This window comes from Sinohyriopsis cumingii, chromosome 17 (assembly GCF_028554795.1).
Source record: "Sinohyriopsis cumingii isolate HCF-2022 chromosome 17, ASM2855479v2, whole genome shotgun sequence".
In the NCBI taxonomy this organism is placed as follows: Eukaryota; Metazoa; Mollusca; class Bivalvia; order Unionida; family Unionidae; genus Sinohyriopsis; species Sinohyriopsis cumingii.
The window spans coordinates 63,541,614-63,613,702 of NC_142977.1; the positions used below are offsets into that span (position 1 = coordinate 63,541,614).

The 72,089-nt window shown below is 34.5% G+C and overlaps 1 protein-coding gene, 1 long non-coding RNA gene and 1 pseudogene across 3 annotated transcripts in view; 1 reads left to right on the forward strand and 2 right to left on the reverse strand.

Annotated features, from left to right (window-relative positions):
• LOC149779098 (sulfotransferase 1A2-like) overlaps nt 1-3,475 on the forward strand; it is an 18,518-nt gene extending 15,043 nt beyond the window's left edge. The window contains exons 4-5 of the mRNA XM_089938561.1: nt 1,705-1,885; nt 2,734-3,475. Coding sequence (XP_089794687.1) covers nt 1,705-1,885; nt 2,734-2,846 — 294 coding nt within the window. The 3' untranslated portion in view covers nt 2,847-3,475. The remainder of the gene's footprint in view (nt 1-1,704; nt 1,886-2,733) is intronic.
• A 31,663-nt stretch (nt 3,476-35,138) lies between these two features.
• LOC149779099 (uncharacterized) lies at nt 35,139-42,353 on the reverse strand. Its single transcript, XR_016415575.1, has 3 exons — nt 42,208-42,353; nt 39,739-39,910; nt 35,139-35,849 (listed from the first exon to the last, which is right to left on the reverse strand). It is a non-coding gene; the product is annotated as an uncharacterized LOC149779099 (long non-coding RNA).
• Nucleotides 42,354-60,775: 18,422 nt separating this feature from the next.
• Nucleotides 60,776-72,089, reverse strand: part of LOC149779100 (uncharacterized) — a 20,026-nt pseudogene continuing 8,712 nt past the window's right edge. The window contains exons 3-7 of the transcript XR_016415331.1: nt 65,704-65,794; nt 65,129-65,218; nt 64,325-64,456; nt 63,588-63,740; nt 60,776-63,023 (exon numbers count right to left, since the gene is read on the reverse strand). The product of XR_016415331.1 is annotated as an uncharacterized LOC149779100 (transcript). The remainder of the gene's footprint in view (nt 63,024-63,587; nt 63,741-64,324; nt 64,457-65,128; nt 65,219-65,703; nt 65,795-72,089) is intronic.

Below are 72,089 nucleotides of genomic sequence, written 5' to 3' on the forward strand. Positions count from 1 at the left end.
ATAAGCTCCTGTTCCAGACTACCATCCTGCAAGTTTTTCTTTTTCGACTCGAAAATGAATAGCCTGGCACGTCGGAATACGGGATTTGATTAGCCCTGCAAGTTGTTTAGCTATGGCATAATTTTTCCAATTGTTCTTACAATGATGTTGCTAGCATCGAAATGATTCTGCTGTTGTACGCTTGAGCTTGCGTTTAATGCTACAAGAATTCGAAATTCCCGCATACCCGGCAGCCCAAAGCCGGATAACATCGCGTTAGGTCCGCAATACTGAAAGGTTGGGTGTCCTGTAGACCACAAGTTTTACTTTGTGGCTGTCCTGATTTCTTTTTGTTTCGCTGGAAGATAAAGTAATCTTTATTCAATTCCCCTATGATATTTTAGATCACGCAGGAAACTTTTACTTGACAACATACATACCCAGATATGTTACTGGGTGAGAGCAATGAATCACCTCTTATTTAGTTCCGATTGGTGACGTTTGGCTTGAACTCACTGTGTGTTTTGGATCATGAAAAGCTTTCATGTGATCCTGATGACAAGTATATGTAGAGATGCTTTACGAATTGATAATGTTTAGGAAATAATAACTCCTCATCAAACTTACCAAGCAAAATAAAACTGATGAGAGGAGAAAAGTAAATAAAAGAGAGTATGACACAAATACACGTACAATTAATGTTTTAAAGATGGGGTGGGTGGAGGGAATATCATTGGACAACAGCAAGCAATATGCACATATACCGTAAGTCTTAAAGGGCCTTTTACACCACAGGGAATGTATTAGTTTGGATTCTGAAAAGTCTACCAAATTAGCATCAAAATATTATGTGCCGAGGAAAGGTATAAAAGTGCTTTGTATGATATACCCGGTAACCCATAAGCCTTAAGATTCATTCGGGAGTTCAACTATTAACAAACCTGAAAAGCAGTGACAAATTAAATAATGCAGCTAGTGACGCGTAGGAAGCTAAGATACATTCAAAAACTGAGAACTACAGCTTCTGTTACAACATTTAAATGAGGTTATAGCAGAACAAAAAGATGGAAAACGATTTGAGTTTGGTTTTGTTTTCTTTATCACAGTATGATTACATTTCCAAAATATATCAATCTATTAATGTTACAGTTACCATCCATTTCAAAATGTCGAAAAACATTTAAGAAAAATCATGGACCACAAAGGGTTGTGGCGGTCTATCTTCTTTTTAACTGTTACTGGTCCTGTTTGTAAGTTTTCCAGTTTATTTAGAACACTGGGTAAAGGATTTTAAGAATACTTCTCTGGTTAATTACATAAAATACAGAGGAGCAGTTGACTTGTCGGAAGGACCCCAAAATACCGTCTTTCCAAGGATTCGTTGCGGTGATTATGATGGGTATGACAGTTCTGCTCCTATATCCAGCAGCCGATATTATTTTATCTTGAGTTCTGTGTGTGTTCTGCTTTGTTTTAGGGGCTCACAGTAGCTTATGTGGCGTCAGCATTGTAATCCAAGGATCGCATCCTGTGTCGCTTGCATCGGTATATCTTTGGGGAAGGCACCCAGCTTCCACTTCTGCAGCAACAACAACCCACAAACAAATCTTTTCTACGTGACGTTTCGTTAACACACCTCTCTCCCTCTGTCTTTCTGTCTGTCTTTCTCTCTCTCTGCATTGCAAAATACAATGGTTTCTAAATAATGTTAATCTTCTCGATTAGGACAGTGTTACGGAAGTAAGGAAACTGACGAAATTCATGGGAGTTTCTCTCAGTGATGACTTAATAGAGGCCATAGCCGACAAATGTAGTTTTCATAATATGGTAAAAGACAAAATGGGCCTTGAGGACGAAAAATGGAGGAAAATTTGGAGGGACGAGAAACCGCGAATGTATCGTAAAGGTAACTATAGGTAGATAAGTTCTGAGGCAATGGCAATAATAATAGAAGACTGACAATATGGTCGTGTGAGATCTTTTTATATTTAGTCTTCATTAACGTTTCGTCCATATACATGATACTTATATACGAAAATCCGTGTATATTTACAATTTAAAACTTCGATATACAAAACCGTTTTGAATAAAAATTATAAGGGATATTAATCAATATTGATAAATTTAAAAAAGTTAGTATTTCTCGAAAATAAGTTCATTTATTCTGCATATTTTAAATATGGTGGATGTATACCTCAACTTAGTTGTGGTGAATACGCGTGTTTGTAGGTCTGTGAATGTCTGCTTCTTCATATAATTTACATTGATCACAGTATTCACCAATTTCAATCAGTGTTACATTAAGTAATAAAGTGTTACATTAAGTGACAGGTCCTAATAGCCTATTTTTTTCTATAAGCCATGCTTAATCTCTGCGATTGTGTGACCAGAGAGGTGAAGTTGCACAACAAGTAACATTCAGGTTGTTCGGACCTATTATGTTAGATAGGCAATATCGTTTACTAATTTATACATTCCTTTCAAAAATGTTCATCATTGTTCAATTAGTAGACTTTATATATATATATATATATATATATATATATATACAAGGTAAATATGACCATCACAAGTTTCTTTTGCAGAAAATTTTCAAATAGTTACTTCTTCATGTAATATAATTGAGAAAATGAACATTGTAATAAGTATTCATTTTATGCAAAATTGAAAACTCACGAGTTATTTTTTGGAGCTTTTCTACGATAAATTAAAATTGAAGGTTCTAAGAGAAACAGTTTTGTTTTTTCTTTGCAGGTGAGGTTGGAGATTGGAAGAATTGGTTCACAGTTGCACAAAATGAGGAGTTTGACAGAATATATGCAGAGAGAATGTCAAATTCAAAACTAAAATTCAGGTTTTCACTATAGTGACTTTGATTCTAATGACAGCTAATATGGGCTGATCGGCATATAGCTTCTCAGTTATGCAGAACTTATATACACAATTTATTCTTTTGTTTGACTATGAGACTGTATCTGTACGTACAATCATGATGGTGACGTAAACGCAGAAGTAATTATATACATGTCATTTCAGATACCAACCTCGCCCCTTTCCCCCAGTCCCAGTTTAAAAAAATACAATGTAAATCAATGTTTCTTAATCCGATATTTAACATTTCTTTGCCTTGTGTTCGGTGGGCAACAATACATTTTCTAACTGAACTTTCATCCGTTACCAATGATGAAAACAATTGCATACTCATTTAATTCTCCTGAAAAAAGAGTTGATTTCTGAGGAAAACTGATTCATTTGCTGAAATAATGATGAATTGTTCATCTATTTTCTATCAAAACTAAAAACGATATTGAAAAGTTCACAATTTTAAAGTTGCAGCGATATTTTTCATCGTTTCACATATGCCTCCCAATTTTGAAACAAACCCACATTATCTTAGGTATCGTTGGCCAACTAATGCAAAATTTCAATTTGAGTGAAAAAAGTGAGATATTTAATAAAATTTGGAACCGATAACGTTATAACCAACGGCTTTGGTGACAACAGCTGACGTCTGATTCATCCTCGACATGAGCAGTCATTTGAATTATGTTTATGTTGCAATTTGATTAAAACAATAACTTGCAAAACACGAGTATCAATTTATTTGCTCAAGGTTAAAACTTTCGAAATGTTCGTTTAATATTTGCTAATAATATTACAACAAGAGCAGTCACGTATACAACTAAGTTGCAGAAATCAACGGGTGGTTACAGTGACTTTTGGAGAGCAGTTAGAGCACCGCCAGTATCAACTTGATAGGTAGTATTAAGTATAAACGATATGATATTTCAGGAATTACTCTTTCCTGTTAAATATATTTCACATGATGGAAAAAACCCTGTTTGATTCACGAGCTGGAAATGTTTGTTCCGTTTTATTGTATTCGATTCTACTTCGTTTGATATTATGACGGCTATATTTTTCATTAATTGAGCTTCCTGTACGTCTCCATGCACAATTCTCACCAAGTGCAGCCGGATTTGATTTTCGTGCGCATGCTCAGCCATTAGGATATGTATTTTTATGGGTTTTGATTGCATGTCCTAGGACAATTGTCGTAAATAGTAAACTATTATGTTTGTGACATTGAAATAATACCCTACAAATTTGTAGATACATGGTCGATTTGATTTAAAATATTAAAATGACATAGCGGTTTCTATTTTCGCCTCTCAGGAATGTTAATGATACAATTTAAGTAATTTACAGTCTTTTCAAAGGTATAAGGATTATAAATTTAGCCTGACGTGGATTGTAAAGAATGGGAGAGACAGCCAGGTTGAAAACGCCGTTCGTGTGAATACCTGTCATACCTTAATTTCACATTTGATTGAGAAAAGAGAAGATTAGGTCTTGCTACTTCATAAGACTTTAATAACTTATATTTGAAATCACAACCATTGTCAGGAAGATTAATTTTGGATCCTGATTTGAATGAAGTTTCTCTTTCAATAACTTGAATAGCACTCGGACACTACGTCCAAAAGCCAGTTAAAAGGACTAAAACCCAATGGTTCGTGGATTGATCCCCTAACAACAAACAACAGTAAATGAACACCCTCACCCCAATCATTTTCTGTGTCAATGCAATGTGATAAAATCCTATTCTTCAAACATTTGATGAAATATTTCCAAATCTCCTTGATATTCAGGGTGAGAGAAGGTTTATAGTAAACCGTCGAATGCCTAATTCATGCGTAACTTGTTGGAAAAGTCTAGACATAAAATTTGACCCTTGATCAGACCTTATAAACTTGGGAAGTCCGGCAAGTGTAGAAAAACATTACCAAAGCTTTCACAATGATTTGACTTTGAATATTTCTCAAAGGAGCTACCTCTAGAATTCTTGTGGACACATATTATGTCCATTACGTATCTCTCGACTTTGTCTTTGGTAAGAGACCGACAGAGTCTACCATCATTTTGCTAAATGGTTCGTCAAAGGCAGGAACAGGTTGCAGTTGAGCCTTAGGTATTTTCTGATTGGATTTTCCTACCATTTCACAAGTGTAACAAGATATACAATCTTTAGAAGCATCACATTTGATTTTCGGCCAATAAAGAGGATACAAGATCTTATGATAAGCCTTGCGACTCCTAAATGACCCGACACTGACGTTTCATAGGCTAGACTAAGACTATTCTGTGAATTTGACCTCAGAACGACGAAGTGATAGTTCAGTGTCCACTCGGTACCTACGTTTACCTCATATGGTTTACATTTGCTCATAAGAACCCCATGTCTCACAAATGACATACTGTTAGCAGCTCTTTTGTATCACTTAATACATGAAAAGACAAAGATTTGGCAAAACAACCAATAAGGGTTAAAGAAATTTCCAATATGAATGGTTCATAAGTTGCCGAAATAAAATAAGACTGGGGTTTGTTAAACTCAACCAATGCATTGCTTTCAATTTAAGACCTCAAAGCATTTGGAATAGCTCTGTCTTATTTTGGTGTGTAGTTATCACCCTATAACAATCAGAAATGACTTGCCCTTTCTAATTTCAACAAGTACACGTGGGAAGAAGTAAGGATATATCATCAGTCTTTACCAGTATTTTGATTTCTAAACGTTTTGTAACACCTTATGAGATTAAGATGGTAATTTACCATTAAACACCCAAAAGGAAAAGACTTACTGACAAATGAAACTTTGCGAGTCAAGGAATACTCATCAGCTCTCCGAGCGACATTTTCCAAAGTTTCCCCTTGAAAGCTAAGTTTTTACATTACTTTAGATGCAATTCTTGAAATCCTCATTAATATGAGATCTCGGCCTCTTGACTGAGTACCACCGGTCAAATACTTGCATTTTCTCCCCTGCAAATTGGTTTGGTCCCGTTTCTTTTCTACAGTACTTAAACTTTTGTCGACATGTCTTTGGTTCCAACACACAGCCATTCAAGATATATTCCTGACCCACATCATAATCAGCTCTATGTTGTATCGACACGAACCTTGCTAATAATTACACGTTGTAATAAACAAAAATGCTATCTTGGCTATATCAAGCCTTCAGCAATTTTCTGAAAGAGAAGAAAGTATTTATCTAATCCTTTTTCGTGAAAAGTGGGTTCAATCCTAATTAATATGGCGAAATCAATACCTGAACATGTTTGGAAAGGAGGACGGAAAAGTACCTACCTTGCCAATTCTAAATTCCTTTAATGCATATTCCATTTTCGCTTCTTAATCTGTCTCTTATTCTCCGTTTGCATCACTCTCCTTTACCTCTATTTGAGTTTGCATTTCATTTTCTTTTCTCTTACAGCCTCTTCCTTTCGCCTCTCACAACTTGCATCTCTGTCTCTGTCTTTCTGTCTTTCTGGCTGTATTTCTCCCCCATCTCACACTCTCTCTCTGGCTGTATTTCCCTCTCTCTCTCTTTTAATTTGCATTTTCATAATTTCCTTCTGAAGATGCCGCTTTCCTAATTCCAATTCAGTCTGGTTTGTTAGCTGTAATTCCTCTAATTTCCTATTTTGGAATTGTGATAAAAAACAACACAAACGCCGAAAAATTATGTGCAGCTAGTTTCGCATTTAAGTTATGCTTCTTCAGGCACGAAATGTTTTGAAAGTAACTGATGACGTCTTTTATTTTAAAACAACAATTACGTCATTACGTAACGTCATAAATGATATGCATCATCATAACAATTATATATGACAGGATCTAAAAGATACAAGAGTCTCTAATGAAACTTGAATTAGTAAAATAATAAAATAAAATAGAGACAAACAGTCATACATATAATTATATTGTTATAAAGTGTGTACAATATATCAATTTAAATTATACAATTTTATATAGTGCATTGCAATAAGTCCATTAGGATAGAGAGTATCTAACTTATGAATCCAATAAGTTTCTTTTATGAGTCTATTCATATCACCATGCACAATATCTATTGGCATGAAAGAAAAATCAAGTAGAGAGTGATTATTGGTGTTAAAGTGTGTTGAAATATTAGAGGAAAACTGAGGATGTCTATAATTTTTTATATGAAAGCGATGATTATTAATTCTCTTAGAAACCTGTTGTAGTATTTGTCCAACATATTGTATGCTACATTTTTTACAGGTAATTAAATAAATCACATCAGTTGATATGCAGTTAGTGTTATCACGTAGAGAAAATACCTCTTTTGTATTGGCACTACTGAAAGAAGTACTTTCTCTTACGTTTGCACATTGATAGCACCGGTGTCTGTTATATTTAGATGACGAAAAGTGTATTTTTTATTTTCTGTCTGTTTAGTTCTAATTAAAACATCTTGCAAATTCTTGGGTCTTCTATAAACGAGAATTGGTTTTATTTTGAAAAGTGATTTGACGCTGGTTTTATTGGATAAATTTAGGAGACTGTAATATTTATTAATTATACGACCTATATTAGGTAATGAAGGATTATATTGCATTGTGAAAGGAATTACATCTCTCTCTATTTTACATTCTGCTGTGTTTAAAACCTCATGTTGAGTAAGATTACGGGCTTTGTTCAGCGCAGAATCAATTATATATGTAGGATAATTTCTATTTTGGAAATAAGTTCGTAATTTATTCAAAGAATTTTGTAATTGAAAATCATCTGAAATAATGGGTCGGTATCTTTTAGCCTGGCTATATCGTATACCGTTTTTACATGACATGGGATGACATGAAGAATATTCTACATATTGGTGGATATTAGTTTCCTTGATATGAATATTTGTAGAGATAGTGATATCAATATTTTTTTATTACATTTACATCTAAAAATGAAACATGCTACTTGATGCAGTATAAGTAAATTTAATCGTCGGATGAAAATGATTTAGGCGATCCATAAATTTTTCATTTCTTTATTTGAATGGTTCCAGATCATAAATATATCATCTAAAAATCTGAACCAAACAGATGGATTAAACTTTTTGTTTTGAAGAAAGTCTTTTTCTAATTTACCCATGAAAAGGGAAGCGTATGAAGGAGCCATAGGACTACCCATTGCTGTACCCATTATTTGTATGTAATTCATATTATTAAATTGAAAATAATTGTTTTCCATGATAAGTTTTAATTTTTTTACAAATATCTTCACTAGATAATGTGCTATTATTAGGATTGTTATCAATAAAATATTTACACACTTCAATACCATCTGCATGCGGAATGTTGGTATATAGTGATGTTACATCTAATGATACAAGGATTAAGTTATCAGATAGCTGTGGAATAGACTTCAACTTTTTAATGAAATCAGTGGTATCTTTAATGTATGAAGGAAGTGATTTCATTAAAGGTTGTAAAACACTATTAATAAATTTGGATAGGTTTTTAGTATATGAATTATAACCTGATATAATTGGTCGTCCTGGATAATTTAAAGGTAAATTATGGTCATGATTTTTATGAGTTTTGGGTAATATGTAGAATTGAGGTGTACGTATGTTAAGAGGGAAAGTATCAAATTCCTCAATTACGGAATTATTATTTTTTAGCAGTCTCATTAATGCATGTTGAAATATTTGATTTAATTTCTATAGACTGGTTATTGTTAATATGTTTGTAGTATTTTTCATCATTTAATTGACGTTCAACTTCTTTAACATAATCATCTTGATTCATAATAATAATAGTGTTTGATTTATCAGCCTTTTTAATAACTATACTGTCTTCATTCATTAGATTATATAAAGACTTAATTTCGTCCTTAGAAATATTACTATGACATTGCTTTTTATGATTATCAGTTAATATCTCTTTTGTGATCGCGTCAATATAAAAATCTAAATATGAATCACGTCCACTAGGTGGTGTAAAAGATGATTTAGTTGTGTTAAAATAACCCATTTTTTAGAATGAAAAGAAATCGATTTACTCTCTGAATTGTATGCTTTATCATAAAAGAATTCTTTTAATTTTAAGCGTCTAGAAAAATTAAAAATTTCTTCAGCTAATTTAATTTTATTGTGACATTTTGGTTTGGGACAAAATTTTATCCCTTTGCCTAACAGTATATAGTCATTATCAGTTTCTATTCTACGTGAGAGGTTTAAAACTGTTTCTTTACCTCTCTTAATTTGTTTTCTTCGCTTTGTTTCTTTTTCCACTCTCTTCTACTTTTGAATTTGTGGAACCTCCTATTCGTTTGTCTTGTGATGTCGTCTCTATTAGCCCTTGTAAAATCTTTACCAGGTTTGTCAGGGTCTTTCTCATGGTCACTGTTTCTGATTCCCCCCGTTTTACGGCTTCTGCGTATGTCTTCTTTGTTGTGCCCTGGGTAGTCAAGTTTTTTCGCTGTTGTTCATCCTGTTGATTCTTATTTGAATTTACAAAATTCCTATTTATGTTGACTCTTTGGTTTACTGAAGTTTTGGGATGTGCTATATGTGTATTACTCTTCCTTGCTGTAGTTTCTGTGGGTTTTGAATACTTCCTTTCTTGCTGTTCATTACTCTGTTGTTGTGATGATTTGCTGCTTTTATGCTGCTGTTGATTCTGTTGTTGTGATGATTTGCAGCTTTTCTGCTGCTGTTTTTCGGTTGTTGATGGATTATATGCTGTTCTGCAGTTTTTTTAACTTGTTTATTTTTCTCTTCTTTACTCTTTCGTAAATTGTTCAGTTTTTCATTTTGCTTCATAAGTATATCATTTTTCGTTGATTCTGTTTTTTGATATACTTCTTGGTCGAAACTTAAAAGGCTTTGCCCATCTTGTTTCTTCTTCAGTTCATCCCTAACATTTTCCATCTGTTTTCCGACGTTTTGTGATATTTTTTGTTGTTCTTCTGCTAATCTCTCACATATGTTTAGCTAGACTTTATGTAACAGACTGTCGATAGAATCTTGGAAATCTTCATTTTCGCTTCCTATATCTTCAGTTTCAGTCGTAAACCTGATGGAACGATACCCTCCTCAGCACATTTGTTCAATAAACTGCTGTGAAGGCTGCTTTTCATTTGTTTTTCAGATAGTTTCAGTATTTGACATTTCAAAGACGTCATTACTCTCGGAGGAAGAAACTAGATGGGCAAAGAAATTCTTTAATTGCAATTAAGTAATCAAAGTCATAATTACGACACATCTAAGTATTGAAATCGTAATGTAGTTGCAGAGAATTTACGAGATACTAAGTTTTAATTGCGAATTACTGAGTTGTCAGTAAGGGGCAGTAGGTTACAACTCTGTTGGTAACTAGATTCATATTTCGAACTAACCGATTTCCAAGCAATGATGTATGACGTTAAATAGGTACATACGATGTATCATATCATATTTGCGTCTTCTACTGTACATTCGTCTACTGTCCGACATAAAACTTTAAGAAAAAAGTAGTTTTTTGGATTTGAACTCGGATTGCTGGATTCAGAGTTCAGAGTGCTAACCATCACACAATGAAACCTATCGATGACACCGAGTCGTCTTCTAAAAACCCATTAGCATGTAGTTGTATATCAATATTCATGGCATTCTGTAATGTTTCGCTAAAACATGAGCATGTGGTTGACGCCAACATGTGGATTTCTTCAACCAGGTTATTTAGTGACTTAAAACGGAAGGAATAATCGCACTCAATTTTACCGTTCATACGTATATAAATACTGCAATATGACTATCCGTAATCCGTCCGTGCATATGTATGTATGTATGTATACATACGTATGTCTGTCTGTCTGTCTGTCTGTCTCTCTGTCTGTATGTCTGTCTGTCTGTATGTATAATTAGCCATTTGTATTGCCCCATATAACGTTTCAAAAGACAAATTAATACGTCAAATACATAAAATTCATTCCATACAAATTTTACAATTATGTCGACGATATACGATGGTATCCGTAGTAAAATAATATCTAGGTTACCATTTATGTGCTTTGTCAACAAGACGACTCAAATTACCTAATTACAATGCAAACGGTTGAAAAGAAGTAAATCCTTATGCCCGAGATCCATTAATTTCATTATCTAGGTTTCATCAGGTCATTTGACTTTTCTTTAAAACAGGGTATTTATTTATTTATTTATTTATTTTTGGATTGAGGTTAATTCTTTGGCCTCATTATGTTTGATGTAATACATTTGCTTTTCTCACTTGGACTCATTCGAATGATTCAGGCGTAAATAGACAAATGGGAATTGATAGACTGGCCAATCAATATCAGATGTTTCGACAAATATCTTCCGCGCTCTTTGTAGTACAAGAAGCAACTTTATCACGCCATTTTACCAGCCTTAGGGAGATCCAAATAGTTTAACATTGTCCTATGTGCACTGATATTATACCACGAAAGACACAGTAGTCATGTATGGTTGCGATACATCTCTGATCGGATTTTTAACTCACAATTGTAAATAAAGGATCTTCAAGTAAAAGGAGAAATGAATTGCATACCGACTAATCGGATATCTAGAATTATTGACAGGGGGTTTCCAACCTGCACGTTTGGTCATCATTGTGTAATATTGTCTGTGATACAGTCTATACGCCATAGTAATTACTAACCTAATATGCTTCCCTCCTTAATCAAATGGAATTGATGTCAGACATACTGCGGCCGAAGTTTATCTCTAACCGACCCAAGCATGGCATATCTGATCTACATCAATGATGCTGAGAATTGTTTAAGTATAGATTCTGAAGATATTTTCGCTTATATTCACCTACACAAATTGTATAGCGATTAATGAAAATGCAGAATAATTACGACCAAGAAAAATATTATGTAACGGAAGTTACAAGTAAATAGGTAAAACCATATATATATATATATATATATATATATATATATATATATATATATATATATATATATATATATATATATATATATATATGTGTGTGTGTGTGTGTGTGTGTGTGTGCGTGTATGTGTTTTCTATTGCCTTTGCAAAAGACTCATTAAGAGTTGAAAGCACTCAGGCTGGTTAGATACTAGTTTTGCATTGTACGTAGTCAGTTTATTACATTTATCTTAATCAATCCCTGACAAACATGATTCCTTGCTGGATCCAGTGGATCCAGTGCACTTGAAATGACTGTTATTCGCCATATGATTTGTATTGATTGTATATATATATATATATATATATATATATATATATATATATATATATATATATATATATATATATATATATAATTTAAATAGAGATAGACAATTTTATCAATATTTGTATTATGTATAATGCACACTTATTAAAGATATAGAAAATAAATAAATTTAAATATTTTATATAAGAAAATACAAAAACAAAATTATATATCTTGATATATTTTTGACAAATGTTAAATAGTGTATCAGAGCTCAATATATATAATAACAAATTATGTGTGCATAACGCTTACTATCAAGTATTTTATACATAATTAATCATACCATATTTGGAATTTATGTAGAAATGTACTTTCATTTTTAAAGAATTAGTAAACTTATTTTTTATGATATTAGATTATACTTTTATTAATTAAGTTTTTCTGCAAAGTAGAATAATATAAAAATATTCTTATCTAATTGTAAACAGAGGACATAATTTAGAAGAATAAAGAAAATATTTTTTTATTATTATGAATGTCATATAGTGTTTCTGAATTTAGACCTTTTGGATATACCGTATTAAGACGGTGAATCCAGTAGGTTTCCATTAGCAGACGTTCCATTTCAGAATCAGCTTTAACTATAGGTTGGAAGGAGAAATCTTGCAATGTATGGGAATTTTTGTTAAAATTGCGGCAACATGAGATAAAAATGATTGATAGATGTAATTTTTTATATCTTGTCTATGTTGGTTCATACGTTTAGATTATGGGCAGGTATCGACCACGTGACATTTAGATTATGATTTTGATGCTCTGATGCTCTATCAAAAGAGCTACTGCGCCTCCCCTTGTCTTTGTTATTTTTTTTCTAAAATTGAGTAGCCGTTTGATTGCATTTATTAAATTTTATATTTGCTCATCGGGATCATGTGTAGTAAGGAACATAACTTGATACTAGCAAATACATTGATTCCGTCTGAAACTAGCAACACGTTGTTCTAGTCTGGCAATTTCTCCAATATATTAATGCTACCATCACATAGCTGACGCTAAGAATATACTTAACGGACACTACTAACAAAGGGCGCTAATCGGACACTGGCAAGATATTAATCTGATGCCAACAACACATTAATCAGACACATACAACGCATTGTTCCTGTCTGACATTAGTGACACTTTGTTCCAAGCTGACATTAGTGATACATTACTTTGAAACTAACAACACATTCATCTAGTCTGACGCTAGAATCACACTAAAATCACATTGATTTAGTCTGACATTAGTGACGGATTGCTCCAGTTAAAATATTGCAGGTTGTTTTGCTTTAAGTCATTTACGGCACATCTATAGACCTTTTCAGGAAGTCAAATGTGGGTTTTTCCACTCCAATATTTAACGCATGCGCAATCAATGTAAGACAACTTTTAAGGACTCCAGTACTAATTCAGTTCCCATAGTAAACCTATGCAAACTGAAACATTTTTGAGTGCTCATGATCAGGGCCGGCGCTACCATATAGGCAAACTAGACAGCCGCCTAGGGCTCTGATTTCAGGGGGCACATTTGTGATTTTATTTTATTGTTTATAAATTTGAAAATTGATATTTTTTATGGGGGGGTGGGGGTACGCCAGAATCTAATCTTGCCTAGGGCGCCAGATAGTCTGGCCGGGTCTGGCGCCGGCCCTGCTCATGATCAAACCTATATTTATGAGTACAGATGAAACCTGGATGTCAGCTTCTGTGTAGAGTAAAGGACATAAGCCACGGCATTTTCCGAATCTGCATGTGTTTGAAACATGTGCTTTCAATTCCGGATCAAAGAGTCAGGTGCTAATTTTAATAATGAATGTTTCAAACTCAAGACTGTTAAAGGACTGAAATTCTATCAATAAAACAATGTCTCTGTTTTGTTTCACTTACAACAAGGATAAGCTCTCAAAAGGTTCTTTATCCTACAACATAACTTACATTATTAACCAATCATGGTCGGCCTAACCTATATATACTTTATTTTAGGTTCACCCATTTCCAGGCTAGTTCCCATTTTTCCATACCTTTAGTACCGTGTGTCCTTAAGGGATAGTTATGAACAGAGTGTATGTTCGTGAAGAAAGTTTCAAAACAAATTTTTACAGATTTGCAATCTGTACACCTTTCACGGAAATAGTGTGTTTAAAAATCATGAGTAAATAGTTCAGTAACCTGTCTAAAACAGAAAAGTATATATGAGTACAGAAATCACCAGAGATGACCAGGGCAGCGGACATGATTTGCGGGCCCTAGGAATAATTATCCAATAGGCCCCAATGAATCACAAATTGAAACAACGGTAGTCCCCAGGCCGTTGTGGTCTTGAGGAATTTGTCCTAGTCTGTCCGCGGTCCTGGATATCGCTTAGAAAGTTGTATGATCCATTTCTGAAAGGAAAGGGGTGGGTGGACAGTTTTCGTATGTGACCAGAATTAAAATTTGTACAAATCTATGTGTATTTAAATGATTCTTCAAGACTATATACTCGTGAAAACATGAGGACTTACAAATCTCTTTGTTGCAGATAATTAATCTCATAGAGGATGGATGCATACAGGTGAACACATGCTGACAATGCCAACGTAATCAGATCCCAAGCCCAAGCAGAGAAGCCACACGAGTTAAATATAGCTGATAGTACTGTAGCAACTGGTCATTGCAAATGTATCGCAGGATGAGTTAATGCATCATTGTTATCCATATTTGTTTCATGGATTTAGCAAACTAAAGAGAGAGAGAGAGAGAGAGAGAGGGAGAGAGAGAATACATTTCTTAGCCAATCTCAGGTATCATAAGCAGTTTTGGGATTCACTTTCATTCCCATTTAATTTATTAACTAAATCGCAAACCTTTGAGGAATCTGCTTAATATGTGATGTGCCGCCTTTGGTGTTCATTGTTTGCTGCTAATTAGACAAGTTAACTTGTTTATTTTCGAGTTATTTATTAACATGCATCCATGGGGGGGGGGGGCGGAGTTTAGATGAGAGTCATGATGAAGTAACATAAAGCAATATATACTCATTTTTTGTTAAAAAAATACTTGATGAAAACGTAAATTTCAACTCTTATACTTGTGTGCTGGCATATTATTTTATTATTATGCACTACTATCAGCGGCGATCTATAATGACAAATGTTCTATTCATGTAAGAAGTATGTCACTCGAGTTGCCCTACGTCAAATGCGCATGACCGTACCGGATGCGGCTATGGGATAGGTTTGGCCAGCTAAAAATAGTATCTGAAAATGATCTATACATGAAGTTTACTTTGTACTAAAACAAGCAGAAAAACTGCATTGCCTAGCGACAGATCACTGCAGTCAACATCCACGGATACTATGCCAGGATTCCAACCAGTACTCTTCTGGTCACGAAACTGATATAATAAAAACTGAATAGATACCCACATTTTGCATGTGGACAGTATCATAGAAAGGATAGGTAATGTAATACAAGCTGTTTGAATGTTTTGGCCAGTATCATAGAAAGGATAGGTAAAGTAATACAAGCTGTTTGAATGTTTTGGCCAGTATCATAGAAAGGATAGGTAATGTAATACAAGCTGTTTGAATGTTTTGGCCAGTATCATAGAAAGGATAGGTAATGTAATACAAGCTGTTTGAATGTTTTGGCCAGTATCATAGAAAGGATAGGTAATGTAATACAAGCTGTTTGAATGTTTTGGCCAGTATCATAGAAAGGATAGGCAATGTAATACAAGCTGTTTGAATGTTTTGGCCAGTATCATAGAAAGGATAGGTAAAGTAATACAAGCTGTTTGAATGTTTTGGCCAGTATCATAGAAAGGATAGGTAATGTAATACAAGCTGTTTGAATGTTTTGGCCAGTATCATAGAAAGGATAGGTAAAGTAATACAAGCTGTTTGAATGTTTTGGCCAGTATCATAGAAAGGATAGGCAATGTAATACAAGCTGTTTGAATGTTTTGGCCAGTATCATAGAAAGGATAGGTAAAGTAATACAAGCTGTTTGAATGTTTTGGCCAGTATCATAGAAAGGATAGGTAATGTAATACAAGCTGTTTGAATGTTTTGGCCAGTATCATAGAAAGGATAGGCAATGTAATACAAGCTGTTTGAATGTTTTGGCCAGTATCATAGAAAGGATAGGTAAAGTAATACAAGCTGTTTGAATGTTTTGGCCAGTATCATAGAAAGGATAGGTAAAGTAATACAAGCTGTTTGAATGTCACGTAGTTGCGCTGAATCATAATCAGCTGGCTGATGTCGAAACAAGATATTTATAGCATTGGTGGCCTAGATATATTATCTTTCACCTTAGGGTCTAGTTACATTTAATTTATTCTGAAGCATGACGGTGGAGGTAATTATTATCTGCAGTCCAACGAGGTCCTTAAACACATACATTAGATACTTATCACTATTTCTTTTCATCCCTCTCGGACAAGAACCAGTTTTCTTTGCGGGTATAGACAAGTTAAGTGGCGAGTAAAGGACATTATAGTCTCCACGAGTTTCTATTTATATCAGACAATATAAGAGTGTCAAACTCTCTCATACATAATTGACTCTTGGCGTTAGCATTCTTCTATGTATGTATGTATGTATGTATGTATGTATCTATGTATGTATCTATGTATGTATGTATAAAGGGATATTGTTAAAAGTAATATTGTTACCATTATGAAACCAATTATCAACATTCAGTCTGTTCTGTTCTCACTCAGAAGAAATGTACCTATGTATAGATCATTCCCCTATCAGTCTAAACTCAGTTTCTATTCCACCCGGTTTGATTTCAGAAAAAATAGTGTAAGGCACATAAGACTGCGACAGAAACGTTTGCTCATAAACTTATAGCCTTCAATGTGTCTTTATATTCAATACCAGTTCAAGATAAAACTACTTACACCATAGCTGTATAGCAATTCATAAAATGTATAGCTCTTATAACAGTTCATACGACCTATAGCTATATAGCAACTCATAATATTTATAGCTCTTATAACAGTTCATGAGGTCTATAGCTGTATAGCAGTTCATAAGATTTGTAGTTCTTATAACAGTTCATACAGCAATTCATAAGATTTATAGCTCTTATAACAGATCATGAGACCTATAGCTGTATAGCAATTCATAAGATTTATAGCTCTTATACCAGTTCATACGGCCTATAGCTGTATATCAATTCATAAGATTTATAGCTCTTATAACAGTTCATAAGGTATATAGTTGTATAGCAGTTCATAAGATTTATAGCTCTTATAACAGATCATGAGATCTATAGCTGTATAGCAATTCATAAGATTTATAGCTCTTATAACAGTTCATACGGCCTATAGCTGTATATCAATTCATAAGATTTATAGCTCTTATAACAGTTCATAAGGTATATAGTTGTATAGCAGTTCATAAGATTTATAGCTCTTATAACAGATCATGAGATCTATAGCTGTATAGCAATTCATAAGATTTATAGCTCTTATAACAGTTCATAAGATCTATAGCTGTATAGCAATTCATAAGATTTATAGCTCTTATAACAGTTCATAAGGTATATAGTTGTATGACAATTCATAAGATTTATAGCTCTTATAACAGTTCATAAGAGCTATAGCTGTATAGCAATTCATAAGATTTATAGCTCTTATAACAGTTCATAAGGTATATAGTTGTATGACAATTCATAAGATTTATAGCTCTTATAACAGTTCATAAGGCCTATATCTGTATAGCAATTCAAAAGATTTATAGCTCTTATAACAGTCCATAAGGTCTATAGCAGTATAGCAATTCATAAGATTTTTAGCTCTTATAACAGTTCATAAGGTCTATAGCTATATAGCAATTCATAAGATTTACAGCTCTTATAACAGTTCATATAGCAATTCATAAGATTTATAGCTCTTATAACAGATCATGAGGTCTATAGCTGTATAGCAATTCATAAGATTTGTAGCTCTTATAACAGTTCATAAGATCTATAGCTGTATAGCAATTCATAAGATTTATAGCTCTTATAACAGTTCATACGGCCTATAGCTGTATATCAATTCATCAGATTTAAAGCTCTTATAACAGTTCGTAAGGCCTATAGCTGTATATCAATTCATAAGATTTATAGCTCTTATAACAGTTCATAAGGCCTATAGCTGTATAGCAATTCATAATATTTATAGCTCTTATAACAGTTCATACGGCCTATAGCTGTATAGCAATTCATAAGATTTATAGCTCTTATAACAGTTCATAAGGTATATAGTTGTATGACAATTCATAAGATTTATAGCTCTTATAACAGTTCATAAGGCCTATATCTGTATAGCAATTCAAAAGATTTATAGCTCTTATAACAGTCCATAAGGTCTATAGCAGTATAGCAATTCATAAGATTTTTAGCTCTTATAACAGTTCATAAGGTCTATAGCTATATAGCAATTCATAAGATTTACAGCTCTTATAACAGTTCATATAGCAATTCATAAGATTTATAGCTCTTATAACAGATCATGAGGTCTATAGCTGTATAGCAATTCATAAGATTTGTAGCTCTTATAACAGTTCATAAGATCTATAGCTGTATAGCAATTCATAAGATTTATAGCTCTTATAACAGTTCATACGGCCTATAGCTGTATATCAATTCATCAGATTTAAAGCTCTTATAACAGTTCGTAAGGCCTATAGCTGTATATCAATTCATAAGATTTATAGCTCTTATAACAGTTCATAAGGCCTATAGCTGTATAGCAATTCATAATATTTATAGCTCTTATAAGAGTTCATACGGCCTATAGCTGTATAGCAATTCATAAGATTTATAGCTCTTATAACAGTTCATGAGGTCTATAGCAGTAGAGCAATTCAAAAGATTCATAGCTCTTATAACAGTTCATGAGGTCTATTGCTATATAGCAACTCATAAGGTTTATATTTGTATAGCAATACATAGAGTTTATGTTCATTCATAAGGTCTTTAGCTGTATAACAGTGTATAAATTCTATAGCTAAATAGCAATCCACAAAGCTCATGTTTTGCGGATATATTTTCAAATATATTATCTCTTACGAAAGAAAATGTTATCTGATACATTAACTATACCATTCAACAATCTTAAACACACTATCCCAAACATCTTGTGTTTTAGCTTAGAATCGAAACGAAGATAAAATCTCACAAAATCGACTACCTCTTACACCAAAAACAGTACAATTAATTAAACTAATATACCATCCAACACCCCAATGCCATTCAAAACCTTATCAAAATACAATCCATTATACCATATGCACCATCCATCATCCAATGCACTATCCCAAAAACGTTCTGCGTTAGCTTAGAGTGTAAAAGAAGAAGAGGAAAGCAAACAAAAGTACTCTCAGACACATTATATACCAATGAATGCCCCATACCACTACTATCCATTACACCATATATAATATCCATTACCTAACACCCTATCCATAAAAGGTCTTGTGTTAGTTTAGAGAAAAGATAAATCAATGAAGTAAACATAGCATACACTCACACACCGTATATACCATCCGACACTCCATAAAAATGCTATCCATTACACCATTTGTACCCTCCATTACCCCATAAACTATCCGAAAAACGACATGTGTTAGCCTAGAGTGTAAGAAAAGCAGCTGAAAGTAAGCAAAATATACTAACCCTTACGCCATAAAAATGTTATCCATTACACCAGCTAGACAATTCAACACCCCATAAACACACTATACTAAACGTCTTGTGCATACTTAGAATTTACGGAAAGCAAATGAAATCTCAAGAAATAATCTTTTACAGCAAGTGAATAATATCCATCACACCACATCTCCTACGTCATCCCACACACCCCATGTATATACTATCACAAGAAGTCTATTGTAGCTGTTACGAAATGCCTGATATGGCTCATTTAGTCTTCCATACTTTTCATTTAAATCAGGTTGTCTTGTTTCACGCGCCGTAATATTTCTGTAAATGTAATTTTTCGTCTTATCGCGTGACGCTTTTATTGCTCGAGCGGCACGTGCGAAATAATGTATTATTGCGCACTACTATATATATATATATATATATATATATATATATATATATATATATATATATATATATATATATATATATATATATCGGGTAGAGATATTGAAGGGCACAGCCAATCAATATAGAGGGAAGCTCTTAAACATATTCAGCTGTCGGGCAGGTGCCATTGTAATTTCGTTAAAGCCAAACAGTTGGGTGAGTCGAATGTTTTTTTAGTCAACTCTTTTTATTATTTACAATAATTATTCAGTTTTGTAAAAGCACGTTCATTGTTGTATTATGTGGTCACATCGTTTATCGTATTTGCAATTCAGTTTATTAAGATATAACCTAGGCAATGTGGTAGCGAGTTAATTTCATCTAGTCGCTATCACGACTAATTTCGAAAACAAATTATGTATGTATTAATGTCATAGCATTACGTAGATTTATTTTTATTGCATAGCATTCCTATGTCATACTTCGTACCTATCGTATATTCTTGAAGTAGTTGCAACAAAACCCATTCCAATTAAATTAGACTATTGGAAAGGTGTGTTTATTTTCCATATGCAGCTCGCCGGTTATGAGCAGCCGAATGGGCTTGTGAATACCATGACGTCTGGTGTACCATTACTACTATAACCCACCAATTCAGTGCCAGCGTACGGGTACAAGTGCGGAGGGGAAAGTGACCGTGCCAGAGAGAAGGCCGTGTCAACGTGTATTTTCCAATCAAGTAGTGTTTTGACTACAAGTAAAGTACAATAACAAGTAGTGTATTGACTACAAGTAAAAGAACAATAACAAGTAGTGATTTGACTACATGTGAATTATGACAGTAGTGTCTGACTACATAAATGTTCGCAACCAGTAGTTGATTATATGGGTTTGCAACAAGTATTTGTTTATATGAACGTTTGCTAGAGATATTTGTGTACATGAAGTTTACATGGAGTTTCTAGAACTTTTTGACTACATGAATGTGACATAGTAGTCAAAGTATACTTCATATGTGTTTTATATTCATTTTATATACTTTTGTGTTATTTTCATATCATTAGTACCAGTGTTTAATATATTGTCATTTGTCATCCACGAACGTGTTTATTGTTTCTTTAAAACCCTGCCCGGTCTCAAAGGGTCAGCTCAACTACGTTACAGTAGCTTAGTATGTAAGGAAAGGAGATGAAAGTAGACAAAAATTACTGTCACACATCCGATCTATCATCCAACACCCAATAAAAGTACTACCCATTACACGATCTATACCATTTATCACCCCCACACACTATTCCCCAAAACGTAGTGATAGCTTAAGAGTGAAGGTAAAGGAGATGAAAGCAAACAAAACATACTCCCACACACCCTTATATACCATCAAAAATTCTATAAAATACTATCCATTACAACATCGATCACCCCAAACATTATCCCAACAAAATCCTGTGTTAGCTTACAGTGTAAAAGAAGCAGATGAAACTAACAAAATGTACTATCCCTTAAGTCACACAAACACTTTCCATCACACCAGCTATACTATCCAGAACATAATAATCACAATCCAAAATACCTTTTGTTCGCTTAGAATGTAAGAGAAATCGATGTAATCTCACAAAACATATTGTACCTTAGATGATGATGATGATGATGTATACACGCATATCGACCTAAAAGCAATGTTCTACTTACTAAGGGACATTTAGCAAATAACCCACGCTCGACCGACCCAAGCGATGGGAAATAACTTAATTCATTTAAGATCCGACAGGAACGAACTATCCAACGGGAAATAATCCCAAAGTTGTAAAAACGTGTTTATTATTGGAAAGTTGACAGCACCTATTCATAGATCGCATATAACCAACAAGAACTTTTAATATCTTAAGTCAAAACCCATACCCGTGTATAAAAAGTACCTATGTAATATCTTCTTTATAGACAATCACTAAAATTTACAGCCATAAGCAAAAATTGCAAAGCATATACATAACAACACAAGCTTTTGCTGAAACAATAACTAGATTCTGATATTAATAATTTTCCATACTCAACTCTACACATAAAATAATAATTAAAATTTTCTACAAGCTTGCAAAGATTAAATAATATAAAATCAAGTGACCGCTCCACAACCTGTGGCTTCTTAGCATTAACATCAAACTAAATAATGAAAATGTTTTCATGTTATAGAAAGAAAATTGCAAATTAAAGTAAGATAAGCAACATAACGGCTTATGACAAATAGAAATGAATCTGCAGAATCAGGTGTGGAAATTTTCGTTAACATGTTGAAAAATAAAATAAAAATGTAGATAAGAGAATCGCTACGGACCCAATGTTTGTCAGCTAATGTCAAGGATGAAAACATGCAGAGGGATCAGTGATATTAATCAGGTAAGAGAATAACAAGACGGACATCCCAATTTCTAATGCAGATAAATCAAATCCCTGGAAGTGATTAAGATTAATTGGATCATCGATGGAAGAACGTTTCCAAAGCTGAAGTACAATAAAGTAACAACGGTAAAAGGCACACTGTACCTGCCGAGGATCCATAGCAATTCTTAAAATAATATTGATTTCGAATTGAGACTATTAATCATAATGCTTATTTAAGTTGCCATGATGCGACAAGGAAGGAAACAAAATGCGCCTAAAGAATGCATACAAGGCATTGCAAGAAAAAAAGATAAAAATTTCGATTTGATTTAAATTAGTCGAATGCACTTTCCGGGAGTCTAACTTCACTAATGCTTCCATTTATCCTCGCTTCCAGCATGCACATATAAAACAAAAGCAGCTTAAATCTCTCTCGCTCCAGCATATGTGCATAGGAGGGTAGTAATGGCAGAGCAGAGTCTACATTAAAATTCATAGTAAATATCAGGACTGGTTAACTAGAGAGAACTTTGGTCATAAATTTGCAATAATACTGTTCTACAATGTTTAGTTAAAGACGATTGATAATCTGTTCAATAAATGATCTTCCAGTAAATAATGAGGAAAGAAGGATCTACAATGTATTTGACAGCTCGAAAAATATAGTTTATATCTGTACCTAGCCAAATAACTATAAGTTTGGTTTCTAAAATCGCGACCAGAAACTTTGCATAGAAGTGCCTTTTATATGTACATGTAGTGTTAAAGGATTTATATATTAAGTAGCTATGACCATCGTACTTTACATTATTGTTCCGTAACGGAAACTTACAGTACAACAATACTCACCATCAGGACAACACTAATACCTAAAGAAGTTAAACTTTTACAAGTTAAGGTTCAGATATATATCACACTTTTGTGTGATAAATAACTTACTTTCACTTCATATACATAATGCTTTATTGCTCTTGGATCTACCCCTTCCCCCAAAAGGAAAAAACGAATACCCAACACACCAAAAGAAGAAAACAGATAAGAAATTAGGTAACGCTCTGATCATCTGTGCTTAGTCAAATGCCCCCCCAAACAAACTTATAATTGTGTGTTTCAGGGAGAGGGATGACGTGTGTACGACGAGAGATGTTAGTAACCTTATGCCGTTAGTGAAATGTGTTTATATATTCTACTGTGAACTAACATAAGGTCAATTCCATCCATTCCGGGAAATGAAGTTCTGTGCCTGCAAAAACCTATCAAGTCATTTATGTTAGACAAATTTTATTTTGGTTTTAAGTAGCAGAGGTACATAATGTTTTTAGCCTGTTGATCTCTTTCATTACACAATAAACCATCGCGTCAATTATCCTATATTATAAAAGTGATGTGCGATATATAATAATATCAATATTATACACTTTCTTGTATAAAATTAACTCTATTAAAAAAACTCTTTGACTTAGTGAAGCAGAATTATGCACACTACAACGGAAACAGCTCCTCGTTATTTCAATACTTACTCTTATTGTATACAGCTAAGTATATTATGAAATACTTTGACAGACATGACTAATTACTAGTTCCTAGAATAATGTGCAATCATATTAATGATTTTTACAAATAAATAAGGTTGGCTATATATAAAACAAACTAATATTGTGCCTTTGTTGTTCATGCTGAATATTCATAAGACATTATATTTAGAACACAAACAAGGGGCGATGTCATTTGTGCGTTGTATAATGGTTGTAGCATCAGCAAGAAGTAAACTAAGTTCGAATTACATTGCTGCATATGGGGCTAGGTTAACTTCTTTTTAGTTTATGTATATCATTTCTTTGTATAGACTTTTGTCCTCGTAACCATCTAGTTCTATAAAACCACGCCGTAAACCATAATACACTGTAGAACACAAGACAGGTGATTAGTATTTATGTCGTATACCATAGGATGCTTAAATACTTGAATATCGTCCACCCCTGTTACTTGTAATATAGAATAATGAAGTGTTTTGTACTTTTTCTTCTCTTCAAATTTTTCGTTCGGTTTAATTTAATAACATTTTTAAAAGAAGGAAGATTGTAGTTTGCAGTACAACAATACTCACTATTAGGACACCAAATTAATGTTAAACTTTTACAAGTTAAGCTTGAGATCTATATACAAAAGCCAGTTCTATGCTTTAAACATGAAAAGTGCGGCAACAATGTCATTATAGTTTCCAAACTCCCGGTATGTGTCCAGTGCAGGTTCCCTTTCATTAGGAATCCGAATGCAAATCACCTCCACACTGTATCAATATTACCAAGGAGTACCACACCAATTCAAAGGATTTCAAAACCTGAAAACTGGAGAAAGAAATATAAACGCTGAAGTACGCATCCATTATCACATTCCCACAGGCAAGAAAAAAAAAGATTGTCCTAGAAAGAACCTCCATTCCAGGACCAACCTTTTCAACTGCAGTGATGACCACTCAGAAAACACCTAAGGACGCAAAAGATCCCAAAACACCTACCTGCCTAAGCAACACACTCAAAATACTTGACATTGTAAACGTAAGAAAAACATTATAACAATAACATGCCAACACAAAGAAAACCTAAATGAAAAAGAAACAACATTCAAGTAGCCAGCAAAATGGGTCTGATAACCTTATACAGCTCTTTGATAGGTTTGGTGACTATGTGGACTTGGATGCAGAATAAACTAAAGCGGATTCAGATATGAGAACAAATCCATTTAACACCGCACTTCCTCCTGTTAAACAGGCATATAGATCTATCTCGTGAAAGGTCTAACACTATTTGTAAGTCATAATGAAGAACACATCATATAATGAAATTGTCGAGGACGTAAACTAACTAAAATGATATTATTCTGCTTCTAATTGAACATGATCCTGCAGTGCAATGTTCTCAGCCCTTCGTGACATATACGAAATCCATCGCACTTAAACATTGCTCCTTTTAACAGGGCCTCTAACTGCCATTTCGACGTATTAATATAAGCGTCACTCAACATTGGGAGGTTACTTTTTGTTCAACTTACATACCCTCAAACACCAAAATACTACCAAAACGAATTAAAAAAAATACAGCCTCGTTCAACAACTGCCTGCCTACTCGGCGATGTCAGTGCCTAGAACATTCCATTTTTATCAAGGTATATAAATGACAAAGCAAATAGGTAGAAAATTTCATTTCTTGTCATGATCTGTGCCCGTATAACAAAGGATTCAGACATATGTACATCCGGGAATGGTTAATTATACGTGTATATATTTTACAACTTGTTTTCCTTTACTGGTTTTGAATTATGCTTGGAAGATCGCGGATGACCTTCAAAGCAGTGATTACTTCCCAGATTCTCTAAAGAACATTGACTGTAACATCAATGGGCCAATAACAGACTATGAGTTACAAAGAGTCAACTTGGTCAAGTTTGAAACAGTTTGTAAAACTAGACTTAAAAGAGATACATTTCTAATCCTTGTTGATCCTACTCGATATTTTACTTTTTATGATTACAATTTCCTCACCTAATTCTAAAAGAATAAAACTTACATAGATCACTTAAGTCTGCAAATACGCCATTAAACGACACAGAGAAGCATTGAAAACATTTAGCAATCGTCGGACGCACGCAAGTGTAAGTAGGTACAGTATGTTCAGGATAAAGCTTGCCACACGATTAAGGAATGTAGAGGAGCATCATGAAACAATATGTATATATTTTAAATTCTAGTTCCTCCAATAAAGAAACATGGGGCACGACCAGCAAAATGAACGGTAAGGAAAAAATAACTCTTTCAAGACCTCTTAGATTAAACAATAAAAACTTAAGTTATATATATGATACAGAAAATGTCCTTTACAAACAATTCATCATCGTCTAATTACTCAGCAGATGTTTGAAGGCAAATATGTCGAAAAGATACATACATACTTCAAATCCAATAACCCGTAAAGGTATAATAACCGTTTTTACTTTTGGAAGATCTCGTAGCTGTGAGAAAGGCCCGTGATACATTCGCTGAACCTTACGAATACTTCCAGGTTTTGAACCACCATCCATAATCAGCATTAATGTCTCATACGGAATTTTAAATGATTTATGAGCAACTGGTAATAAACCAAAAATCTGGAAAGAATATCCAGTGATACCCATTACCAAACAGGAAAGAATAACACAGATCCTACAAACTTCCATTCCATTGTTTTGTCGAGCTGTATGTTTAGAAATGGAACGAATCGTCAGTGAAAAGCTTGTATGTTGATTGGTGACTGATCATTTAATATTTACTTTCCAAAGTGCTCCTGATATTGCCGTAGTAACAATGACCATCTGGTTAGACTTGAAACTTTTATTAGTGATACTCTTATCACGAAAGAACATTTAGTAGCTATTTTCTCCAGGGTAGAACAGACCTATGATACGATATGGAAGTACGGAAACATAAATGAACGGCATGATCTGTGTTTACAATACTATCTACCCGTTTTTATATAGAACGTTCTCTCAAAAAGAGCATACAAGGTATGATTGGTCTCCACCCTCTCTGATATATGCACGTGGAACAGATGGTGTGCATCAGGGAGGTATTTTACCTGTAACTCTTATCCACATTAAATTAAGAACATTACCAAGTTTTTGGCTGCTGTTGGATCGCTTCCTATATTTTGATAACTTCCTAATTTGTTATCGATCGAAACACAGGCATAAGATTAAAAGACAACTGCAGCAAAATATAAATAGGTTCAACGTCAACGGTTTCAAAATCACAAAATGAAAAATAGTATGCATGTATTTCTGTAAGTTACGAAGACATCATGCTAATGCTAATCTCACGCTGGATGGAAAACCTATAACACCAGTAAAGGCGGAAGCAATTTTTGTACGTATTGTGTTCGACAGAAAACTACCTCTATCCCAGACATAATGAATGCAAGAGCTAAATGCTTGTAAGCTCTCGACTTACTCAAATTATTTGCTCATACAGACTGGAGTGATGACAGAAAAGTCAATCTTAACCTATTAAGACCATTTATTAGATCCAAACTTGATTATGGATGCATTGTTTATGGTTCAGCCAGAACATCGTATTTATATATGCTTGATCCAACTCACCAATAACCGATACCACTACTTTTTGGGAGCTTTTATGACATCCTCATGTGAAAGACTTTTAGTTGAAGCCTGTAAGCTACACCGAATACATAGTAGACATATAATATCCATACATTATGCCTTCAAATTAAGATCCGTCCCTTTTAGCCCTGCTTTTACGACTGTATACCACCACAATACAATCTGTGACCAATCCTCCCACGTATGTAACTCTTATAAGAAACCCCATACCAGATCTAATAGCTACACACTAATTTAAAATGATGGGTCAAAGATGAGGAAAATCCTGTTTAATAGTTTATAAGTGGTAATCAAAATAAAAACGTTCGCTTGCCCGCTGGGGCATGGATAATTTAATCTGAAATCAGGGCAATATTCATTGCCGTTGTGTATATCGAGAGCAAACATATTTAAAACCCTATCATCTTCTCCAATTCACTATCATCACTTCAGTCACTCAACAACTGATAGTTGGAAAACCCATTACCGATCAATATTCTCATCAAATATACTGTGCTGTATACCCTCTCAACATAAATTATACTTTTGGTTGCCCAGCCAAATCGGTATTAAAGGAAATTAAAAAGCAGACCGCGCTAATAAAGTACCTCTATATCTTCAAAACTTTATTCAGTAAGATGCAGGTATCATGGAATGATGCAGTGAATAACAAATGGCATGTGATCAAACAAACCGTAGGTGATTGGTCTGCTTGCTGCCAAACAGTCCATAGCGACGAGGTAGTCATTACAAGAATTGGAATTGGTTACTTATTTAACCCATTCCTACATATTTAAGGGCGAATTATCTCTCAATAAACATTTCAGTGTTAAGCACTTTTTAATAGATTGTTGCGATCACAAACTTATACGTGATCGTTACAACAATGGTCAACAAATGAAATAACGTAATGATAAGGTAAATGTGTCATGTATTTCAAATTTATTGAAGGAAGTTAACATTTATTTAGAAATTAAGCCTTCGTGTAATCCTATTTATTTTGAATATTTTAACGTGCATTCAAATTACTAATCAACCATTTTTGGTTTTTTTATTATTATGTTACAATTTACAAAGAACATTTGCATCCTTCATTGATCGGAAAATCTCATATATTGTCCATAAATCGTCATTATATTTTTGAACTTGTTTTGCTCGTTTTTCTTATACAACATTTTTTTTCTGCGCTAAATAGAATTTACATTACATTATTTCATAAGATTTTAATTTAATCCTCTTGTATCGCCTGGTTTAATTTATGGGGTGGTGGTGGTGGTTGTTGCATATAGAGTGCATGGTCATTGACAGCATGCTCTATTTCGCAACATATTGTTTGTTTCTCACCTATTGATTTCTTCTCATCATGTTTTTTGAAAACTGTTTTTTTTTGCTTTATTTTCTAATTATTCATTTAGGTTTTGTTTCGTTCCCCACGTTATTAAACAACACCTTATTTGCTTGTTTAATATTTCTCGGTCAGTTCCTGTATTCCCTCCAATTTTTAAGCTTTGTTTGTAAACTTTACTTACCATGATGGTACTATCTATCTCTGAATACTTAACTGAGATTTTTAACAAATCACCCATGCTTTGAATAATCTACAAGAAAGGAAAATGCTGTTTTTCTTCTTCAAAATAGAAGTGTTGGAGGGGCTGCAGACAAGGTGATCGTCTTTCTCCATATATTTTCCTTCTGTGTGCGTGGCTTTCAACCCAGATGCTAAAAAGCTATTAAAGGATACTAAATACACCAAATATAACAAAGTATTCTACAGTATGCAGATGACGCTGCAGCCACTCTTGATGACGCTGAATAGTCGATGAAATCATGGATGGATCTGTTTAATCAAGACAAGCTAGGTTTGGGCCATATTATAAGTAAATACTGAGACAATAATAGCAGTCTGGGTTGGAAGGAGAGAACATAGGACCATAAGCAATACAATAACATTAAACTATAATAAACTCATAAAAATGACACATTTATTTCAGCAGTGATTAAACGATCACTAATAATTAAGCAATAATATAGGTATCACAGGTTAGGCACTATCAAACCCTATTCATCTACTAATGAGCTTATCAAATTCAGCGCATTGTGCACAGCAAGAACTGGTTCTTTATACACGTGGGTTTGGAGTAGGGCAGGATACAAAATTAAATGGAAATTATTTATCGCGAAGGCAGATTTAATATGACTGATATCAGTATAATTATTGATTCTATAAGATAGCCAGATTAGAATAACGATTACTCTTGAGACCAAATGCTAATTTCCTAGAATTGCAGAGGCTTTCGAACGCCATAACAAGTGCAACAAAGCAAAGTTTGATGTCAATAGCGATTGTAAAATTAAATACTCATGTATGCTTGTGATTTACCCTTATACTAGATGAAATGAGGCTGTATATGAATTTACAGAAGACTTATTTGCAACGATCAAGGGCCAGCCTGAGTTGTAAAGTGGTGTACAGACTTTTGGCAATTTAAATGAGAACGAATTGAACAATCTGTATTCACTGGATCAAAATGTGACCAGACGTCCCAGATATAAACGGCTTCCCAAATATATTTCCCTCATAAATTTGGCAGAACAATAATTTTGGAAACAAGACTAAACTATTTCAAGATAAAAATATCTGTGGACGTTTTATAGCGTATTTTATAGGTGTGTCCAAATCAGTCAGGTTTATAGCGTTGATAAAGAGAGAGTGCAGTCATTTTCACAACTTTCAACTATCATATAACGAATGTCTGCTTCATTTAATTTATTTAAGAAAAGATTATGGTGTGATTACTTTTACCATTATTTCAGTTGAAAGTATATATTATAATTTAATAACAAATTGCCAAATATGTCTCAATTTCAGCATGCACTGATATTGCACTGATTGTCAGAAAATCATTCTGCATGCTCAGAGTGAACATGGGAAAATTTTGACATAAAATGGCAACCTAATAAAACAACTTTTTGGAATAGAATATTATCATCTCTAGTTATCATTAGATCCACAGTAAGTTATATGTTTTTACATATGGAAGAATTAAGATGTTATTTGTATATGAAATACTTCCTTGGGTCCGCCATCTATTGGACTGTTTGTACATATAGAAACAAAAATACGAGCGAACTCATACCGTCCCGGCAGTTCATGATCCAGGTAGATTTTACCATAATAATTAATGTGTTGTACTGTCTAAAAATACAAAGTTAAAAAATTCAGCTGATATTTTCAAAGAAATACATATAAAATCTGCAAAATGTTCATAAAAATATGATCAAAACAAATTAGGTAACCTATTTTGTGGTCATGCAATCACACATATGATTTGGCACCTTATGTATTGCCAATGCTACAATTGAATAGAATTTATTTTATTTGCCCAGGCTGCAAATAATATCTTAGCTTATGAGGTAAAGCTGGATAAGGGGATTTAATGATATATAATATTTTCCGTGCATGTGATATTTCAAGATGTGTCACACAAAGTTAATGATGTGTGTTCTATGAATGAAGTTAAGTGCACTTATATGAAGTATAATATTATATAAGTAAGCAATCACAAATAATTGATATCTTCATAATAACCGATGGCATAAAAAATAAAATAAAAAATATTTTCAAACGAACAGTTGAAATAAAGCTAATCAAGTTAACCTATTTGCATCGAATGAAACAAATGATGAGTAAACTAATTTCTTCTTTAGGCAAAACTACAAGTGGTACGTACGAAAATAACTTTAAAATGGAGCTGGTAATTGTAATTCACTTAGAGGACAACTACATCCCTGACAGCACAAATTTTGTCAAATATTAGGATCAATACAACAACCCCCTTATACGAAGGGGCAAAAGTGACGACATTTTGTCAAATATTGCACATTTCTACTGCATCATGTACGGCATTCCATTTGCGAAGGATTACTTGACGAATACTTCACTGACTAACACTTAACCAAATTTGAGTCATATTCTGTTGATTTAATAATTATCATGAAAACTACATGCATCATGATAGGCTGGCATGTGTTTCAGTACTAATACTGTATAAAGTGTATGTAGAATGTGTGTTTAAGTTGATGTTCATCGTAACACAAGTATAATTGAAACTACATATTAAACTCTTTTGAATCAGTCGATATGAATGTTAGATAACTTCTTATTAACGAACTCATTTGAGATTATATATACACACACAAAACAATCTAAGACATGCTGCTGCGTTTAATTTTTTTCTTCTTTCAAATGTGTACACATGGGCGTAAATTGAAATATGTATCACATTTGCATATAACTATATGTATTCAGTTATCAGAACATGACAATGACAGATGTCATAGAGAAACTAAGAAAGTCACATATGCAAGTGTTATTTTTGATACATTTCCATTTAAATCAAAGTAACTCAGAGTTACTGCTGTCCATATTTAACCATACAAGGCTCAATGATTGTAATGCACATGTCAGTCTGTTTTATTTGTTTTTATATTTAAATGTAACAAAACATTTGGTTAAATTGAGAAGTCACTGTTAGGACATATATTTGGATGAATGATTGTGACAGTATAAGAAATGAAAATACTGTTCAAGTTCATGTCATATTTCAGTAGTGATGAAAAGTGCAAAATAAATATGAAACATTTGTCTCAACTTGTCTACATTGTTAGCCTTAATAATGCATTTCTCAACAATACAGTGTACTGAAAAATTAGGTTTATGCTAAGTTTTGGAATTTTATATTACTAAATATTGAAAACAGCATTCATTATGGAAGCAAATCAATATAATGATGAGAACATAAAATCTTCTGTACAGTGCTTAACATTAAATGTCTTTCATTTATGATGATATAATGAGTGAATTTTGAAGAATCTTACCAATATAAGCATGTGAATGAAACCTGAATGCAGTTCATGGTTGGTTTTGGAAATCTTACAACACAGCAGCACATTAAATTTTTATCATGTGGAGACAATTAATGTGCCTTGCCTAATGAATAGAATATATTTACAGTAATATATCAATATCAATGTAAGTGGTGTAGCAATAAATTTGGCTTCTACTCTCCCAAAGACTTATTGATAGGGCCCATTCCCAGTAAAGTTTGTCTGATGGTATTATAGGCTCCTTCACCACCACCCCAGATTGCAGGGAACGTTATACCACTTTCTTTCAAGTTATCAGTTTGAAATGGAACTGACTGTAAGAAATGTCCAATGTTAACCAAATTTTCAGCCAAATAAAAAATTGGTGGTATTATGGTCTTAATCTTTTGCAAAATGTGGGTTGTCATGTTCAACGATACATCAATATAAATGTAAAATTGATCAAACAATTGATTTAAAATGGAACTTTGAGATGATGCTGTCTAAAATATTCAGTGTTTGGCAACATTTGCCCCCCCCCCCATTGAAGGGATTTGATATTAACCTTTGGCCAAATAAGGATGTCGTCTATCACCTTATACTAATTCCGATATAATAATTATCAAGTAATCGATAGCAAATGGAATGTCGCACATGATGCAGACGAAATGTGCAATATTTGACAAAATGTCGTCACTTTCGAAGATGGTTGTTGTATCGATCCTAATATTTGACAAAATTTGGGCTGTCATGGAAAACGATATATACATATTTATATAAAACTTGTCAAGAAATTCATTGCAACTAGAAGATTTAAGATGACGCAGTGTGTAATGTGCAATATTTGCAAAACAATCGTTACCCTCACCCCTGGTTAAATGGAGAAGATATTTTCGTCTTAATCTTTGGCAAAATTAAAGCTGTCGTACGTAACCTCATATCAACGTCGACGTAAAAGTTATCAAGAAATCGATTGGAAAAGGAATTTTCGAGATGACTTAGTGGGAAATGTGCAATATTAACAAAAGATTGTTGTGTGTATCCCTATACTTCGTCTTTGCCTAATTGTAGAAATATTTGTAAAAATACCTACGTAACCGATTTGCTGGTTAAGCTTGAACACCAGATAACGACTGCTATAGTTCAAATCGAAAGTATTAGTAAAGTTAACATTGTGTAACTAACAAACAGAATATTAAAGCAATAAATGTGCCACGGTTAGATTACCAAGATCTCTCCATGTGAGGCTATTTGTTTTGATCACGTGACAATATGGCGTTGGCGTTCGCCTGACTTAGTATAGCGGAATGCAGCGCAGGGAGCATACTAAGCAGGGAACCAGACTAATTTGAGTTACCTCCCTTTGTATGCATCTTATAACCAAATAAACGAAACGAAAAACAGAGTAAGTCTTAATTATATTACTTGAATACAATACAAATTTTGTCAGCACCATAAGGCGTGAATCTAATTCCGGCAGCAAAATATAAAATTAAGGTTACGCGTGGAGAATATGCAATATATTTATTATTCTTTCCATTAATATTATGAAACCTAGCTTTCGAATTATTGGTCCACACACAAGCTTATCATTTTAAAGGTTGGTAGTGTCCCAAAGAACATGCATCAAGCGCATAAATACTTTACGGACATAGCATTCTACCTATATGTGAACGTTTGCCTGGAAGTTTCCCTGGGTCGATAGATCTTGCTGAGATTTTCCCGGTTTCCTCCTTCACCAGATTTATAGGCCGAAATGTATAGCCTATCTTAAGCTGAGGCATGGCACTAAACCCCACCCCCACAACAACAGAAATAACATAAATACATTGACCAATCTCAATTTAAACATGCATGTAGAACATACACATTGACGAATAAATAACATTACAATTTGTCTGTTGTACATTAAAATTTAAACATGCACCCGGGTCGTTTAAAAAGATGAAAGAAGCATATGAATTCCTGACTGAGAACAAATATTAGATTATGTTACTTACTAATCCATATGATACTTAAATTTTGACTGGAATTAATTGTTTATTTAGGCAGAAGGCTTCCGGAGTCAAAAGAAGTTCCCCTAGAATCAACCGAAGTTTGCAGTTTCTGCAACAGACAGTAGCTTTCAATTCCGCATTAACAACGAGTCTTGGGGGAGTATTAATGAAAAATAGAAGCGACAATCCTGGAAAAAATTGATGTTCAGTTACATCAGAACTAATTCCACTTTTAAATTCCTTGCATATTATGCTACTTAAGCAGAAATGAAAGTTTGTTTTCAATGGTAATTTTATAATCCTATCGTTAAATTTGCAATATATGTCTCAAGCTTTCAATGCGCATGACCCTTTTACACAGAGTTGTGAGAGAAGGCAATGTACGTATGACAGAAAAATATAAAAGATGTAAATGTTAGGGATTCGCATATAAAGTTGTATAGGGACCTTAAGTTATTTCCTGTTTAAATACACACTTTACCCATAAAATCTTGGGCAGTAAATTAGTATTACGTCATGAATCAATAAGGTATCTTAGCCAAGGAACATTAATTCATCATTTTGGACATGTTTAGAAAATGAGGGAAATCCAGCATTTTTGCAATATTTGAGCAAAATATTAAAGACAACCAGAAGTAGGCCTTCACTAACTTAAAAACACTATTACTAATACATTTTAATTATTTTCCACAATCAAACATTTTCCAAGATATAGCCGAGCAGACACATTTATTGCTTGAAACTAGCATCATGAAGGTGATTCAGAACAGATATATTTAAATGAAACATATATTTAACTACAAATATTGGGGAATTTCATCCGGCTGCTACAGTTCAGTTTTGGACATAGACATAAATTTTCACGCGACAAAGTGAGAAATGTGTCATAAACGTTTTGGCATAAACAACTTCACCGGATAATATGTCATACTGGTTAATTTATTTAGTTAGTTTGTTTTAAGGTTTGAATTGTTCCATAGCTTACTATCACAAGAGCTGTTTATAGTGTGTTAGTTGTTGCACTCTTGGTGAAACAAAGATAATATCTCTTCCAGCCTTCTGTCAAACATCCATCCTGTTGTATCTGCATTTCGCAACGCCTTTGACACAAGTTACACAAATTCTCACAGTATGATAAATGAATTCCTTTAGTACCTGTCTTATAAAGTAAACAATCTTTTTGTTTTGTTCTACATTCAAAATTTCACTTTTGCATACATTTTGTTTCTTAGATTGAACTCCAAATTATTCTAAACGTGCCACATGTTCATTAGCAAATTCATTCATGCCTGTTTCTCCATATCCAGTCATGTTGTATTTGAAAAATAATTCACCAGGCTAGTTGTTCTCGTTTAGCCAGTCAGATTGTGGTTCAGAAAGTTTCATTCCAATACCTTGTGCTTGTAAGCAATTGCATGATCAGCTGGAAGAATAAAAACAATTATTAACAATTGTAGTTGTTACTTAAGCATCAAAATAACATAGTGGAAATGTATTACCAAACGATGTTACAGTCTGAAGACAAATGTTACACACTATTTGAAATACGTATTAATACCACAGCATAAAATAGCATAATCAACGTTATGGCGAGTGATTTATGCCATTACAAATTTAAGTGGTATATGCATTGTGCATACTATCAGCAAATTGCAGACTGAGCTCATTGGATGAGACATGTTTTACCCAATGAATACAAGTTTCATTGTTTGTGTTATTTGCCAACTTAATCCATGCTAAGCGTATTAAGTTAATAAAATAGTTATATAAAAACATATGAATAAACAAATGAAAATGAAATTGTATCTGAATTAAAATTAATAAATATAATATGAGATAACTCTTACTAGAAAGAACATATATTCCATTTAGCATAACCTCTATCAATTTCAATCCCTAATAGGTTCTAATTCTGATGTGGAAAATGATATTTACAATCATACATTTATCAGTCGATATTGTGTAAGCATTTTAGAGATTCTTCCTTTGTTTATTATTTGATAAATACCTAGCCAATCTTAAGTGCTGGCTGTAGTTAAATCATTTTTCATGCTGGTCAGTATCTTCCACGTTACAAATGAATACAGAAATTTAGTTAGTTGATTGTCATTATTCCTTACTTCGTCCTTTAAACACACTCAAATAAAGTTGGATGTCCAGAAATGTTTTTGGAAAGTAACCTAAAGCTGCCTTTCAGATGAGCCATTTCTCTACGCTAAAATTGTAATATCATTACGTTTCTTGTTTCACACCTTATTTCGTCTTTTATAAGTATTTGTTATTATTGGTTATCCGATTTAATACAATCATTTAATGTCCCATTTAGTACAAATTGTACAATGGTAACATTCAACTCTTGCATACTTGTCAATGGTTCAATATTTCAATTGGCATTCACTTACTAAATATGTGTTTTAAGCATTCGCAGTTCCTTGTTAATTTCTGAAAATCAAACCAAAAACATGGGTAAAGTTTACTCTCTACACTCTAGTGTTTCAAACATGATTCAAGGTTTAATTTTGTTTCTGGACATGATCAGATTTACATTTATATTTAGAGGATAATTATGTCCAAGATATACAATTATTTCAGATTCCGGATGGATGTCTATGCTGATTTGATAGAGTCAAGGATTAATATCCTGGAACTCATTGTTCGGAGTGGAGGTATAAGACTAAGACTCATCTGCCAAATACTGCATGATATCTGGTTCCTAAGAAGAAGAATCCCATTCGTATTTTGGTCAAGAGGAATGCGTCATATTCAAAGTGTAAAGATTTTTCTGCATTTTACCTCTGATGATTACATAAATACTAAATTTCAAAACAGACTGACTTGATACTGTATCTAAGAAATGCATTAAAACCATTCCTAAGGCATTAACACTAACATGTAAGAAAGCTGACTTCTAAAGACGGGTGGCTGGTTAGTGGTTTAAAATACTTAGGGAAATTAACTATTTGCAACATTGTTTGCTTATTACAAGGGAAGTGGAGGCAGATTTGTTTGTATAGTATCCAGCTTTGTAATATAATCGAAATGTGATTACAATTCTGAAGGAGTCATGGAAAATGTGAAATGGCTATATAAGCATATTACTTTAGCTGGAACAAAAACAAAAGTTATCTACAGACGCCAGGACATTGTATAAAATAGCTGAATTTGCTTGAGCCAAGTAGATGCTTTAAAGCCTCACTTAAAATGAAAATGCTTGTAATCCTGTTGTTTAAGTAGTTTATAACCCACACATCTCTTTTGTTGCAGTTCTATCATATTACATGCTATTTTGTTAACAGTTGTTTTGTTTTCATTTATTTTGTTCTCAGATCGATGCCATGCTTGAGACTTATGGGAGTCTGATTTCTTCAGTTGTTAGATTTCTCCATTTCCGTGGTATTGCTGAGGAGGAAATTATAAGGGCCCTTGTCTCGGACAATGCAGAACTTCAAAGAAGGGAAGCACATGCTGAATGCATATCATTTAGGGAATCCCAGTTAATGACAATGCTTAATGACCTGTTTAGTTGAAACGGGAAAATATTATCGGTTCAAAATATATTTGTTCTAGAGGTCGAATATAGACTACTTAAAATATTAACATGCAGTTTATTCTCTAAATTTGTCTTTGCTCTCTGTATTTCTCCAGTAATTCATTCTTATGTCTACAGAAAACTCTTACATGTCTTCCATGTCCTGACATTTTTACACCATAATCTTGACATTTCATTGTGTAAGTGTTATCTTGGCACTTCAGTTGTTTATATAATACATGGCAAACGTTTCATTTTGACATTCTTGTACTTTGCAAATCATCACCAGATGGCATGCCTTTGCATCATTTTCGACTCTAGAATGTGCATGAATTAAGATTGGTAAAAGCTGCTATGTACATTTCACTCATTTTGTTTTAAGTAAGAGCACCAGCCTTAAAAAATCAGTTCACCTATATATGCAGATCTTTCACATTTAAACACTAAGAGCTAAAGGTAATAGGATTTAGGTAAGAAATTGAATATGTATGCTCTGAGACCATAAACGTTTTATTTAACTCAAAAATAAAATGTAGAAGAAGATGCAACGTCTGCGTTAATTTGCAAGCCATTTCCCATGGTGGTATCCACCATTTATATCAGTAAGCTCATTTATGATATATTTGAAGAATATTTCCTCCTGTGAAGGCACATTAATTCGACGAATGTATGACATATGTCATCTAACATTTGTGTGTCTTTACTGCAATATAGATACCTTACACTAGAATAGGAGTCCAGGACTTGATACCTATATAAACATATTTATAACAGCAATTGTTTAATCATCTATAGTAACTATGCTAACTGGTCATGATGCAACTTCTAACGTCTTAGAGGTGCAAAACAGTTACCTCCCTTGTACTAGGAACCTCTTATATAAGACAGGGACGTGGAAACAAGACAAACGGATGGCAGTATAATGAAGTTACTGCATAATAATTACTTAGATACATCCCAAAGTAAAAGGAAAATAATCACAGATGTGGTCGACTGCGCCCATATATAAATGACTTGTTCGTCGTTAAAAACTTTTACGAAAATCATTTCTGTCAAACGTATTGCACATATATTCTCACATATTGTTTGGTACAACTGCATGAAGTAAATTATTTTCGATGCAGAGCTAACAATGTTAGTACTCTTTTATAGACACTAATATGCATTGTAAACATTCATTCACAATGTTGACCGGGTGTTATGAATGGATTTTAGAGCTGCATATAATAATGAATATCAGATACTCTCTTATTTCTAAATGATACAGCTTCTAAAGTCTGGAGTAAGTTAATTCTTGAAAAAGGTTTTCTATAGTGAACTGTGTAAGAAATGGTCAACATACATTTACATCAATAATGTAATTTAGAAATAATTAGAACCGGATACAAACATATTTACAGACGGTGTATTATCATTTTAATGCTGCTGATACCAGGAGCAAAGGAGGAGGTAATCACCACTGTCTAGGTAACTGATAGAGTTTAATGTTAAATAATATGACATATTGGACCATGCTGTGAGATACATATTCAGCGTAGATAGTGATTCATCAAATAAACTCAATGATAACTGTAGTTAGAAATAGACCATTTTCATCCTCAAAAGAAACAAAAATACATATTCCAATAAGTAAAAATTCTTTACAGACTGTCATTCACTGACAAGGGACTGCATAATTGCAGGGGCTTGTAGAACGATAGTAAAAGGAAAGAAAATATACAGGTAAAATGTTATCAGAGAAAAACGCTGTTCAGAAAGGGACGATCTTCAACTTCCTCTTTACCTAATAAGGACATATCACAAAATGCAACTCTTGTTTCAGCCACTCCTGTCCATTAAGAGCAAGCTATTGTGTACTTATATCAGGGCGCATATCCGAATTTGTTTCAAACTTGTGCTTATATTAATACGACTGATCCAGTTGATCCTGCCATTATCTCACTATATTTGGAGACCTGCAAAAAGAAAAAAAGGGATATTTTGTAGCGAATCATTACTCGGTGAAAATATGCTTATGACATGGATAAATTGTACTGCTTACTTCAACAAACGTTCCGACCAAATTATAACTTTTCAGTGTGGAATGCCTCTTCTTTTTGATAATCCAAACAAACATATCCAGTTTTTGCGTTAGAGCAAGAGGTTTGAGATGATACGCATTAAAAATTACTGTGAAACAGAAGCAAAATCTATTTCATAGAGTGAATAGGCGTTCAACAATGTTTTGTTCGACTTTCAAGGTAACCATGATAAATTTCTACATGACCTAAATCGTCTGAATAGCTCATTTGGCCCATTTCAACTATTTCATCTGAACTAAATTTTGGATTTTCTTTCAGTTCACAGGCGTGTAATGGGGATCTTCGTCACAAAATTTATTTTTAAGTGGGAAAGAAGTGGGATGGATTCTGACATCAAACTTTTCCATGTAGCAAAGTAATGGTCTCCTTAACAAACATTTCCCGAATTTCTTCCTGCCTTCCCTTCCTTTGCCACGTGCGTAGCGGCGCCACTAAAGAACATTGTTCCGAAGCGCTTCCAACCCAAGAACCACCATTGTCGTTACTAACATGAGTAAAGTACACGTATTTGTGATTAGTATTTATGAACTCGCTGAAATCTAAACTAAAACTATATACATTGTTTATTGTGGTCAGGATCTATATTGTATACTATATATGAGAGTGAGTATAGGATTTATGTTAAAGTATGGTCTCACCTGTGTGGTTAATAAAGGTACTTATCGATTGCATGAGCAATTCACTGTTGATTTGCACTCCAATGTCACTCCTAGCTTACGATTTGTACCCATTATTATCTTTAGTGTAACGGTATACAAAGATGACAAAATGAAATCGATTTTTTTTCAGTTTGTATACGTTTGTTAGTGTATATATTGATATAGCTCTGAATTTTATCCATGTATCAACGAGCACTGTAAACGTCTATAGGGACGTCTTTCATGCAGACAAATCAATAACCTATTCAAAATAAATAATCAGAACAGTACCATTGTGACTGTAAAGGTTTTGTTCATTCTCTACCCGAATGATTGAAATTTTTCTATGCACATGTGTAGAGATATTTGGTTACATAACCGGTTGAAGGAAATTTTAGAATAGATGAACTGTGTAACCTGTTTGATACAGAACTGACTGAATAAATGATGTTGCTGAACAATATTGATTGTTTGTAAGTTTGGTAGCATGTCTTGGTATTTTTACTTTAAGTAGTTGAACCCATGCCTTAAGGTTTTGTCATGAAATGGTACGTGTTTTATACTGCCACATCTCCAGGTCTGGCAGTACAAACATTTAATGTCAGAGAAGTTGTATATGTTATGAATACTTTGTTGAATGCAGCTAAATGATGGTATGCTATTTATAATATCATTATGTGTCGGGGTACTCTAAACGTCTGGGCTTCTTACAAACAGGGAGAAGCACATAGCCACTTTATTTTGATTCCGTGTACAGGAGAGATACTGCTCAATGGAACTCGCTTACTTTTGTAGGACTGGCCTAACCAGGCACTGTGCAAGCAGAACACTGTTATTTTATGTCGTGTACAGGAGAGTAACCGTCTAACTGATCTGGTTTAATTTTGTTGGACTGAGCTAACCATGCACATTATTCATTACAGCTGGGATATAAATAAACATTCACCAGGCAGGCTTGTAATCAATCTCATAATAAGTTTCTAGCGGAACCAAACAATGTTGGCTCTGTTACATGGCTAATCTACCAAAACCTAAAACATTATTATTAACTTTGCTTTGCCTATATAGGACTATTAGTTGAAAATAACTGATCAACAGAGCAATAAAACTGTTTTTATTTAGATACCTATAAGTTTAGTAGTGGCTACATATCCAGTAGATGCATTTGTTTTGCAATCGAAGAGGCGGTGACCCTGATAGTCATGCTTCACGTTTGAATTTGTTAAAACATTCAACCTTCGGAACAACTCTTCTGTGGCAAAATGCAGATTTCGCGTACGCAGTATTCACATTAAACTATCATTAGGTCTTCAGCAACCTTGGTATGCATTTTTGCAGCAACAGTCAATGCTTACTGACACAGGAAATAAATAAATATATACCAAAGATAAACATTAATAATTTAAACGATTGGAAATTCATAAAATATGCAGCATATTAGACTTCACAGCTATTGAACTAATACAAGTTATTACATAGAGATTATTTCATATTTATAATTAATCTATCATAATATTACACTTAAAGACATACCTATGACATCATTATCCTGTTGTGTCTGCTATTTCCCCCATTGTACTCCAAAACGAAAACCGAAGTAAATGCGTTGTATAGAATACACGCAACTGACAATCTCTTTCCATGACCACATCGAGGTCACCTGACATGCTCGAGAGGGGTTTGCAGAAACAATTCTGATCTGGCAAAACAGAGTTAACAAAAACATTGCACTCGTTTTCAGCCATTCCAAATTGTACGGTGTTTGATAGTGCCAAGCACAATTTACCCATACATATGCATACATACATGCATAGATTCTGTAGTGCTTTATCAAGAGTGATCTTTAAAAATGAAATGTGATGCATATATGATAATGTAAAATGAAAGAAATCATTTCTTTTCTGAAAGATGCTCATTGATGGGTTTTTCTTTAGTTCAAGCGATACCTCACGTCTATGACTCCGTTAATGAAAAAGTACGTCCGTCTGTCATTAGTTGATATAATCCCAAACATCATTTACCTGATTGAATGCGAGTGAGTTTACTTGGGATATTTTTGTGTACTGATCATATGTTCCAAGTAAAGTTCGTATATAGTACAAGATTGGTATGCATAGTTCACTTTTGCGGTTAGAGCATCTGCCTAGGATGCGGTTGGTCGAGGGTTAGACTCCCGGCCGAGTCATAGGACAGATGGTACTAACATATGCCTCGCTAGGCGCTCGGAATTAAAAGGATAGTGTTAGGACTGATCGTCCTGGTGTCAAGATAATGTGATTGGGTGGGACACGAGGCCTTCAGCAACATTTGTGGCATGATGTCCCAGCGTTTGACATTACTATAAACTGCTACACTGCAGACATTGTAACGATATAACTGAAATTTGTTTAAATGCTAGGTTAAAAATCCCAAATCACCCAAACTTACATAATTCACTTTTTATTCCTACAATGAGTAACACATTCATAAAACGATATTACATTAACACATAATAAATTCTTTTGATGGTTTCAATTTTTCTAATTTTGGTTTCATTGACATAATGCTATTTGTTTCTCGTTCAACATTTTCACATATTTGGGACAATTATAGAAAATATAACTTTAGACGTGCCTCGTTAACTGCTTCGGCAATTTATAAAGTTTGACTGGCCGAGATAAAAAAAAATAATATTAGTTATATCATTCGCACCTTGGTCAATCCTTGTTTCTTTACTAGCCGAAGTAATCCGAATGGAAGCTATGAACGTACATTGTGAATTGGACATATTTGTGTAAAATGGTTTAGCGTAAAATATAATATTTCATGGTACAATAGACAAGAGAAAAACATTAAAGTACGGCATCGGGCTCTACATTGAAACCCAGTCAAGATAAAATAAACAATAACTCCTTACAAAATTCAGCACAAATGACAAGTCCAACAGTGTGGTAATACATGTTTTAGACTTGTAGTATTGATATAGGTTAACATTTCCTATATCAAATGACTTTGTCTTTAGTGACAGCAAACACATGTATGCAAGTCAACCTTCGGATTATAATGCTGGACAGTTACAATATATGATTACAAATACACATCAAACAAAGGGAAGTGTTATCCCTGGATTGTACCGAACAATGATCGATATTACTAACAGTTTTATTTATAAACAGGAATAAATAATGTTATCAGATAGTTCAGAGAATCTACGGAAATTTAAACCCGGATCCGCGGGTTAACGAGACCGATCAGTTACTGTAAACAACGACTAGTTTATCATATCAACCATGCATACATGACCAAAATGATGTTATAGCGTCTGTGGTATAGACATTCGTGCCTAGCAGACACACCCACACATCAGTCTGGTAATTGATTCCCATCTCCACACAGTCATTCCGGATTTCTAAGACTGAACTAATAATAGATGATTATAAATAGACACCAAACAGAACTGACATTGCTATCCATGGACTGTAAAGGACATTGCACGACTACAGGTTAGAGACTTTTTGTCGCTACTATGCTGAGATTTTAACACGGGGGAAAAGGCACCCATTGATACTAATTCGTCTTTATAAAAAAACTTATGTAAAGGCAAAGGGGAATATATATGAGGACAGCACAGGATATCAATTTAGGTATAGTAGGATCTATCGGGCATCCATTGCATCCGGTCGTATCTAAGGATGTCTCGTCACTGTTTTTCCTCTGAATTGAGATAGGCCATGACGAGTGAGCGAGGGCGACCCTGCGCAACTTTCCTTCAGTTAAATCCAACTCATACACAAGTCATGACACTACTCCCCTCCTCCCCTCATCCGACAATATAAAGTCCTGTGACGATGGGCGAATGGGCAAGCAGCAGGTGTGTATATACTGGGAGCTGTAGCTGAAAACCTTTACAAAGGAGGCTCAGGGCAGAGGGTATGTTTTCATTGGACCGAAGCAGCATTCAAACTAGGCAGCCTCCTGGTGAAAGAAAAGCCCTAAACACTGCTTCACCTTAACGCTAATCAGCACACCGTTGTTGATTGGATCCAAGTTTTGTTGTCGGAAATCAACAAAAAGACCGAAGTTACGCGGCTCATAGTCGGAAACTAATGGTTGGCACATTAGTTGATAGACTAGAGACAAGAACAGCCCTAGTGGGAAGGTGGTAGAAAACTATCCAGAAACAACATTCATATAGCAGACTTTAGCCATCGTCAGGAAGGGAGAGTGATTTTCGAGTGATGAAGGTCATGATAATTTCTGAATGCTGGTATCCAAACTCAATATCAAGAGACAGCCTAGCAGACATCCACAAGGCAAAAAGTTGCACAAGAAACCTAATGTCTCCAATTTGAAAACGGAGAATCTGCGACTGACATTTATTGAAAAACTGTGCAGCCAACTAGGTATAATCGATCGAAACTCGAGGATGTCAAAGAAAACTATGCATCCTCCAGAGACTATGGGTAACAAACTGCATCAAAAATCGGATTTTCCACAGCACGTATATATCGAGATTGGATTGAGAAGAACAAACGCTGCAATTCAGAGACTTTTGAAAGAGATAAATTGGTTCCTCATCTAAGAAGGCATCCTTCAACAACACGAATAAAGAGGACTGTCCAACGCAAACTCAGAGACCTGCAAGATTCGTGACTACGCAATAAGGCAGATGAGATTCAGTCCTATGAAAACAAGGATGATATTAATAACATTTTTATTGTGTTTTGAATATAATCTACGGAACTCATGAAGAGCTCCAGTACTGAATGCTTACAGTGCCATGCTGCTCACTGCCAAAATAATATACCTCCTAGATTGGCAGAACAATTCAACAACATTCTCAATCAACATTCATCTATCACTGAAGAGACAATTGATCGATTTCCCCAAGTGGAAATCAGCATATCAATTGCGGTTCCTCCAGAGTTGACTGAAACTTTGAAATCAATGCTACCGAAGTCAAATGACATATAATCTAGAGCAAATATTATACTAGCAGAAGCTGGCGGCTTGCACATGACACAGAAATTTAATGAAGTCTTCAAATCAAACTGGACTCAGGTAACTGTACCCCATGATTACAAGCAGAACACCAACATACAATCATGTGACTACCAGTGGGGTATCCCCTTGCTGTTAATAGATGGAAAGTCCTTGCTAGAATTACTCTGAATCATATTATGTACCACGCATATCGAGGTCTACTTGACAGATAGTCAAGTTTGCTTCAGGAAAGGACTTGGGACCACATGTATTGTTTTAGCAGTTCATCAGCTCCAACAGAACTGCCAAGAGCAGAATTCTAACCTGTTCAATTAATTAAACTGGCAAAAACATTTGACACAGTCAACCGTGGAAGCCTTCTTAAGAAAATGGCGAAATGTGGTAGCCCATGGAGATTCATTGTAATTTCTCGCAAATTCCACGACTGCATGCTCGCTCTTGTTTCGAGTGATGGTGAGTAAAATTTAAACCATTTCCAGTTACTAATACAGTCAAGCCAAGCTTTCTGTTTGCCTCAACCGTCGTCAATATGTTCTCCGCCATTCTTACTGGTGCCTCCTGTGACCGTAACACAGCGATCGACATCGGATTACGGACTGACAGCAAACCATTAAAGACAAAGTCACAAGAAATGACTATTTGGTATCGCATATCTGCTGACGAATGATCCCTGATTAAAAAAATGAGTCTGACGTGCAACACAGTATGGGCCATTTCTTGTCAGCTTGTGGCGATTTGGGTTTCACAATTGATACCATAAAGAGAGAGGTGTTGCACAAACCTGCATAAGGAAAGCCTCGTGTACGGCCTACCATCACAGTAAATGGCCAATCACTTGAGGAAGGGGACAAGTTTACTTATCTCGACAGCACATTGCTAGTTGTGGTTCCCAGCGATGATGAAACCAATGACAAAACTGCTAAAACAATTGTGTCATTTGGCAGACAATGTGCAGATGTATGGGACCGCAGAGGTATCATCATAAAAAACAATTCATGTTTACAAAGCAATTGTGTTAACGGCCCAGATGTATGCATGCAAAATCTGGACGTTCTATCAATACCATTCCCAGAAGCTAATCCAATTTTACATTGGTTGCCAGATGAACTGATGAATAGAAGATGGCAGGACAGGGTTCAAGACATTGAGGTTCTCACACGAACACGCATTCTGAAAATGTACACTCGACTGATGAAATCAAAGTCAAGATGGGCTGCCCACGTCGCAACAATTCAGAAGAGCGCATAGAAGGAGGGAAAGCGATCTCAACTTGGTCAGACGAAACGCGTCAAAGATTTTCTTAAAGTCACACTTCAATATTGAGTCATGGGAAAATCTCATACAGGATATATCCACCTGACTTAGTGTCATTCATACTGGAACTACATATTTTGAATGGAGGAGAACTGCAGAGGCAGTGCAGAAGTCTGAGCAGCGTAAATCTCAAACAGTTCATCTTTCATTTAACAGGGAAGCACAAGCTGCATCATCTGTGCAACAGACAGTTCATGGCACAACTTTGCCTGATCTGCCATTCACACACTCACACAAACCATTCCGGTCAGTGATGTCATGTACATCTTCGAACTCGAAGGACGACAAACACTCATAATAATTATCGAAAAATGTATATTAGTGAATAACAGATTTAATTGCATAATAATCTTTGGTTAAGATAAAATTGTACAGACATTGATAATCAGTTAGGCTCACCTAGTCTACATCTATGTAATGAACATACTCAGAGATAAGTAACCCTTTTTGTCGAGTCCACGTTTAATTAAACTATAAAGTCAACGACTTCAGCATTGTGCTCAGTGAAAATACATCTAGCATTAACTGCAATATAGGGTGTTGATGACTAGATGGACAAGTGACACGCACACCGACATCAAAGTGATCAACGAGTAAAGTTTCTGACTCGGAAGTCTCGAAATCAATTAACTGTAAGGGGTATACAAAACCTAGACAGTATTTGTTTTTATTTTCGTACCGAAGAGAATACATATAGATAGAAACAGGAGATGTTGAATTGGGCAACATAACCAATAATGCCTATATATTTTAATGTGTAAACTTTCGTTAGTAAGAGAATGGGTATATGTTAAGAAAATAAAACGAGCACTGTTTGCAATTCATTCCATTAGATCATAATATCAATGTACAATGTATGAATAGTCATATAGCAAACTACATTTGGTGAATATAGATACAGAAGAAGGAGAACACATCTAGCACACCTATACAATGAATCACGATTTGCTCACTGCCTCTCACATATATAAAAAAAATGAATTTGTATGACAGAGTATAGTTTTAGAGGACTTTGTGTCACTATTTCTCAGTTAAAAAATAGAATGCAACTGAAACAGTACACAGTTCCTGTCAAAAACACAATGGACAATGGGTGATAAAGGCAAATATATTTATTATCAAAAGCTAGCATACACTGAGAGGTTCGTTTAGTGTATGGTGTAAATTATTTAGTTGACTGACAATACTTTTGTATTTTGTGTATCAATAGTCTTTTTAGCACCGCTGTAAGAGAGCCCATTTGGCCAATTTTCATACAAAATAAGAGTTCTTCTACTATCGCTGTTACTTATCTGCATAGTTAAAGTAGACGACTCCAAATCACTTGAAGTTAGGCAGATGCAAGGTATGAGTGCTGAGGAAATAAAATTTGTTACACGTCACTGCTTTAAACCAAAGTATTTAAGCCAGCTTTATTGAACAGTATTTGTTACACGTAGTCTGTGATCAGCGGCTTTTGAACTAGGACTGTATTGAATATACAAAGTGTTATTTTTTCTTTAGTTGGATTAAACGAGAGACTTTGCAGTTTCATGCAAAATATCAAATTGCAGCCGTTTTTCTGGGACGGAACCATCTGTCAACGTAGATATGAACAACACAGCTTTGTTTAATAACTCTGTTTGACTTGTCGAGACATTTGACAGCGTCTTATTTTATGAAATTCAATAACAATGATGATCCACTTTATATCATTCAAATACTGCACAAACCGTTGCAAAATAAGTCATTAACGATTAAGGGATTGATTATTTAATTACGTAGGGTAGGGTTTTATACACTGTTCGTTGAGAAATGTTCTGGCTAACAAATAGCTAAGAAACGAAACTACTCCTGAGCTGGCATGCAACTATATCATGTGTGTCTATGATTTTGGATGGAAATAGTTTGAGAGTAGAAAAGAAAATTGAGCCTGGTTAAAAAAGAAGAAGAGTAAATGGTCGGCACCTACTTTTGAAGACATAATCTGAGCAACATCACTATGCGTTTGGACGAATACAGAAAGGTCATGCTCAATACAGAGAATAGTCGAAAGTCGAAAAGATTTTCACGAAAGTTAGAAAAACACGTCGATCAAGTCATTAATAAGAACAAAGTTGAACAGGAACGACGGGTGGATTTCATTTACATTCTACAAAAACAACAGAGAAAGCAAAGTTCCAATTTAATGGTGTCTTCCCATCCAAGTGGATTGTGCATATAGAAAGTTGTGTTTCTGATTATATGAGTGTATGCATGTGTATGAATGTGTGCGTCGACTTATTGAGGGTACATGAGAATGTTGATTCGACCTGCTGTCCTTTGATATGAAGAGACTTGTGTCTAAGAAAACGTATGTTTCATTTTCTTCATGCCCACGCAGTTTATGTAGGTTCCTCTAAGTAGATACGTTGTTATTTTATTTATTTGGGCCACTTGCATTGACACACGGGACTACAAAACGCAGTTTTCGACATTGTTCGAGTCATGAAAAAAGAAACAAAATCACTGAAAAGGTAGCAGGTATGTTTTAGCATGTGTTCAGAAAAGTGAAATAGAGTCACAGTACTGGACGTTTGGTTTTGTGTGAGTGTAGCACATTTGACAACACATGATAGACTATACATGGAGGTCAGTATACCTGGTGGAAGAAGGACTCGGAAAGAACCACCGACCAACGTGAAGCCTATGGCAAGAATTCTCAAATTTCACTCAAATCCACACGGACCGATGATAGATGCTAGAGATTTGTAAAGGCGAGCACACTACACCACTTGTCGGCCCTGAGTCGCTCTGAGGAATACGCAAGTGGTGAGTAGACCACTTTGCCACCAGGGACCCTTCACAGTACAGGAGCAATCTAAACATGTTGAAACGTAGCTTGTGCATCTGTATATGTAGTGATCTTATTTATGTGTTTGCGGTTTTTGTTTAATTGGCTTGTAAAAATGTTAGTCATATCCCTCCGATGTTTGCAGTATGGCAGCTTATAGTACTACCTAGCACTGGGGCACCATGACGCAGACATGTAGGATGATGTCCGACGTGGTCACATTATCCTGAGACCAGGCCGAATAGTCCTAACACTAACTTCTTAATGATGAGCGTCAAGTAAAGCAGCTGCTAGTACCATGTTTATAAGAATTTGGTATGACTCGACCGAGGCAGACGCTGTCAATACGTATTCCATCGGAGCAGTTTGATTTTTTTAGTCTTGTTTTGTTAAGCTGAAACTTACCATTTTAAACAATTTGGTCATATGCAAATGGTGTGAAGTTCAGAAGTAACCCATGCTAGCTGATTTGTCACATTCTTAATCATTTTCAGATGACATATATCTGTATATTCGGTTTGGAAAAGTTACGAAATTTATCAGTTCATAAAATAGACTTCTGTTCTCAGAATCTAACATAGTAAATTAGAATTAAAACCTTGCAGCAATCGCGCATACCGAACACGTTTAAACTTGTGTTTTTAAACTCGTGATTGTCTTGATAAGAAATACATTAATGATTTCTTTTCTTTACTCAAGTAATTGTTCAGATGATCTGGTTTTATAAATAATTTCTTTGTTTTATTTCTTTTTCTTTTGCGCTAAGACGGGTAACATGCATTATATATCAACATTTTAACTTAAGCGGAAACAAAAAGATTTCCTTACCAGGTGGCGTTTCGGCTATGGTTCTAGCCGATATAGTTTTTTTTCGCTCTTGTAAATAGATGGTGTTTTCTTGCAAATTCTAAATTTAATTAAACAACTTTTCTTGTAAGTTATATAAAGTAATGCCATTGCGTCTTCAAACAGTACTTCGATTAAATGAAAGCTCTCCGAGTTGTAAGTTACCAAGTGTTTTTCAAAGGGTTTACGTTTCACCATTAAATTATTTCAGTTAATTTTGTTTTGATCTCAGGTTAGAAATACATTCTACATGTACACTTCACAGCAGGATCAAATGATTAGAGTCCTGAATGTTTTGAGACAAAAGTTTAATTTAAATTAATTGTTGCAACCTGAACAGGGCTCTAATATATGATTTTCACATCTTAAAACAAATTAAATCGAATACCCTTTCGAATGCAATATAGTTCTGGTTCCTTCAAACAGTGTTTTAATTAACTTGAAGATTTTATTCTTTTATTGAACCAAATACGTTTCAAAAGGTTTGTATATAAAAACAACCTGTTTCAGATATTATCATTTTTTACTAGTCGATTAAGATTCTTTGTATATGTAACGTTACATGAGCATTTCAATCAGCTGGTCATTATTCTTACCTGAATTTTAGATACACCGTAAATGACATCAAAATAACATCATTTTGTCGCAACCGGTTCCGAGTTTTTATATATGAATTTTGCACTTTAAAGTTAATTAAAATAAATTACCTCTCGTACCATGCGACATAGGTTTAAACCCCTTTCAAGTATTACTTCAGTTATTTAGAAATCTCAGATATTTGCTCAACAACATTATTTTCTAAGGGTCTGTTTTTCAAAAATATCTTGTTTGAATTATTAGCATTTCTTCGTCTGAATGGAGGGTCATATCACCATGGAGGTTATAAGTAAAATACTTCGAAACCATCTACATAATCGTTTTGTCCCTACTCCTTCAGAAGGGAAAGTCAAATTGATATTGTATTTTAAGCAGAAGACTTCTTATTTTGGCCACCACGATAGTCGGATTAAAATCGTGTTATTGCTACTCTCTGTGAACGGAAAACCATAATGACACGTAGTTTGAACCAACAGACGTAATGTGATGTCTAGTTGGCTCTAAATCAAATAATACAGGTCATACATCCATTCTGACCATGTCAGCATGATATTAGTGTCACCTTTACTTAGCCTTAGTGGATGGTGGTATCAACAGGGGGTTCGTACTAAAACTCTTCTTATGATCATGTCTGGTTGGACGTAAATATGAAAATGGTGTCGATTAATGAAAGAACATATCTGTATCTGCATAGGGTTGCTTTAACATAAAGAAGTTTTATGATGTGAAGCAAGTAGTAAATAAGAAAGGTGACAGATGGCCTCCAATTTGACCACCATAACATCCATCTGAATGATCTGGTTATTGCTACGTCTCCTTAATGGCTCGTGGCATCGACATTGTACTTTAACCAGAAGACTTCTTATACTGTATGGGTGTTTCGTTCCGCTTTAGAGTTATTACGTACTTCGGAAAGTGATACTCGCATTAGGTGAAATTGTGTACATTTTGTAGCATATCCAGACTTCTAATTTACGATTTGGAAATTTTACATTGAATGCGAATAAATTATCAAATGTGGCATACAAACTATTTATTATCTTTAATCCTTTTATTCAGACATGATTACAATTGAAGTTACATTCAGATGGTCTGCAGCTAAAAATAACTCATTTCAGTTATTATGCTTTTGTCCTCTGTCTGTTACAATGCATTATATAGGTACCCGTTACTTCAGTCACTTGGTAGCGATTGTAACATGACTTGATGATAAAAAATTAAATTTAATAAAAACACTGCACAACTTTTCTTGCAAACGGGCCAGAGTTGAAATGTTTGAATCCAAAATGTGAAATTTAATTATGTAAATTACCTCCTTTTTCATGCAGATTAGTTCTAGTCTATAATACTTTCATCAAGCGTTACTTAAGTTAACTTAAACATTTCAATTTTTTACTATTAACAAGAAAGGAAAAGGCGAAATAAAAATAACAAATTTTAACTATTTGTACGTCTTCTTGCTAACGTATGATTCATTCCACGTTTAAATTTTACCCGATGGAAAATATTTTATTTTTAACAGACTGGATTTAGTGAGTTTTCCGTTTATGTCCTTCACGTCATATTGAGGCAGACCACATTTGAATCAGAAAAACGATCATGTGATAGCAACATTTATGTATACAGAAAGCCTCAAGCTAATGCTTATTTTTCACCAGACTCTCCATTTCACGTCATGCAGAACTAGAGAAGTTAAACAAGGCATATGTGTCATTGTTAATTATGTCCCAAATGCTGGTTCTTAAAAACCTGGTTCCATAGATAACATGTGCTCTGTACCCTTTCATAGCCAAATCAGTATTCTGAGCTTTCAGGTACCTTCAAAGGAAGAGATATATAGTTTCGTTATCCCTGTCAAGATGCAATATTATCTTGAACACAATTCAGTATAGTTAAGATCTATCGTCTTCCATTTCTTATTGCACGGATGTTAAGCCCCGTGAATTTATATATCAGTGAAACGCTGTGATAGTACAGTTAGGTACATGCTTAGGCTGGGAATGATGTTCTTCTTGCATGTAACCATGGTAACATTACCTACATGAACTTACTGTGCCTCATACATCAACAAGCCATAGCAGATTTCATGATCAAGCTGATAAAAAGGCACCTCTTCTAATCTAAGCTCCAAATATACATTTGACAAAATGCTTCCTTTTTTGTGCCATGCGTAACAGTCATTCCTCTTTTACCATCTCTCGCCCCCTTTTTCTCTCTCTCTCTCTCTCTCTCTTACCTTTATATGTATGTATGTATGTATGTATGTATGTTTGTGTGTATGTATGTTTGTGTGTATGCATGCATGTGTGTATGTATGTATGTATGTATGTGTGTGTGTGGGTGTGTGTGTGTGTGTGTGTGTGTGTCTGGCTGGCTGTATGTATGCATGTATGTATCTATTTATATATCTATTTATGTATCTATTTATGTATTTGTCTGTGTGTGCATGCCTGCGTATGTATTTATTTGTATGTATGTATGTATGTATGCATGCATGGATGTGTGTGTATGTATGTATGTATGTATGCATGTACGCACACACGCACGCACGCACGCTCGTACGTACGTACGTATGTATGTATGTAATGTCAATATGCTCATACTATACATTATTAGGAATATTTTTGGTCCTTTTTCTTACACTGCACCTCACGTTCACAGTTTTTCCAAATAGTTTGCAGGTTTGCATACATTTCAGCTCCCTCAGTTTGTTTCATCACATAGTATCATTCAGCACCCTTTCAACATTTTAGATATCAGTAATGTCAGCAGATATAATTGTTTAGTTATTACGGTATAAACTGAGAAAGACGCAAGGAGAGGGAACACAAGTTTTAAGGTACATTGTATTCAGATAAAAACAATGAAGCTAGCTGTGACTGGTGTTGTTGTTGTTGTTATAGTTTTTAACGCCATTTATCAGCACGAGAAAGGTCATACATGGCGGCCAGTATTAATGGTGGAGAAAGAACCTGGGAAAACCCCGGAAAGAACCACCGACCCACGAGAAGCTACTGGCAAGCTTTCTCTCATACCACATTGGCCTAGCCCGAGACTCGAACACACGCTGACAGAGGTGAGATGGCAGTGATCCGTAACGGTGAGCGCTTTAGACCATATGGTACTGAATGAAAATTTTGAGAACCAACACTCGGAAGATAATGCACTAGAGAGAACCGAAGACAGTAGATGGTGTGACATATCCGGTGATGCATTTTGATGTCACATTGAACCTTTCATTTATTCCCTGTTTACATGGTTTGTATAGCTTCATAGTTGATATGAATTCATAAGGCCTCAAAATTGTATCAGCATATGAGTCAATAATTAAGTTATGTAATTTTTTATTGCGGAGAAAACCACAATGTATTGGTAATATGTTAAACTTTATGATCAACCCTTAGTTGTAAAAGTAAGCAAAACGATTTGGTGCAATTGTCAACTATTATTCAGACATGCAAAATACTTCATGTGTGACTACCATATTTACTGCAAAGGCATTAAACACAATTTTCATACTCTTTTTACAGGAACTAGATACACCATCATGCAGTATTACTGTTCAATGTCAGACTGATAGGATACTTAAGAAAAACAAGCAAACGAAACATATAACATTGTAGTAACTAAGCTCAGTATGATTATGTAAGCGTTTTACTCGGTAGACCAAGCACTTGCGAACTTGTTAGTATTTAGCAATGATACAGTTTAATTGATACACATATTCATGAGAAATCCTCATCTGTGTGAAAACCACAATGATCAGTATACACGTCTAAAGTTTCACCTACTACACAGGCTGTGAATTAAATATCTTTGCTAGAGAAGGAGTAAAGGCATTGCAAACATTCATGTACTTGTCAGCATTCATACATGACACTCATGCAAGAAAATGAGCATACTTTTTTAATGTTACTTATGCATAAGCCCATTTTTAAAATGTTGGTAAACACATTTAAGCTATGTACAGATGATGTCACATTTCAAGAAATAGAACTATTGTTAATTTTGCTCAACACATTTTTTCCATCTTTTCTTCAGATCAATGAAGAGATGAGTAGTTACCACATGGACGAGGAGGGACTTTCAATAAAATGAAGAGTAGTTACCACATGGACGAAGAGGGACTTTCAATGAAGTGAAGAGTAGTTACCACATGGACGAAGAGGGACTTTCTAGAGCCAGAAGAAATTGCAGAATCACATTGTGGAGGTGGACACTATTATTACAGACAGGCATGTTCAGATACAGAAATGGACCAGAAAGAATATGAGAGCCACACACTATTATGATGTTTGACGTGTAGGCAAGTGTATGTATATATTGCAATTGTTACTACACTGAATGATATCATCTGATAAAACTCGTATACAAGCACATATAGTAATATAAACGTTGTATGTTTAAAGTTATATTAAAGTTGGAGTGAACATATAACTAATAATACAGTCAGCCCCCTCCTCCCAGCCCTTTACATACACACACAGAAGGAAGAAATTAACTAAAGAAAAGCAACTCGAACTTGAAAGATTTCAATCAAAACAAAGCTAACACAGAAATCATTTTTGTACCACATATTCAAAATCATATATCGCAACAAAATTATTATCATTATTATTATTATTATTATTATTCATTCATTCCTTCATTCATTCATTCATTCAACTATAATTTATATGTATGTTAAAATGAATACTATTTAAGTCTTGTTTCCAAATACATTAATTGTCTGTGGTAAATTGTCAGTATGAACATAGGCAGTGGATGAAATTTTTCAGTTTCTGGAATTACTGGGGTAACCATTTTTTTTCAGACTATGTTGAAGAATTGACAGCAGTGATGGAGGAAGTGATCAGGAAGCCGTAGTCAGTTGATAGACAGTTATTGCCACCTCTATGCAGCCATCTATATATTATGACTGAAAATAGAACATACAGCGTATTTGTAAAGAATTTAAACTTGTTTTTTAAAGTTAAAGTTATGTTATTTCATGTATCCCGGTTTTCTGTTACTTATTTCATGTTTTCAGAGTCAATGCCTTTAGCATAAAATTAGATTTTACTACAACCAGTGTTAGAAAGCTAAATGAATCAAAAGTGAACATGAACAGACAGCAATATGTTTTTAATCTCATGGTATATAATCTGTTCAATAAATTAAATTACAGAGGAATACAGAATTTTTCATGAGAATTTCCAAGGTAATGAAAAAATGATTTTAAAATGATCGATCTGTTATCAAAATGAAAGGTTTGGGTAAAAATTCCACACTCAATTATAGTGGTAGTACTAATACATTTTGTTAATAATAAGGATTTTATGAAAATGAATTTTTAGCAGAATTTTCACATATCTATAAAGCAATCACTTGTCCCAAAAATGACCCTGATAGTGGCACCATAACTACTGTAAGAATATTTTGCCTACATGTGTTTATGTACTCGGACAGGTATTCCTTGCTATATCCATATTGCTGAAAGACCATATACACTTCTCACTCAGCTACATATTCAGTTAGGTTAATATATATATATATATATATATATATATATATATATATATATATATATATATTTAGATTGTATTGCTCATGATATAAAATAAATGTGATACACATAATTATAAAAGTACATCTTGTGACTGGATAATTCATACCACTGTCTAGTTCTTGCAGAGTTATCTCTCTTACATGCTTAGGGAAACATGGCTCTGTCCTCGTCAAAATGTCGATCGAAGAAAGTTTCCTTTGGCTGCGTGTAATAGTAGGATACAAGTATATTTATTTCACTGAACGTTAGCATAGCTGTCAATGAAAAGAACAATTGATACAGTAATTCCTAAAGCTTAGCAGAAATGGACACGTGATTGTGTAGTTGCATTTGCTGGGGAGAGACAGAGAGACATAGAGTCAGAGAGGGAGACTAAGAGACATGCTTGAGTAAACGACATAAAGAAGAATTAGCAGCCTAGCTTTCATTCTCTTTGTATTCAGAAGCAGCTGGGCAAAATAGTTATTTTGACTGGATAACTCTTACGCTTGTCTAGTTCTGACCGAGTAATCCTTCTTATATGCCATGAGCGAATGCTCCGGGTCTCGACAACTTGAGAGTCTAAGATTACTTGCAATCACATTGTGATAAAGCATGCTGACAGATGATATATTTATTTCAGTAAGCATTGGCATTGTGGTTTACGGAAAACAATTGGTACAGTGGTAACTATATGGAACCAAAAACTGTCCGTGTATCCATAAACACTTACGTGTAGGCACCATTTATGAACTATGAAAGTGTGATTTACGAACACAAATGGAGATTGAACATTTTGAATCAAATATCGACCGGATATTTATTTCATGATAAAATGTTTAACAGCTTCAGGAAATAGGGCTTGTTAGCTATAGGAATTTGCTATTGATACAGACGCAGTGGCAGACATAGAATAATGTAGAGTAATGACTTAGTATCACTAGAGATTATAGATTATAGATAATAAATTGTCTACATGCAACAAAATAAGTTATTTAAACACACTGGACCACATACGGATGATTTTGGCCATATATTAGATAGTTTACGTCTGTCATAATAAATCATGTATAAATAGTATCCTTTTAGGTCAGAAAGAGAATGTCATAAACCAGGACAGAGGACACTATAAGACCCAAAGAAGGTGCATCAGTTACCGTAGACTACATTGTATCGTACAAGATTTACTGGCTAATAGTAATGTTGGTAATTTGTTATGGAAACGGTCTTCCTTTCCATTCGTCTCTACTTCTGTGCAATAACTAATCCCTTTTGTACACTTTCTTCGCTTGAAATTTGCCATGCAATTTATAAAGAAAATTTCTACTGGATTCCGTTTTATATGGGTAGCATGATACATCATCAGACAAGAGTAATTTCGCTAAGTCATAATTTCTTGTCGACATTAGCATTAATCCATTTATAATCGCACATCCATTCCAATTGATTCGATTAATTTCGCTCCAACTATTTATTCTTGAATTTCCTCATATCAGGCCAAATATTTATGTGTGGTAATAACATTGATCACCTATCCGACTTGGATCCATAGAAGCCGGCATTACTCTTCCAAACGTAGTTCCCCTTTGCACTAATCCAGAACAGCATGGTGTCATTTTGGCATGTTTACGAAGGGCAGCATTCCACATGCAATCATTCTAGTAAACATAGGCTCTCTGAAATGTTATAGTAGTCAATCGGTCTGCTGCATACTTGCTTTAATTCATTTATATTATATGGATAATATTGTGCCAGATGGAAAACATATACTATCTTGTATTTCACTGAGTTATTTCTCTTACACCGTGCATGCCGTTTCAAGAAATACGATTGTTTATTGTTTCTGTTTTTATTGAAGCCTTACTTATTCTAATGATTATAATTTCATCTGTAGGTCCAATATAAATTATCTAAATTGTTTACTCCGTAATTTCACACTACCGCACCCAAAGCTCGATAGTAAAGGATGTCATAATACAGACGTCTTCTGACTCCCCTGGGACCGATGGAGCACTACCTCATACATTTGTCAAAAAAGGGTGATATTACTTTATCTTCTCTGTTTCTGTCATTGAATCTTATCGCCGTGATTTATTAAACAGCAAATGGCACCTTGATAACAAAACCTAACGCTAATTTCTTGCTTATAATAAGAAGATTTGGTATGACATATTATGTTAGCCCACATTATTTGTGCAATATAAATACAACTCACGTGCTAATTTCTAGCTGCTAAGTTTTATAGGTTTAAACATTGAAATACGATTGTTTATTGTTTCTGTTTTTATTGAAGCCTTACTTATTCTAATGATTATAATTTCATCTGTAGGTCCAATATAAATTATCTAAATTGTTTACTCCGTAATTTCACACTACCGCACCCAAAGCTCGATAGTAAAGGATGTCATAATACAGACGTCTTCTGACTCCCCTGGGACCGATGGAGCACTACCTCATACATTTGTCAAAAAAGGGTGATATTACTTTATCTTCTCTGTTTCTGTCATTGAATCTTATCGTCGTGATTTATTAAACAGCAAATGGCATCTTGATAACAAAACCTAACAAAGGGGAAATGGGCCTATGATTGCGTAGTTGTATTCACGAGAGAGAGAGAGAGAGAGAGAGAGAGAGAGAGAGAGCACCGTGATAACTAAACCTAATACATGGGAAATGGGCCTGTGATGATCGTTATGCTTTATTCAGGAGAGAGAGAGAGAGAGAGAGAGAGAACGTCAGAGATGGAAAGAAAGAGAGACGTACACTCCGATACCTATGATTATGAATATACCACGCTACGCCTTGTTAAAAGAGATGTGTTTGACAATGTAGAGTCTAAATTTATAAATTGATCTTCACAGACATTTATAAAATTGGAGGAGGATATTTATGTTCAGTAATATTATTTCACTGAATCGGGCATCCAACATGTGAAAGATGAACAAGAAGAAATTCGAAAATACTACAAAATCACTGCGCGTATATTGAAAGAACACATTGACAACATACACATAGCATGTGCCTCGTTTGGAACCTAAAATATAAAAGGATGGTTGTATTCACAGAGAGAGTGAATTGAGTAGGCGAATGGAAATAAAAACGATAAACGCAAACGAAATTAATTTACACCGTTCGGAGGTACTTACATTAAACTTCAATCTGAAAATACTAATTAACAACGTAGTTGTACAAACATCAGAAGGTCTCTCTGAGCAGGTCTGACCAAATCACGCTGTAAGACAGGAACTCATTCTCACTGACCGTGTGCCTTGCAATTCAAATAGTATGGAAACACTGGCAAGCGTTTTGCTTAATCCTGGAGTCGAAAAGGATATCGTGAGTTATGGAGGTACAAAAAAGGAAAGGACATTTATTTGCTGCGATGGACTTCCATATATAACCTGCAAACAAACCTGAAGGATGAAGTAGTAATATATATACTTGGTATTTGCAGGACGTTTTTAACGAACATCAATAATGGCTCCATTCGCATTAGTATAATCCAGAAATTAAAACAGGAATGTTTATTATGTTTTAAAACAGGAATGTTTTATTATCAACTTTATTATTTAGATTAGAACAGGGTGTGATAAAATAAACACATTTCATAAAATTATAACTAAATAAAGGAAATATATTACAGTAAAACGTATACTCAACTACTGCCGAGGAGTAGAACTTGTATTGTTTTGCAGTCCTTTAAATTTCTTTGGACATAACAGTTAGCGTATGCATAGACCGATTCTTGCTGCCTTGTTTACTGTTGGATATATGATACGTTAAACGCAAAATGACGAGAACTATTTGAACTAAGCTAGGTTTATCCAACACAGACAAGGTTTGTAGCTTTTTAAAGTCAATATTTTCTTTGAAAATCCGGACTTTTATTTGAAATTCCAAACATTATGTCAACGGAAGACAATCCACACGATAAATATTCATGACACGCATAACTTCAAAGTTATTATCACGCTTACCGTCATAAAAGCTGCATACATCTCAAACACAAGTGATACAAGTAGTCAGCGTAGAATCACTTTTCATGTTTATTTCTTGGTTAGTATTGTCAAATGCATAAATTGGACATGAGCTCGACGATTAGGTTTAAAAAAATAATTGTCTGCTGGCTTCAATCGCCTGAGTATTTTCCAATATTTTCTTCTTGCAGAATAATTATTGTAAATTTACCTCACATCCTGAACATCCGTCGAGCTGTCATCACCATCGATTAACGTCTACAAGTTCTGACATATTACCCGCGCACTGAAACACGCACACACAGACCATTATCTCAGAAAATAAAAAATATCATTTAGAAACATAAATTATAATATGCATTTGGCTGAGCACAATGACAACTGGGCGATATGGTCAGTTTGTTAAGCTTCTCCACTACTAGACCAGAATTTGGCTAAGGATAACACTTAATTTAACATGACTCACAGTTACTAAAATTATCACTAAACACAAATGTATCTTTACAGCATAGTCAGCTAATTTAAACATGAACTAGAACATTATTTACAGATTTATCTTCTCATCAAAGGCAAAGCTAGCTACATGTACATTACTACCCGAATCAACTATATTTGGCACCATATTAACTGCATCTCCGTTTACTCCGCCAGCTCTGTCTATGTTTGTCTCATAGTTTAAAGCTTATACCCGTCTGTGACCTAGAATAGCTCAGTTGGTTTTCCTGCATGTCCAAAAACATACATCGGAAAATGTTAAAGGGTTTTAACTGAGTTATGAACACACATCAAGATGGTTGCATTGAGCGCATTTTGATAGTTAGAACTTTGCTTACTAACTAATAATTGAATTACATACACAGAGGTACATTTTGATGCTTAGAACTTTACTTATTAAGCTTGTACATACATTTCAAACCTAGACTGCATATAGCGCACTTTGAATTTTTAGAATGTTACTTTGTGAGCCTATACTATGATTTCATGCATAGGGTTAATTTCTCGACTTTTAACGTTATATTCTAAATCTGATGTAGCATTTAATGCATATGGGTAGATGTCGATGCTTAGACCATTACTGAATAAGCATATACTTGCATTTCATGAATAAGGGTTCCAGTAATTAGTTAATCTACTTAGTCTATACTTGCAGTACATTCATACATATAACTTTGGATACATAGTACGTTACTCGAAAAGCCTAAATAACCTGCATTACATGCACATGTGTTCATTTGTTTGGTAAGAATTTACATGCTGAGCCTTTACCTGAATTTCATGGTAAGGGATGACGTTGATACATAGAACGTTACTTCCAAAGCCAATTCTAGCATTTCATTCATATGATTGCATTTTGATACATAGAACATTATTTGCGAAGCCTATTCTTTCATCTCAAACAACACCATTATCAGATTCTATGCATAGCATGCAATAATATAGTTGGTTATCCATGATATAATTAGAATATGCCATGAAAGATATAGCTCACGCTATTAAATAGAGTAAAACGGACGTATTAAGTTGCATAAAGGATTTTAAGCTTTTATAGCGTTTCGGTCTGCTTGAGAAACACTGTTTTAGTACAGGTAACGAAGAGACAGATTTCTATATTGATCATATACAGGCGTTTGATCGGAAGAATGTGCATGTTTAGCTGGCATGCCATATAACCTATAATAATGTGCATAGGATGAGTTAATATTAGTGCATAACAAAAGTAAAATAGCCATACCTCATCTGAACTAATAACTAATGTACCGGATTATATGAACAACGTAAGAAAATACATAAGAAAAGTAATAATTGTATTAATGACATGTAGCTATGATATTTGAGAGATATTCAAGCTCCAGAGACTGTCTGATGCTTTTCTCTATTCATCAAAATTACGTTTACTGAGAACATCACCCATTGTCAATACTTTAACAAAATACGACTGAACTATATGAAGCGTGTTTTTCTCCTTCTTCTCTAGAGCATGCTACTATAGACCTAACGAGGACATTTACATTGCAATCATAGAAAATATTTAAGCATTGTCCTAGATTCCGCACTCGTGGCTTGAAAAGACCGAGCAGCATTGATGGAATTATACACATAATTGATGGCGATAAGAAATTGATTATATGGTTCGCTTTCCACAGGTGTTAAACCTCAGAGGGTATCTCGATTGAGTACGTTATGGTTGTTCCTTTGGTGGTTTGATAACGTATGAATTTGTTCCAGGACTTATGAACTCCTTGCCCGTTATGTCTGTCAACACCGTGCATTTCTTGATCGCATCGTTAGGAACCTGTGGGAAAATATTGGTAATTAGCATCTGTACTTATGGATACTCGTCATTGTGATTAATCTTATTTTACGTCTCTGCTGCTATTACTAGTACAACTACTACTACCACTACTACTACTGCTACTATTAGTTCAGTTACTACTTCTACGGCTAATGTTGTCACTGCCATTACTAAAGTTCCTGTTTAAATTAAATGCTAGTTATACCACCTCCTTTGCTGCTACTACGTCTTTATTTCTACTACGACCATTCCTACGACTTCTACTATGGCTACTTTAGTTATTACTAAAATGTTTTGTCCACTAATTGTTAGCAATATGAGACAGTATGTGCCGAAACTTTGACATTTCCCTTCTAGAACAGTACCAGATAAGCATGTCTTTTATGAACTTTTTCTTGGGTACCTTATAGTTCGAACGTTGTAAAGATACAATATATTTCATTATGCCCGGTACTCATGTTTATTATATCTGTCTTTGTATTCTAATGTAGTGTAATTAGATAATATTCCTAAAGTCATCACCAGGACAGTTTTACAATTACCAATACAAATATAAGAACGCACCTTTTTAAGTGGCGTGTAAGACGGATGATGGTGTTTCTTCACTGGATTGTTGGTTGCTTTGTTGTAAGCAGAAAGGGAAACCCATCTTCTCAAATCGCTGTTGTTTGGTCCACTTGAGTGCAAAAATGTTGCAGTGGAAAAACACTGCGTCCCCTATAATAAATGGGTAATCAAACGTTGTTCAAATTTAAGACGTTATTATATTTGGCTTCACTTTGTCATTTCTAATCTCACAAAAGCAAATCAGGGCGGGTCGGCTGCTCCACTGTGTCTCTGGGCATGACACTTTATTTCACTTGCCGAGTTACGATTGTGAATATGTCCTAAGAAAAGCCAAACGTTGATGAAAATCTGACGAGAGATGTTGAAGTTATAAGATTTCAAATTATGCTTCTCAAATAGTTCAAGATCTATAGGTGATAGACGGACATCTTGAGAGATTACTTGAGCGAAGCGATGTGAAGCAAGGTATTCATTATACCCAATACAGCATTAGCATTAGTTCATGATTATCCCAACGAGGCTTTGCTTATCATCGGTGAATGTTTTACAGTAACTGGATTTTCGGTTTAGCAAGACGATGCAGTGCTATGTGTGTTTGGTCACTTTATGTTTATTAAAATTTGTTTTCTTTCGTTCTCAGCTGAGTATCAGTTTCAGGCAAAACCAGCTTAAATGGTTATTTTAAAGTTTTAGAGGTGAAGATAAGTCTAGTAAAATATGTAAAGTTGAATTACCAGGATCCATCTCTACGTATACGAGTGAGGTTTGTTGCTTGATGGTCTCTACTCTTTTCAGGTCTGCCTCTGCCAAAATGGTTCCAAATTTATGTTCAGTCAGTCCATACTTGTGCGATCCGGGTAGAATCTGTAACAAATCATGATTGATTATCAAAGCACATAGCAACAAATATACAATGTTTGACTTATTTATCAATCTTCCTCAGGAAAACGAACATACACAAAATTTAATCTGGTTTCAAAGTATCAGAGTGAAGTTACGTAATGCGGATGCATATCGCGTGTTATTACAACTTCATCCATGCAATTTCGTTTTACTTTTGGACGTCGATAGAGGGATCGAGCGTTCTATATGGATTACATGTTCTAAAAGCGCTGTTCATGAGCGAATATTCTGGTGAAGAGAACTCGAAGAAATATATTATTCATACCATGTGCTGGACAAATTTGTAGATACATTGAACTCTAAATGCAGGTACTTGTAATCAACAATATATTTTTGGGAAGTGTTAAGGGCGGGATTCACTAATAAATCCAAAAAATGATAAACTGGAACAAGAAAAGGGGAGTAAATGAGAGGTGCCAACAACTTTTAATGATTTTTAAGGTTTTTAGACTATCGAGGACTCTTTAAAAGAAATAGCTTATGCACGTTTACGGACCTTTTATTCTATAAATATGCTGCCAATATAGACACTAATGACTCTTAGTCTCAGTTTGAAACAAAAAGTCTTATAATTAGTATGGTTGGCAGCATACAGGTATTCTAATGAGTACCCTATTATATGTTAAGTTATTCCTCAAGGCAGCCGTTTATTTTCAAACATGGATCTACAGGTATAAAAACAGTCATCATGTCTTGACGTAGGCATCCATTGTGATACCAGTACCTGAAAAAGATGAAATGTTACATTGTTTAGTGTTGTTTTGTAGCTTTTCTCGACCTGTATTTGTTTCTGTTCATGATCTCGATGATGACTTAAAGTTGCACTGTCAAGTTATCTATCTTTGTAGAAATAAAATAAAAAATTACAAAATCAAAGGTCGCATGTCAGCCTTACCCTTAGCTTGCAGAAGTTTGTTTGGCTTCATAAAAATCAGATAAAACTTCTAAACTGTGCATTGAATATGAAAATAGAAATAAATATGTCCCGACAGGATCTAAAGAATGTACTTTCTTTCCTCAGTTTGATACTTTTCATCTAGACCATGCTTTATATTTGAGTTTTAAAGGTGATGCATCGGACTAAATGTTTCGGAAATTTTTATTTTTCCTTTTTGCCTCCCGGGACATTTGCGCTTTTAAAGCGATTGTATCTATTCACGAATTAAAGCTTATTTCATTCATTTACTCAAGAAAAATGGATCTCATCCACCATAGTCCTGATGTCACATGTGTCTTCCACCAGTTTTAGCTTCTTTCATCATAAGTTTGCTGTGATAATGATAGACTTCTCCGCCCATTAGCTAATAATAATAATAATAATAATAATAGTAATAATAATTACAATCATAGTATTATTATTATTATAATTATTATTATTATTATTATTATTTCATGCTAGTAGTCATCTAGTTTTTTAGTTTGGTGAGTTTTTTTTGTCGTTAATATACATGTATTACAAATCCCGAAACTTCAGAAGTATTTGTTTGCTGTGTACAACGTCACCTGAGGTTTTCTTTCGAAATACTGACTTCCGTTTACTCACTACTCTATGCACGAAGTGACTGCAGCGAGAAACCCGACAGCTTTGAGCTCCCTGGCCGTGGGTTCGACTATAACCAGGTTACCCATCCAGTAAATCCTGTCTCTATTACCACAATTGGTATGTATATTTAATTTAGATATGTCTTGACTCAATGAATGTTTTTTGCTTATCACTTTCAGATAATAAACTTCCTCTCAAGTGATAACGCAGGTAGTGGAGCAAATAGTGCGCTCACATTATATGTTGTTTCTTTCTCATCAGATATTTTATTTTAATTATTGCTCTCTGAAATGGAAGATATCATTGATTTGTGATATTCATATCAAAGTACATTTCACGTGGCAGGGCATCTGTTATTCATGATCGTATCAGCAGTATTAAGCTTGTCTTAAAGGTCTTTAGGTGATGGGCAAACACTATGGTTATGAGGGGTGTCCGTTAGAAACGTTTGTACTTAAAGAAGAGGGATATTAAAAGGGAAATGTTACAAATATAGAGACAGTCAGAGCAGGAAGAAGAAAATAAGAAAAGTAAATTGAGAAAAGAAAGACAGCAAATGACAAGTTAAAGATAAAACACGAAGCAAGGAGGATATACATAAGAAAGTAGACAGAGAAAGAAAAGATAAACGTGATAAGCAGGCAAAGAGGTAACGAATATGGAGGGAGAGGAAGGAACGATAGAAGCCGCAGAGTTTGGAGACATCAATATGGATAGGGAGCATGAAACATTAAAATATTAAAAGATACAAAATTAAGTTAAAAATATTCTAACTCAAGCAAGTTAAGATGCCCACAATAGACCATGCTTGAGTACGATAACGATAATATAGATAGTCATTTGCACAGATTTCAATAAAATGTCAATGTCCAGAAGCAAAATGGTGATTCGTCGCTGCATCTCAGCGGGTTAATAATGGAGAATACGATCGATGTGTATTCGCTTTTACGTTCGGACGACGCGCTAAGATAAGCTCTTTTTGAAAGATATGAGTTAACTGAGAAAGGTTTCCTCAATAAGTGTAAGTAAAGTAAACTCGAGAAAAAGACAAAACAAAACATTCATTGATGTGACAGTCATTTGACATAGAGTCGAATTGTTGACCCGTTATGGTAAGGAGCGATACGTGTTTCTGATGGAAATATCCTTTACGGATATATTATAAACGGTTACATAGGCATAACATTTTGCTGGAGTTCTGGAAGGTATCCAAGATGTGGTATCGACAGAAAGATTTGGTGCTCTACCTAAAATAAGATACCATAATAATACAAGAAGACTGGTGCCACAATGTACATAGATAGACCACATATCGCTCATTTGACTGAAACGAAAGGAGCTTGTCAAAAGAGCAGCCGTGGCTACGGAATGTAGTGGGCGACAAAGCTTGATGATTTTGCTAATTACGCGAGTACGGTATCGGCCGAGAATGTGAGGGTAACGGCCGCTAGTGCTACCGCTAACGGCCTAGAAGTTAGGTTCCTAAGCGACACAGGGACTAAACGCGTCACGGAAAAGCTGCATCTCGTTAGTGCTAAACAAACGTTTGGTTGGAAAACACTGTGAAAGTTTTTAGATCAGACCATTTCTGTCGCTTGAATAGACACTGAAACGATGCGAACCGTGAAAGCGCTTTGTATGAACAACCCAATATATGAACTAGCAACTGGAAATCTCGATCTGCACAAACTCCCATCTACATCGAAATTAATAGTGAAATCACTGAATCGTAAATTGAAAGTTCCAGAAAGAGTGGCCTAGATCTGACGCGATAAGTTTATGGGCAATTGCATGACACGTCTTTGAGGGTCACTACGGAGAAAAAATGTCCGGTTCGGGCAGAATTGTAAAGGTGGGTAAGTTCTAAATTCGTACGCACGAAAGGATTTATACATAATGAATTTAATACAGTGGGTGGTGGAGAGTTTTTTTTCTGGCTATCCCACAGAAATTCCAGACCAATTTAAACCGAGTCGTACACGAGTCCATTATGGTGGGCCACTTAGGCATTAAAGCAACAACCGACAGTGTGTTAACCGAATTGTATTGGTCTGCGTCAGTGTGCGACGTTTGTCATAAGATGCTGTCGAATGGTAAAATGATCTGAATATAATTATCCCTGTTAAAAGTGCGGCCGTTATATTGTGGAATCCATGTTTCCTATTACTGATCGTAAAAACCGGCACAACCTAACACTCACAGATTTCGCAACATGATACACTGAACATATAGCCCTACCTTCAACTGAAACCCATGGTATGGCCAAGACAATTATTTATATGTTCATCAGGATAGGGAGGTCTGGGGAGGTAATCACTAATTGTGGAGCCCAATTTACTTTGGAAGTTATAGCACAAATTAGTAGCAAAAATATCAGGACCATTAATAACTAAACGCTACCAAATAATTATTAATCTGCAGGAGACAATCATTTGGGTAGTACATTGTTAGACTTGGGGTGATTGAACTCGAAAACATTCCGAATTCGTCCCACGTATAACTTGTGAAGCAAAACCGATTCCAGATATGGAGGGATTGTTTTAAAACTTGCCAGGAAACCAATATATGTCGAAGATAGATCTAGGAAACCAATATATGTCGAAGTTAGATCTCATTAAAGGACATCAAGAGGTAGGAATAACAGATAATGCTTGCGCAATAATGGCATTCGCGACCGCTAAGGATCAGATTAATCGCATGCCTCTCTGTGTGTTCAATGTCGGTGTTTCGTACGTTTGTCTTTTGCAACAATCATGAAATGAGATTTAGAACGTCGATAGTTTAGTTAGCAATATTTTTATACACGCATACCTGGGAAGATAATGCCATATTTAGCCTGTTCAACATATGCCACAAGATGAAACTCACAACAAGACATACCGAGTCTAGTGTTGCATATTTTAAAATGGAACGTTTAGGACTCGTAGCTAGAAGGTCAAAGAAATTTAAATCTCACCCTTACAAAATTGTGAGATCAGAACATTTCCATGACTAGAAATCAAGAAATAGATTTGATCCTTTCTTGGTTTGATGGGGCTTTGTAGGAAGTTTGTTGAAAATTTTGTCGCTATCGCACGTCCGTTGACGTAAGCATATTGGATGTTGCAGCCCAATATCGTTTCGTGGGCTTCATGCCAGACTTGACCTTTTAAACGTTTATCAGTGCACCAATCCTAAAACTTTCAGAGCTAAATAAATGCGACAGAGGGGTAGAAGACATGCTTCGTTAGCCAGATGGGGTAATGTTATCTATTTCTTACGATATTATGAAATTCTGTCTTGGGAGCAGAACTACGCCTTGGTCAAAAATTAATTCTTGGCACTGGTTTATAGAATATGGAAAGTTTACACGTACATTTTTGGAAGGAAATTTGTCCCTATAAAGGACCATCAGACACACTTGCATTTAAACAAAGCGAAAGTGAACACACGACAAACTGAAGCAATTCACCCTGTTTTTCATTATTAAAATTTAAATTGAGATGATAGATCAGGTTTACTGTTTTCAGTGTCCATTCGGTGACAATTGTATTATGAAAGCAAACCAGAATATCAAGATCCAGTGTTCACACAGTACTTTACTCAGGCCTGGCACTGGTTTGTGCGGGGTCCAATGCAGCATGCAGAGCCCCAAGCAACAAATTGCATTGTGGAGTTGATTTCCAAGCTGCACGGGTCCCAAGGCGGTTGCCTCGTTCGCCTTGCCCTAAGGCCGGGCCTGACTCTACTTGGGTGGACTCTCAAATTCAAAGTATTTCCAAGCTAAATCTTGCATAGTATTGCATTGTTGATATAAGCAACGAAAACGATCTTTAAATTAATACGTATGCAAGCATGAACATGTTGCACCTTAATATGTTTGCTCTAAATAACTATCTAAAATGTTGAATTAGCGTTCACGCTTTAAAGGTGAAGATATGTGTGAATAAAGGTCAGTGTAGTTTAATTATTTGTGAACAAAATACACCAAGTGGGGCTTTTCACAAACTAGGCACAGTTCTGTTGGTGTGTCTGATGAAGCTCATTGATTATACATTTAAACAGTTTACATTTATGTTTTCCTGGGGATAACATATATCTTCTGGCATAATTAGTATTTGCAAGTCAATATATGCATTGTAGCATTTTATCTACATGGTTCAATCAGTTAAATTAAATCAACTTAGAAACATATATATACATGACATTGTTCTAGAATTTGCCACAGCCAATGTGATGATATTCAAAGTCACGTTCTGTATTACCGATACTTTGTATAGTTTCTATACTTTCCTTCCGACACAATTTAAACTTATTCTTTGTGTACAATCATGAATATTTTTCGTCATGGAACGTTTTACATTCATGGAAAAAGTATTGCAATAATTCGAAATAAAAATAACAATAAAGAGCATAAGACAAAAATAAACTGCGGCCCGATGAAAGGTGAAAACACTCACTTAATGAGTAGCGTTGCTTTTGTAAACCGTCAAGTGACGCAATTGCCTTCGTAATAAGCTCAAGTTCGTCCTTATCTAACAGACCCCTGTTAACAATTAATTATCAAGAATCAATAACTGTCATGACTTTCTGACAATGTTGGGTTCAGTGGTATTAATTATATAATATGTACTATTCACCGCAACAAATAAGTGTTTTTTCAAATGTGTAGCGAAATTTAAAACCTACATAATGTAGTGTAATTATGCACATGGAAGTTTCTTGGACTGAAATATTTTAGACGATTTTGATTTAAAAATCAGAATCATAAAGAAACAAATATCGAGGATTCTGTTTGAATATTTCAGAAGTACCATACATGAAGACCCCATATCAGTTGTTGGTAGAGAACATCGTTACGAATGATTGATAAAAAGAAATAGCAAGAAGAAACAGAAGGGAGGACAAATAAAAGGATAAATAAATCCAATAAAACTTAAAACAGAAGATATAAGTGAGTGCGATTTTAAAGACATTTTTATGTTTGTGATGATAGTCGAGAAATTTCAATGTGACAGAAATTATATCAAAGTTCTGTACAAATCAGATATACAGTCCTGTTCCAGAAAGAGAAACAAAAAGCAAGATTACACAAAATAAGGTAAATACTGATCTAAAGGAAACAAATACTTGTAAAATGTACGTTATACATGACAAAACCAGCAGGTAGACAAATTACAAACCACATCTATCTACTCTTTGCAAAGGCTATCTAGTTTTATTTTGCAAGAGGACATACTATGCATAAGTACTTATATAAAGTCGTCACGTATCGTTAATAGTGCGAATTAAATTTGTGATGCATTCATAACATGCTTATTCTTTCCTTAGTCGGCTTGCATTATGAGCAGGCCTACGATTACAACTTATATCCGATAAGAAAGATTTACCTCACGACGATGTATCCATATTCGTCGAATGTCTGTTTAATTGCTGGTGTCACGGTGAAATCGTCATTGAATCTGAATTCTTAAGCAGGAAAACACAAACATTAGTGGCGGTAGTAGTGGTAGTATTAATAGTATTAGCTGCAGTAGTAGTGTTAGTGGTGGTAGTAGTACTAGTAGTAGTAATAGTAGGATGAGCAGTAGTAGAAGTAGTTTAAGTGAGGGGTTTTTAGAAGAATAATACGAAAGGGATACATTTATCATTATCACAATACTCAGTGATGATAGTGATGTGATTCAATCAATCAGCACTTGTCTTGTTCCCAAAATGCGTGTACCGACAGCGTTGCGCAGGCACCCGTCAGTCAAATACGGTCTTTACGAGTGTCGACGAAAAGCAAAGTCTCGTTAGGAATGACCAAAATCCTTGATGAAAAACCCGTTGTATTTTCTTTGATCAATCGCTGTATAAAATGTATAGATGGAGATGCCATTAATACCCGGAACCGTCTAAACAATGTATATGAACACACCCATATTTGACTTAAAGATTGCAAATCTAGAAGGCTGTAGACTCCCATCTATAACAGAGGTTTGGTTTCCTCATTATTTAATAGTTATAAACTAGGTATCAGGTGTACAGAGAAAAAAATCTGCTCCGCTAATTGAAAGTTCGAACGCCGTGAC